This window comes from Juglans microcarpa x Juglans regia, chromosome 2D (assembly GCF_004785595.1).
Source record: "Juglans microcarpa x Juglans regia isolate MS1-56 chromosome 2D, Jm3101_v1.0, whole genome shotgun sequence".
Classification (NCBI taxonomy): domain Eukaryota; kingdom Viridiplantae; phylum Streptophyta; class Magnoliopsida; order Fagales; family Juglandaceae; genus Juglans; species Juglans microcarpa x Juglans regia.
Genome location: NC_054596.1, coordinates 34,220,182 through 34,292,270, shown reverse-complemented (window position 1 = coordinate 34,292,270; position 72,089 = coordinate 34,220,182). Strand labels below are relative to the sequence as shown.

Genomic DNA, 72,089 nt, shown 5'->3' with positions numbered 1-72,089 from the left:
ATTGATGATAAAATTTTTTATAAAATAGTACAACGGTAACATTTTGAATTCCTGCCTTCAACGGTATCATACTTTGTCATTTCTCTAACGGTAACTTTTTTTGTCTTTTCTCCAACGATAACTTTTGTTGTCTTTTCTCCAACAGTAACATTTTATGTCTTATATGTAACAATAACTTTTTTTTCTATAAATGCGCCTTCTGTTTGCATTCACATTCTCAAATACCTAAGTCTCATCTCCAACTCACTTCATCAAATGGCTCGATCTTTCTTTAATAAATTACTCACATATTTGTCATCTCATGATGAGTTTGATGTTGTTCTTAATGCTAAGGCTGATGGAAAATCATCCAGACATCGTGACAATCGCCAACGTCGTAAGTTTATGCAGCGTGATCATATTCAAGGGCATAAGCACATTTTTTGCTACTATTTCGCATAAAATCCAATATATCCCTCCAATCTATTTCGATTTCGGATGAGTCGTCTTCTATTTCTACGTATTCTAAATAAGGTAGAGGTTTACGAGTCCTATTTCGTCCAGAGAAGAGATAATGCTGGAAGATTTGGTTTATCTTCTATGCAAAAGATAACTGCAGCACTTAAAATGCTGGCGTATGGTATTACTGGAGATTTTATGAATGAATACATAGGTATTGAAGAAAGCACTGAAATGGAGAACCTCAAAAAATTACGTAAGACAATCGTAACTGTTTTTTCAGATAAATATTTGCGATCTCTAAATGAGAATGATATTGCTCGATTGATTGCGGTTAGTAAACAACATAGATTCCCAGGAATGCTGGGAAGTATTGATTACATGCATTGGAAGTAGAAAAATTATCCCGCTACCTGGAAATGTATGTACTCCTGCCACATCTGTGAACCAACTATTATTTTAGAAACAGTTACTTTATATGATCTTTGTATATGTCATGCATTTTTTGTTATGTCCAGTTCACATAACGATAGCTCATGAACATAAACTACATTGCTAGATGCAACAACTAATTCTAATTGTAATCGATAAGCAAAACAATGAATATAGTATGCATATGGGTAATCTTTAAAAAACAATGCTTGCAATTCTTTCCATTCACCACACATATTACTAACACCATCATATCCTTGTTCACGAGTATTTTAAATATCAAGACAATGATGAGAAAAAAATTATAGATATTTTATTCTTTAGAGTCAATGCCGATGTATCTTTAACATATACAAGATCAAAAAAACATTCTTGTATAAAACTATAATTATCAACAAATCTTAAGATTATAGTCATTCGCTCACTCTTAGACTTATCTCGTGCCTCATCAACAATAATAAAAAATTTAGAATTCCTAACATCTTCACGAATTTTATTTCACACTTTCATTGCAACAACTTTCAAAATCTCTTTTTGAATTTTGAGTGAAGTATACTTTGAAGATTTATGAGCATTTTATCATTATATGAAATCAAGAGTCTAAGTATCTCAAGAAAATTACTCGAGTTTTTTACTCAAGAGTCTCATCATGACTTCAAAAAGCACATCCTTAAAATGCAAGCCATCGAACAACATCAATAGGTATTTTCAGCCGGAATCGATTGATGAGAACTTGTTTGGGACTTTGTGCAATCATTACTTTATCAATATGCTATGATTATTTTAATAAATCTTCACAAAATTTCACAGTATTATTATGATAAAAGCAAAAATCCTCTCTAATATGATTCAAAAAAGCATAATGGTTTACAGCATTAAACTTCTTCCAACTTCTAAATTCTATGATAGTATATACATCCCATCCAGGATGTCTAGATGCTTTCATTGTAAAAAGATAACATAGTAAACAATATGCAACATCCTTTGATGGAAAATACTTTAGTCAAGATGTAAATTGTGTAAACCAATAAGCTTGAAAGCGATGATGATGCTTTTTAGAACTGAAAAATGAATATTTTGAGAGACATTTGATATGGACCAATTTTTAAGTAAGCTCTTCTTATTTCATAACGCTAATTGACTGGATAGTCTCACATAAGAGGATGTATCAACCTTCATTGTAGAGAAGATATATCAATCTCTTTAGAATCAAAGTTGAAGATGTAAAATGAATTTCTTTAAGCTCCATAATTGGAGAGTTAAGAGAATTTTCATTAGATTCAACCCTTGAAATTTTAGAGGAATGCTCTAGAACTTCAACTTCTTTTCTTTTGAAAAATGAGTCGATATTTTTTAATTTGGACATAATTCATTAACCTAAATTCAAATTCAAATTAATATAAAATAAAGTTTAAGACATATATATATATATATATATATATATATGTATATGAAATCAATTACTCATGAGACTCGAATTTAAAGTCAACATGTAAGCAAAAAATAAATAATAATTCAATAAAGATAATCATATATAGTCAAACTAAGTAATAATCAATCTATTTCAAAAATAAAAAGAAATATTCTAATTAGCAGCTAAAATTAGGGGTGGCAAGAAAAGATGTATTAGTATTTTAATAAATAAATTTGTGAAATTACTGTCACGAGACTATTCCAAAAAAATATAAGAGATGAATATTTTCTTTATGAATCAAATAATGTATACTTTCTTATTAAAAATAAATAGCCTAAGAAAATGTTAAAAAAAATTAAACAAGCATGAAATACCACTGCATCAATGCATGAAAGGGGGGCGGGGGAAGAAATCAAGCCAAACCGTAGGCTGTGGGCCTTGGAAGTTTTCTCCAAAAAGTTAAAAGTTAATAAACAATTGGGCTGTAAATAGACGTTAAAGGCTCCAAAAAGTTTTAATACTCATATGAACATTAGGACTGCCTATCACCTTTAGACTGATGGGCAAATAGAGGCAATTAGCAAGATTATAGAAAATATATAAGGGGTTCACTAGTGATTGGCCTAGGGATTGGTTTGTCTAGGTTTCTCTAGTTGAGTGGTGGCATAATTCTACTCTACATCATTCAACAAAGCTTACCCCATTTCAAGCCCTCTACAGGTAAGAGTATCAAATTGGGGATTGGGTGTACCTTCATCTACAACTATACTGCTAGATCTCAGTGTCCTACTGGCGAGATCTCAAGCTAGCTCCTAGGTATTTTGGTCTCTTTAAGGTTGTACAAAGAGTTTTTCATGTGGCCTATCAACTTGACCTCCCAGTCACGGCTAGAATCCACCCCACATTCCACATTTTTCAACTCAAGAAGAAACTGAGAAATTTGGTTACTACGGTATAGATGCTCCCTCCAGTGAACTCTCAGGACATTTTAAAGCCTGAACTTAAAGAGATATTAAGCCCTCGTCTCACAAAAAAAAAAAAATCGACCCAGGGTGGAAATATTAGTTCGTTGGCAAGGACAGGGAACATAGGAAGCAACATGGGAACCTTATGACCATATCTAAGAAGCTTACCTGCACCTTGTGGGCAAGGTGCCTGATGGGGAAGGAATTGTCACAGTTTAGCATATGAAGGAGCAAAGGGGACAAATGAAGGAAGGGTTGGGAGCTAAAGGTGAAGGTACAAGGAAGCTGAAGGTTGTCTAATCTTAAAGAGCCTCATTATGTTTTTTCCTATGTCAATTCTTTAGGAAAAAGTTACTTTGCCACACAAAGTTCATCACTTTATTTGACTGCTTTATTAAAAATAATAATAATAATAATTTTTTTTACTTAATGATTAAAGAAATAATTTTTAATATATTAATATATTTTGTATATTTTTTGAAAATATCTAAAAATGATAAAAAAAAAATATTAATAAAAAAATTGGATAAAAAAGAAACACTAGCTTTGCACTAGTAACCGTTGTTCCCTACCAACCACATGTACTGAGCAGTAGTGCTCTAAAAATTTGTATCCAAAAGGCCAAAGAACATTTTCATTTCCTATCCTTGTCTTTTTTCGGAGGTCCCTCGCCCTCGAAGTGAGCCTTTACATTAAAAAGATATTTACAATTTCCAAAGGTTTGTTACATATGAAGAGTGTTAGTTACTCTCTAAAGTATAGGGGAAAATTACCCTCAAACTTAGTCAATTTACTCAACCTTTTTGTCCATTTTCCATATTTTTATTTATAATCTAGGAAACCAATTAATACTCATTTTATGGGTGTATTACATAATCATTATCACCATCAATATAAAACCTAACATCCTCGTGACACAAGTATGTATTCGAGGCTTTGATTTTATTTTCAAATTTAAATTTCTTAGAACTTATGCATGAATGTCATGTTAGCTATGAGTGTTACATTAATAGTGTTACAAATAGCATAACTCTTATGGTAAACAGTAACGAAAATGTAAATGTGGACAGAAATTAAAGAGTTAGATTGTGTGAAACTCAGAGTTGGAATCTAAAGCTTTCTTTCAAAGCGCAATACCCATTACCCATTATCTTCTTTCAATACACACAAACATATATGTGCGTGTGTATATATATATATATATATATATATATTAATAAAAAAATTTGTACTGGTGTTGAGATATATAGGTTCACGAATGAATCACGGTGTAACATATTTTTATTCTTTTGATAAATTTTACTTTTCTTGATTTTTCCTGTCTAGTTGATTTGGACAACCTGGTGAAGGAGTTTTTGAGTGCTAGAAGTGAAGAGAAAAAGTTTGGGGTATGTTTGATATATTTGCGTAAATCGCTTATTTATGAAAATATCATGACTTTGCGATATGCTCTCCGTATACTTTACGATATGGATGCTTTTAGTACCCTTGGCTTTCTAGTGATTTCGACCTTCACACCGCTTCGTCTTCTCCTTCGATAGTCATTCCTTTCAATTTCTTGATGTAAACTTGTTGTTTATCTTCGATCTTGAAAACTTTATGGGATATATTTTTGTATTTGATTGTGGCCATTTTCACTCCTATTTTGTTTCAGTGATCGGAAGCCCCACTACAATTTGACTTAATTGCTAAATTTTCAAGAGGCCACCCCTCGATGGAATCAGTTCGCCAGCACATTTTATCAAAGTGGAACCTTGCACAAGCTGCAATCGTTGCTCCTATTGGTGGTCAACATGTCCCTATCAAAATGCATGTCATTGAGGAACTTGCTAGAGCATGGACTAGGGATCCTTATATCATGGAAGGAGCAATGTTCTGTTTGTTCAAATGGTCTAGAGATTTTTCCCTAAAATTGAATCTCCAATTGCACTAGTTTGGGTGAGCTGTGGGTCTTGTATAGAGATTGATTTAATGGTTTTGAGGGGATAGGTAAGATTGTTCACCCGACCCGACCGACCGACCTAAAAAAGCATTTCCGATCCAATTCGAAAACTGCAAACTTCCAAACAGAGAGTCAAGAGTCCTGATCTGAACATATTATCCGATTCCAACCCGATTCTGATTTTCGATATTTGCTTTGCACGTAAAAATCCCCCCTTATTTCTCTCTCTTCTATTTCAAGTTTCATGTTTTCCGATGCTTGCTTGCATGCCTCTCGGGCTAGTCCCATCTGTCGTCGCAAATTTTGAGAAGTAGTAACTAAATAAGTTACTGCCATTTATATGTCCAGTCAAATCTCCATACTCAAGGACTAACCTCTCTATCTTTCTCTCTCTCTCTATATATTCACTAATCACTGCAGGAATCACTCCATAAAAGAAAATGTAAGTAACTAAAATGGGCAATACATTACTGAGTAACTAATTAAGCCACTGCCATTAATTTGAGTTTTTCTTTCTTTTCAGTTTTTTTTTCATCTCCCATGAATAACAGTATGTAATCTGGCTCTACAATCGCATCAAACTGCTGCCGATGAAACACTGGAGAAGTACAGAAACTTTGCTTTCTTTTGGTTCCCCAGCGGATCTTTTACATGGAGATCATAATATTGTATTGATTTTGAAGACCCATAAAAAAATTAAAAGATATGCATGTATGCCCGCCTTGCTATTCCCATAAGTACTTCTCTGCATGTCTAATCCCATGGTTTTGTATTGTATGACAACCCATTAAAAGACATACATATATGACAACCCATTATCATAATGTATGCCAACCCATAAGTACTTCTCTGCATGTCAACCCATTAAAAAATATGCCTGTATTCTTTTCCCTTTTGTGAAACGATACGATTTTGTGTATACTCGGCGAGTGTGATAGAACGAACAAAATCAAAATCCATGGCAAACTCTAACAGTCAAATCATCCTTACATGCGAGAATGAGGTCCGAGAGAGATGCAAAGATTTGAGACAGACAAAGAAAGCCTTGAGAGATCAAGGGGAGCTGTGAGAGGGAGAGAGCGAGGAAGCTGGCAAGTTGCGAGTGCGAGACTGAAAGAGGAAGGGAGCTACGTACTCCTAAGAGAGAGCAGAGGGAAGAGTCGAACTGTCGAAGACCTGATTCTGGTCCCTGGAAGGCTAAAATCAACTAAATAGGAAAATGACAAGGTTTGACAGTCAATATGGTTGTTAACTTTGGGTATCGAGTAATAACCCGACTCGAATCAATTCTAATCGGAATCAATTCGAAAATCCCCGTTTTCGGCTCACTTATATCGGGTCAGAAGTGTTGGATGAATTGGGTCGGACTAGGTGCTCAGTTTAAATTTTCAGCCGAATGTGTTCTTTGGATTGGGGTTGGAGATGACGGATTTTTGCAAAGAATGGGGCTATTATGCCGCCCCATCTTGGGGCTATTGTGCCGCCCCACCTTTACCGTTGGGCGGTACTTTTTTTTTTTCACATTTTTTTAATACATTTAAATATTTTTAAAAAATAAAAAATACACCAATATACTTAAAATCAATTCCTTAATCACTAAGTAAAAAAAAAATTTATTTGACCAATGGTCAACTTGAGCGGTCAAATGAGGGAGGCAAAGTAGCTTTTCTCTATTGCAAAAGGTTTTTTTATGAACGTTTCCCAAGCTTTTGTCCAAGTTACAGGTTGAAAGGACATGACATTCAATCTTGTAAAAAGAAATTGAGCGAGTAAAAATAATCGCTCCTACGATTATTCTAAAGCATTCTCATTCTAATATACTGTTGAGCTCTAAAGACGTGGATAGGAAAACGGTCATTACATCTGACCCTGTTGTAATTTCAATTGATCATAATAAACCTTTATGTTCTAAGGAAGTTAATGGTGTGCTTCTTTAACCAAATGCAAAATCTCAATCCCTTGATAAATTAGGGTGAAAAAGATGTGGCTAGAGTTGGAAAATTTAAGCTTTTGTGTTCAAATGGTGTGAAAAAATGGTTTGAGATTTCAACTTATGGTGATTGTTGAAAAAGTTGCAAATGACTTAGCCAAACTAGAGAGCATCCAGATGCTTTGGCAGAAGAACTTTCGAGTGAAGTTCCTACCTCTAACTCTTTTGCTATTCTAGCTAATGATTTAAACTAGGATTCTAAATACCAAATCACAAGTTTTTGTTTAACTGTGCGTAAGAAAGGCGGGCACTTAGCCCACCCCATGCAATAGACATCATGGGTGAGTCATGGAGCATGCCCAGTGCAAATATCATGGCTCATTGGCGAGTAACAATGCTTACCTCGCTAAACACACCTAGCAAGCACTTTGTGCCCCCCTCCCCCCTCCTCTAAAGTAACTAAGATGGGTTGTTGGCAAGCAGCCTACAGGCACCTTCATTAGGCAAGTAGTGTAGCTCACCCTGAGACGCAAGCTTAGCCCCCAATGCTCAGATCACCATGACGAGTGATGGGACTTGCTACCAAACATAAAGAATGCGAGCAATAAAGCTTGCCCAACAAACATTGCAATCTCTCAGCATGCCTGCATCATGGTGAGCGACAAACTTTTTCTTGAGTGCCATATGTGGCGGGCAATTAGCTCGCCCACACCTAGAACATCAAGTGGTGAGCAATTCAGCCCGACCCTAAGAAATGAGAAAGTGGTTTCCCTCAAACTTGCCATTTAAATTTTACTTATGTTAACAAGTATGGATTTGAATGTTCCCCCATAAATATCTTCAAAATTCTACAAGGCTCCAAAAGAGAATGAATAAACATGAACACGACGATAGAAAAGTTGATAATGACACACTTTGCTAGCCAATCTTAATCAACAACGCTTAGGCATCCTGGGCCTAATCATGAGTCCCGATAGATGCAAGCAAAACAAAGACGATATGTAGGCATGACAAATCACCAAAAAATACTCAAGGACAGACAACTTCCATCAGACAAAACCACTCAAAGACAGACAATCTTCATCAAGCAAAAATCACTCAAAGACGAGCCATCTCCATCAAGCAAAAATCACTTAGTGGAGAACAATATCTATCAAGCAAAATTGAACGCAACAACTAAAGGGCCCGAGTTTGCCTCCCTCAAACTCACTATTTGAATTTTATTTTTACTAACAAATTTAAATTTTGAAGATATACCCCCATAAAACTCCTTGAATCTCTATGAGATTCTTAATGAATGAATAAGAAGGAATGCAAAGAAAGGAACACACTTTGCTTAGTTTTATCCAAAAACAATTTTGAGAAATCCATATCCAAAACAAGAGCTCCAAGGCGAATAAACAGAACAAAAAGGACACAATAGTGATCAACTCTAGCTAGATAAAAAGCTTGGAAACCTGGCCACCTAACTTGGAACACCAGTTGTAGGGTTGCCCTCGAGCGTTACTTGGGCACCTCAGCTTCATATCTTCACTAGAACGGATTGCCCTAGATCACTCACTCGGGGCATGCCTGATCTTCATTATCATTAAGGCAGGGCCTCCTTCAAGCCTCACCTAGGCGCCTCGAGCCCTCGCCGTATTCCAAAAAAGAAAGGTTGAAAAAATCCCAACAGCAGGGTCGAGCCATACTCCAGAAATTTAGTTCTTACCAAATGTTAGGTCGCTTGGCTAAGGTTTGCAAGTCTCAAACTCTTAGTTTGGGTTATTTACACTAACCAGTTTGGATTTTGTGAAAACTTCTTAGAAAAGCCAAGCCTATTGCATCTTTCTTTTGGGGCGAATGTCAACGTCATTAAGGAAAAAGGGTTTCCTGGGCAAAGATAAGCCAACCTGTTGAAGAGAGTGGCATGGGCATAAAGAATTTATCTGATGCTCTAAAAGCTTTGCAATGCACACTTGCTTGAAATTTGGTCACTCCAACCACTCTTTGGGTTGTTTATATGAGGTAGAAGTATCCCTCAAATGTTGTGTCTCTAGATTTAATCTCATCTAGACCATGACACACTCAAATTTGAAGGTCTATATGTGTTCGTTTATCCTTTATACAATCCGAAAGTTAGTGGAAGACAGGAAGTGATTCATTAAATTTCTGGCATGATAACTAGTTGGGTGATGCATCCCTTGCATCTTTCAATTTTTTCATCTCTATGCCAGAGCTTTAAATAAAATATCTATGTACTGCTTATGTTAATGTATCGAGTTCTAAGACTCAATATCAAACTAAGAAGTGGTGATGATGTTCAATTTTGAAAAAATGATGGAAAATTTACTATGAAATTAGCTTGAAACATTTATAGAGTTCGCGGTCATTGGTTTTCTATATCAAAATCTATTTGAAGCAAAATTCTTTCACTAAAGATATACATCTTGTCTGGAAGTTGTGGAATACTGGGGTAGTTTAGACTTTAATACCAAAAAATATGGCATAAGCTTGGCTTCAAAATATAATTGTGGTCGTGGGAGTATTGAGTCTGATTTATATTTTTTTTAATGATTGTTCCCCTGTTGCATCTATAGTCTCCTTTCTCAAAGATTTTTGGCATCTTAGCATTTTCAGCTTTGGGATGCAGAGAAAAGTTGCTCACTTGGTGGTCAGTTTTTCATGGTTCAAATAAGTTTCATTTATTAGCTCAATTAAATTCCTATTTGATTCTCTGGAAATTGTGGTTAGCTCGAAATTCAGCCAAGATGAAGGTGTGATAAAATCTGGCTCATGCATTATTTGGAAAGTTTTGAAATGGTTGTAAGAGTTTTATTTAAACTCAATGTCCCACACACCCATCCTGATAGAGTTTGGAATAATTCAAAACTTATAAGTTAATAGATGAATTATAATGGGATAAGAAAACTCCTAAGAGATAAGATTAACTCTATATCTCTAATTACAGTCAAACGCAAAGTCTTAAATTTTTTTATGGTCAAAAGTCTATAAATAGCACTGAGGGGTTAAAGGGTTTTCACCCACAACATTAGAGTGTCTCTAGACATCGGGAGACACTTAGGAGGCTAAGTTGTTAGGGTGATCCTTCTCTCATAGTCAGATTAGTTTCTTCATCAAACAGATGGAGAAATGTACGTATTTAATTATCATTGTTTTATTATTGTGGATTATAGAAAATCAAATATTCAATTATTAATGTTCATGTTAAAATATTTAACATGTGGTATCAGAGCTTCAGGTTGTAGATATTTTATGATCTTAATAAAGTATACAGTGAATAAATATTTGATTTTATATATACTTTCGTATCTATGATTTTATCATGCTGCAAAAGACTAAAAAGACTGTCTTTTGATCTGGAAGAGAAATTACGTGATATTCTCCTTTACATCTATTCTATGAAAGACCCACACAATAACATTACGCACATATATTTCGGTGTTCTTATTTCTTTTTTTTTTTTTGCCATATTGTGTTAATACTGGAGAAAGATAAAAAAAAAAAAATCTCATAATTGTTCACGATTCCAACTCCTTGCTTGGGTTTTATTTTACTTTGCTGTGTATTGTTTACATTATTGTGTGTTGAGAAATCATGAGTTGCCGAGTGCTGTGTTATATGGAAATTTAGAGATTTTGTGTTGGAGAAAAGAGCCTTGTAACAGTGAGCCATAGGGTAGCTGCTGGGTGTGGGGTAGAGCACCGCGTATGGTGGCCAGTAGCTCAACACGCGGCCCTGTAAAGGAGGTGGCCGGCGGCATAATGGGGCTGTGAAATCCCAAATGGGTACCGCCCCTGCCTATTCATGGCTCTCGTCGGCTACGTATGGTGAGGTCGATGCTGGGAGGAGGAGTGAATTTGTTCACTGGCGCCTTTGTAACGGCAGCAGAGGGCTCTCAAGCCCACTGGCCGCGACAGTTTGTGGCAATAACAGTAAACAAAAAAAAAAAAAAAAAAAAAAGAAAGAGAAAACCGTGAGTGGGGTTGGACCTCGATGGCGAGAGGAGGCTGGGGAAGTTATGCCGTCTCTTCCTAGCCGAAGATGTCCACCGTTGCGTCAAGACCAAAGGAAGTGATCGGCGCTATGTGCGGCGTTGTGTGTAATGTGCGTTGAGGGAAGATGAAAAGAAATCAGTAGGGTTTCTTTTAAAGACTAAGGGTCTGGGCCTGGGCCTTGGCCTTAGCCCAGCCTGAGAGAAAGTTAATGGGCCACTGTTGTGGCCTAGCCCGGAAAAGAATTAAAAAAAAAATTTGATATTTTATTTGATATGCATGTTATTATTGTTTAATACATTTTATTAAATTCTTTATACATGTTATTATTAGTATATACATGTATTAAATTAAATTTTATGCATGTTATTATTGTTAAAGACATGTATTAAATTTTATTAAATTTTTCTATACATGTTATTATTGGTATATACATGTATTAAATTAAATTTTATGCATGTTATTATTGTTAAATACATGTATTAATTTTTTGTCATATTCATGTTATTATTGTTAAATACATGTATTAAATCTTATGTACATGTTATTATTAAATACATGTGTGAATTGTTTATTTTGGCTCTCGTTATCATGTCATGTATATTTGTTTATATAATATGAGGCAAATGAATTACATTAAAATTAAAAAAAAGATTGGTTATCCAAAGGTACAAGATTTTCTTAATTTTGGTGAAAAATCATTAAACTCTATAGTAAGGTGGATAAAGTTAGAGTGAACAATTTGTGTGTCAAGATCTACTCACAAATGAGGGTCTTGATGACACTACTAGTTCATCCATTAAAGTAAAAATTAGGGTGAACAATTTGTATGCCAGAGTTTACTCCCAAAGAAGAATTCTAGTGATACAGCTAGTTCATCCACATAACTTAATGTTGGAGTGAACACTTTGTATGCCAAATTTTACTCCTAGAGGATAATTCTAGTGATATAGCTAGTTCATTCATATAATTTAAAGTTAGAGGGAACACTTTGTATGTCAAAGTTTACTCTCAAAAGATAATTCTGATGATACAACTAGTTCATCCACTGAATTTAATACTGGTGAGAACACTTGCGTATCAAGATCTACTCCCAAAAGAGGATCTTGATGACACTACTAGTTCATCCATAATTGATTAAATTCTGATTATTATTTCTAAGTGTTGAACTCAAAGCATTAATGTAATTAAAATATTTTTCTTGCAGTAAGTATACGAATATCTTTACAAGATTTTCTATACGAAATTGATTCTAGTATAGAGAAACATGAGCATGCCATATTTGCACTAAGAGTTGTAGGCTCTTGTTTATCCATTTTAAGTCTTTACATCAATTATTATTGAGAATAGTAATAAGAGTCAGAAAAGTACAACATTTTAAGAATATTGGATTAATTACTAGATATTAAATTATAGGAATTTCTTAGTTTTGTACATAATGGTTTACTTTAGATGCATTAATATTTCATTAAAGTTGGTAGCATGATTGTTAGCTAGATACAAATTTATTTTACTAATTTGTATGAAAAGTCATTTGTATCTTTTGGGAAATAATGGTAATGAAAATATAAGAATTGTGTCAATTGAAGTTTGAAAGAAACAATGACACATGAAGGTTTATGTGCCATAAGCATGAGACATGATTCGAAGGGAAATGTAAGCATTTTTTCTGTATAAGTTTCGAATCAGATCTTATACATGTTTAAACATTCTTTTAGATTGAACTTGAGTGCAAATGTTCATATGTATTTTGTCTGTATAATTTTCAAATCAAACTCTATAAATGTTGATATTTATTTTGGTGGTTGAACTCGAGTATAAATGTTCAAAATTTTAAATTATTTCAAAATGCCATTTATGTTTGTTCTAATTTTTCTTCCAATAAAATTTGTATTTATCATGCCTTCGTATTAGTATTTTTTGTTTTAAAAGTTTTTCATTTTCACTCGTGAAGCATGTATTGAAATCAAATGAAAAATGATTTATGAAATTTTTTTTTTACAATTTATGGCATAGAATTTGAAACATAATTCGTGCCATAAAAGTTTGGAGAATATCTTCAAAAAAGTTGTAGAGATTAGTAAATAAAATATTTTTCGCATTTAGATTTTCTAATCTTAGGGTGCGTATTGATTTGTATAGAAAGAAAACAAATCAAGCATATCAAGAAAAGATGGTACAAGGAATAGAGAGTTTCTTAAGATAATGCATACAGACGCATGTAAATCTTTTCTCTATAATGTTTGATAGATATAAGTATTTCATTACTTTCATAGATAATTTTCATGGTATGAATATATCTATCTGTTACATGAGAAGTCTCAAGCTATTAGTAATTCTTGAAGCACTTCTCATGGGGAGGAAATGCAGCTAGATAGAAAAGTGAAAATCATCGAATTTGATTGAAGTAGTAAGTGGTAGAAAAAATATTATGAGCTAGGTTATAACCTTGACCTATTTTTTATAATTTCTTGAAAAGATGTGTAGTAAAATTATTAAAGACAATGATATATCTTAAATTGTGTTCCCAATAAGTAGTCTCAAAAATTTTTGAGTTGTGGAATTTGATTTAAGGCTTATATATGTATGAATAGTCAATTTAAAGTAGGCTTTATAATCCAAATGAAATAAAGTTGGATCGTATAATAATTAATGGGTACATTATTAATTATTCATAGAGATCCAAATGATTTAGGTTGTATTGTCTATATTCATAGTTTAGATTTTGAGGAAATTGAAAGGCCAGATTCCTTATGGTTGGCAAAATCAGTGGAAGTATAGAAACTAGAGATGTAATTGTTGTAAAGTGCATTTTTGTACTTCGAAAATGCTTATAGTTCATTTTATAATTATTTTAATGATAACATGGAACAACAAGTAGATCATTTACCTCATCAAATAAACACCACTGAAGAATTGGCAATGGAAACATCAGAATAGGTAACCTTATATTATCTTCTTGATTTGATTTTTGGTTAGGTTGCATGGTGTATTTTCAAAAATTAAATTTGACATATAAATAAATGAATGTTTGTATATGTTTTCACAAGTTATAGAAATAAGAGATTTTATAAAAGACTGATGCATAAAAGAGTGATTGAAATCCATGAATCAATATAAAGTCTGTAATTTCATCTAAATTGTCTGAAATGTATAAAAGTTGAATGTAAATTGGTGTTGGAGACAAAATCCTGACTTTAAAAGACAATGTTGACTGATATAAAGTCCGACTTGTAATCAAAGATTTCACTCAGAAATGAGCATTAATTAGAAAGAGATTTCTAATAAACTTGAAATAACTCATTAAAAATCACTATGGCATGAGTAGCTCATTATGGTCTAGAGTTACATCAAAGAGATGTGAAAACAATTGTAAAATGAAAGTGTGAAGTTTACGAGAAATGAATAAAATGATTAATTAAAAGAGGTAACAGATTTTTTGAAAAATTAGTGTCTGAAATTTGATAATACAAATATTGTTTTAGAATTAAGAAAAATATTGTTAATCTATGTACTCGTAAGTCAATAAGAGTATATTTGTATTTATGGTCATGCATGTATTTGACTTTTAGCAACTATGAATTATGATTTGTAGTATGGTATTAAAGTTATGTCTCTAAAGAATTTTAAAAATGAAATTATGAACGAGACATCTTTTGTAATTGAGATTGAATCTTAATACCAAGACGATGACTGTTAGAATTGTCTTAGTATAGTTCTATAGAGTTTTGGAAGATTTTACATGAAGAATTGTTATTTAATAGATGCTTTAAAAATAAAATGTGACATGCTTAGTATTTTATAGTGTCCTCGAAATGATTAGGTTGTTAAGGAAATTTCGTATATGATTATAATAATAAATCTGATGATTGCACAAACCTGTATAAGGTTGAATGTCAGTTTTCAGTTGACATTCTTGGTTATTGTCAAAGTAGACCAATGATGTTTGACCCAAAAGCTATGAAAATAGTCCAAGGTTATTTGCAAGAAATTAAAGAACTATATTGTTGCTTTAAGAAGAACTGATACTCTTAAAGTAACTCTATATTCAGATCCTATTTTGTGAAATTACGCTAATGATAAAAAATGCAGTTATGGTTATGTATTTTGCTATCTAATAGAGTTATTTTATGGAAAAGTATGAAGCAAATCTCTTACTGCTTCATGTGCAATAGGGACTGAGTTGTGGTATGTTTTGAGGCCACAATGTATAGTATCTGACTGAGGAAATTTATCTTAAGACTTGGAATTGTCGACTTATAGCCAAGCCGCTAAGAAAGTATTGTAAGAATTCCTCAGAATATTTTTTTCTAAATGATAAGTATTTAATGAAAATTTAAATACATAAGTGTTAAGGAGAAAGTACAAAAACAAATATGTCCATAACAATAGTGTGTTAATGATTATACTTTAAGGGACATGTTGAAAAGATGAGTCATATGCTTATACCCATGATGTGAACATGTTAAAGAGATCATTGATATGCTGAGTATTTTGTTATTGGAAATTGAAATATATCTATTATGATTGTTTCTGTTTTCTTGTCTTTCCACTTTATATGTACATAGAACGGCGTGGATGAATGATGACAAGATAATGTCTACGATAGACATGAATTGGAACTCAAGGTATTACAATATTAGCTTTAATTATCCCAATTAAAGATCGTGTTAAATTAAGTTACTGGTGTTGTGATACATGGAAGGGAATTTGTTGATCATATAACAGAGAACCGACATGATTCACATTGATAGCTGGTTTGACATTGATATTACGGAACTCATTAAATGTATTTTGAGCTATGAAAGTTTCAGGAAATGAATTTGTACAGTATGGTTAATTTCTTATAATAAATCCATGAATGAAAAAATATTATTTTATGGGCGTATAGGCCAAATGGGAGAATGTAAGAATTTTATTTAATGTCCCACACACCCCATCTTGATAGAGTTTAAAATAATTCAAAACTTATCAGTTAATATATGAGTTATAATGCGATAAGAAAACTTCTAAGATATAAGACTAACTCTATATCTCTAATCACAATCAAACACAAAATTTTAGATTTCTTGATGGTCATAAGTCTATAAATAGTACTAAGGGATTAAATAGTTCTCACCTATAACATCAGAGTGCCTCTAGCCATCGAGAGACACTTAGGAGGCTAAGTTGTTAGAGTGATCATTCTCTCATAGTCATATTAATTTCTTCATCAAACAGATGGAGAAATGTACGTATTTAATTATCATTGTTTTATTATTGTAGATCATAGAAAATCAAAGATCTAATTATTAATGTTCATGTTAAAATATTTAACAATGGTTGCAATAACTTAATTTGATGATTTAACCATCAAATGACATATCCAGACATTGAGCTATCTCTACATTAGATCTTTTGAGAATCCATTTATTGCAGATAAAACAAAAAAGCTTAGATTGGTTCATTGGTTAATTAGATCCTCCTACTTGTAGAATAAAAACTCAATATTGATAAAGCCTCTAAGGATAACTCTAAATTTGCTGATTATGGTGGGATCCTTTGCAGTCGCCACGATCATTTCAAACATGAATTTTCCATTTACTTGGGAATTGGTGCAAATGTTTTTGCAGAATTTTTTGTAGTTAAAGTTGGCCTCTCTTTATGCTTCCAACTGGGTTTTTATGATCTCATTGTTGAACTAGATGCTTGCTTTGTAGTTGGCTTGTATAAAATAAAAAAGCCCTTCTTGCAAGTATGTGTATATGGGAAATATACTTGATTTTAGCAAATTTATAAGTTTTGGTTTTCAATATATATATATATAGAGAGAGAGAGAGAACACAGATGCTAAACTTGGAGCAACACGTAATACTTTGTCTTTTTCTTCGACTTTGCAACTGCCTCGACAACTTTATAGAATCTTTGTAATTGATAAATCTGGTTTATCAAACTTTAGATGGAAATAAAAGTTTTAATCTTGGTATTATATAGTGTTTATTTTTGTAAATAGTTACAATTTTTATTGCTCATATATTGTAAAGGTTAGTGTAGGAATTTCGTAAATCTTGGTTAGGGACTATTGTAAACCCCAAGTTTGTTTGCAATATGGTATTATTCTATCATTAATAAGAGTTATTAATAAAATTACCGCCTTTCTTTTAAAAAACAAAGTTAAGCTGTTATAAGATTTCCAAATAATGAAAAACCATACAAATGAGAATGTGATAGTGCCTAATCAAAAGATTCGATATGCACAAAATATTTTGCTTGTACAATACCATAATTTGTGCACTATTCCAATCTCTGGAATGGGAGCGAACAATTTGTTCAGACGAGTCTGGTGAAATAATTTATTTCAAAATGCCACCATAACTAACGTTGAAAGAATCAGTTTCAACAGTTTTAAAAGCATTAACAATAGGAATACCAAGACAAGATGGAGTCTTGATATGAATCTTAATCTGTTTAACAAGAGAAGTATAAATGTCAGACCAAGGTGGTGGATTAGTCTATAGCCACTCAAATAGTGATTTACAGTGTTTTCTTAAATCTTTGTAAAACTCAACAACATAATTCAAAGAACCAAGAAATCTTTGTACCTATGTATTATTAGTGAAGACATCAGATAATTTTATCAGAAAATTGAATAGCTTTATTGATAGGACGAATTTGTCCTTAAGAAATATCATAACCAAGAAAATGAATCATGGTTTGGAATAACTTGATCTTTTTTCAGAGACAACAAGACCATTTTGTTTATTTTTTTCAAGAAACGAATATAAATATTTCAAGAAACGAATATAAATATTTCTAGTATTTATCAACAGATTTTTAGTAGATAAGAATATCATCAATGTAAACAATGGTAAAGTTATTGAATGAATTAAAAATATATTTCATAATATTTTGGGATTCACTAGGCATTCTTAAGACCAAATGACATAACATTCCACTCATAATGTCCAAATGGAGTTGTGAAAGCAGTCATGTATCTATTAGTTTCACTAATTTAGACTTGCCAAAAACCAAAATTCATATCAAACTTAAAGAAAACTATAGTATCACTTAACCTATAGATTAAATAATTCTTATTGGGGATATGATACATAATCCATTCTAACGCTTTGTTCAAAAGTTTGTAGTTGATAACTAAGCGAGACATTTCTCTCTCAATTATAGCATTTTTCTGAACATAGAAAGCAATACATGATCAATGTGAGTTATTATTCTTAATAATATTTTTAGTAAGCAAATCATGTATCTCATTTTTGTAAAATTCTAAAGTTTCACTATTCATCTGAATATATCTAGCTTTAGTAGAAATATTTTTTCCAAAAAATATTTAATATATGACAAATTAACAACGTGTTTCTTTTTATGCCAAAAAACATTTGGAAGATTAAAACAAATATCATCAACAAGTTTTTTGTTGAAATTTTCAATTATTTTATATAATATTTTATCAGATAATTGTTCAACAATCTTTTTATATTTGATTTTCTATTGTAGGAAACCCATATGTTTAGTCTTAGCACAGATCAAATTATTCAAGAAATCATCAGTATCAATATCAAATTTGGAGGCAAATTTAAACTTTACTTTTAGGCCAAAATGGTCAGTAGTAATATTGTCATGTTCAGTGAGAAATAAATATAAAGTAAAAATAAAAGGGTATCAAGAATCACTTTATGAGTCATATTTTTTCACAATAACTGAGGGAATCTTAACGCAAATACTGTTTTGGCAAATATGAGTATTATTCAATTCATTTCTATTTTTCATTTGAGATTCATTAGCAGAAAATATTTTTCAGCAAACTTTTTATAGTATTACTAGGAATGATACCTACCCGAATACAATTCATATCAGATCATGAATTAATCATAGAAGCGACCTTGAATTTAAACTCATGGCAAACAACAATTTTAACTTTGGAGAACCATTTTGGTGGAATGAGACGATCAATCAAACAAACTTTATCAGTATAAAAGAGAGCTACTTGTTGACTAAAGCTAGCACCATCATCTTGCTCATCATTATCAGAGCCATTGTGTCGATCAAACTGTTTATCAATTTTCAAAAGTAATAACTTTTGTGTTAGAGAGCTCTTATCCGTTTTGATATTGTTCAACTCATTCTTAATTTCAAAAATTTCCTTTATTATGCAAACAATTTCATGTTGAAGATCATTAATAGATCTCTTTGGATTATCTCTTATTGAATCTTTTTCAAAGTTTCATCAATGCTAATTTTAAGCTTAACAGTTTTATCATGTTCTTCTCTAACCAATGTTTTCTTGAACTTTTTAAGGTATTTTTCTTTAAGTTCAGGGTTAGTGATTTTACTTATTAGGGTAATTGAAAGGTATTCTTGTTCTTCATCTTTAGTTAAAACATTAATAATTTTACAACAAGAATACTTACAACCAATCTTAATGTTAGGAGAATCAGAAAGTTCAGTTGCAGAGTGATAATTAGAATCATTTGAATTGAAACTATTGATATAAGAGGATTCAGAAGATTTTGATTAAAAAATACGAATAAATTCTTCTTTATCATCGTTATCAATTTTTAACTGATTACTTCTATCATTTAGTTTACTAGGTTTTTTTAGTACAATCTTTACTAAAATGACAAGACTTACAACAATTAAAACATTTTCCTTTAATAGAGTTTTGAGTAACATGTATTTTTGTAAGCATGTTTCTTTTTGTAAAAGTTATTAGATTTAATATGTTTTCTTTTCGTATATTTTTATTTATTTATAATACTTATCAAGGTTTATTCATTTTTGCCTCGAATGAATAGTAGGAAGTAAGCCAAATTACTCATAAAAATTTCTCATTTCACATTTGGATTTTTTATTATTTTTAACTATTAGCGTAACATTTTTTTTTTTTATCATTACACATATTGATACCAAATTTTTTAGGCTATGTTTGGATACATAAATGGTTTCATCTCATCTCATTATTACAATTTTTACAAATTCTCACACAAAATATAATAAACAATTTAACTTTTTCAAGTTTCAAAACAATAATAATATTCTAACAATATTTTATTCAACTTTCAACTTTCATCTAAAACTATCTCATCTCATCTTACTATCCAAACGAGACTTAATAGTACTAATAATATCAACATAAGTGAAATTATCGTAATTAATCATACTAGTAGCATCAATAAATTAGTTTTTTATCTTATGAGCAAAAAGATGAGGTAATCCATCAATAAAATTATCTTTTTAATAAGGTTTCAAACTATCTTCTCGGAAAATAACTCTAGAAATAAAAATATTTTGATATTATCTATAATTAGACATAATAAAGTATCGTAAATTATTTAGATAATTATTAATACTGGTAGTAATATTAGAAGGAGTACCAATAGTATAAATTAAAATATTAACATCATCAGAGAGGATACCCTAACCTATTGTAGTATAAAAAAAATTAGGCATACCATAACAATCATATTTAACAGCATTTTGAACGGTTTCTCTACATATTCTCTCTCTTCTCTTTTGCTGTCCTTATATTCCCATGATGCACTAAAGTTCTAAATTACCATCTAATTTGTAGTTATTCTGAAATTATAATTTCCACAACCATCCATTTAAACTACCAAAACATTTTAATTTATCCTCTCCATAAAAAGTTGATATAAATACCCGTGATGAAAAAAATATAAAATATCTGAAAACAAAAGTTTGAAGGAATTTTAAAAAACTAAAAACATGAAAAATAAACAAATAATTATTTAAGAAATATTAAAAAACTAAAGAAATATTTGTAAAAGTTATTTTTTTTAATTTTTGAAAGAACTAAATTTTGAATTCAATAGGTTATTTTATCTTCCGAGACATTAAATTGAGAATAGAATAATTATTTAATATTATTATAATTGGCTTGAATATTAAAAATAATTTCAATTTATAAATAATTATAAAAAGTTTTATAAATAATAATAAATAATTAAATAATAATGAAATAATTTGAAAATATTTGATAACATTTGTCGCAGGCCCTAAGCCTACTACATTAGAGCTTACGTCGATTATCCTTCCTTAAACCCACTGACTTCTCACGTCGACTTCAGCCGAATTTAGCTTTCGGGGTGGTGAACGTTGCTTCGGAAGACTTTCAGAGCTAGCCCCGCCCAGCCTAGGGTTTCTTCTTGAAGAATATTGAATTCGATTTCTTCTTTTTCGGTAACAATGGAGCAAGCAGAAATCGAAGCCCCCAAACCCTCAGAAACGCCTCTTTTCTCTTTCACTCGCTGTCGGTCACACCTCAAGAGTGATACTTACACTACTCTTGTTCGAATCCTATCTCATTGTTATGAAAATTCTCAGCTTCCTTCGGCTACTCAAGTTCTACATCCGGAGCTAAATTCAGGTAGTAATTCAAGCATATCGCAGTTTCATTACTGTAATTTGCTCAATTTGTGGGGGTTTCTTGCTCCAGATTCTCACAAGTCTTTGATTCGAGTGCTGTTTTTGCCTTCTGAGAAATTAAGTTGTTCGGAATTTCTTAGTTGGAAGATTGAAAGTAAGTGTATTGCTTTAGAAAATGTACATATCCTTTGCTTTTCGGTCATGAAAGCAAGTAAAGCTCTTTCCATGTGCCAATCCACACGGTACCTACCTAAGGAGTATTTTTTATCAGTTTTAACCTAGAAAACTACTTCGAATTTAGCAAACACTGCTTAATCACTTCTGCGTGAGGTCGAGTGATTCCCAATTTTACTTTTTCTAGAAATCGAAGCACCAGGAATCATAATCTTTATTCCTGGCGCGGGAATTTGATTTAGAAAAACAATAAGATCATGTGGAGTGGAACTATGACCTTTACCTGTTAACAAATTCTATATCTTTTATAATGTCAGTCTCAATCGTGCCATTCTTATTGTTATTGACATTGTTTATTAAAAGATTATGGCAGTGATGAATTGGAGCAAGCGACTGGGAAAGAAGTCTGTGAGAGTTCTGAATTGGTCGGTCCTAGTAGAATGGAGCCCCCAAAGTTGGCAACTCAGAAAGAGACAGAATCTGATGAGAGTTCTGAAGTTATTGGCGTCCAAGACCGAGGGTTCAGTGATGCACAACATGTGGGGATAGATGAGAAAGAGAGAATAATGGCTATAGAAGAAAATGAGGATTTGTCAAAATGTATGGACATGACCTTTGATGAGAGCGCTGATGGGATTGGCCTCCAAGATAGAAGATTTTGTCCAGAAAAATTTCTAAAGGGTGAATTAGTGCATATCCTGACAGCCAATACAGAGCCTGTAAATGGAAATAATATTAAACCCCCAACCGCATCATCGGAAAAAAACCAGGGCAGCAGTGATAATGCTATAGTGATGAATACCAAAGCAGAACATATTGCATGTCAGGACATTCTTATGGAGAGAGATGAGAATGAACAAAAGAATACCGATGCCTATGATTTGTTATTAGATAAGAACGTGATTGGTGAAGTTCTAGAATCTATAGAGAGTGGTAAAGACAAGGGCTTATCCTTGAAAACTAATTCATTTGATATAAAGTACGAAATGCAGCAGATGGACATTGAAATGGAGAAATCAGTTTCTTCCAGCCATGCAATGAATTTCCATACTCCTATTACCAAGAATACAGAAATTGAGAAGGGAATATACTCTAGTCAAAATATTTCTGAAGCCTTTGACTTGTCTTTAGATAAAGATATGATCGGCGAACCTCCAAAACGAAGTGAGAATATGGATGAGGAAAGTTCCTTTCTGAAGACTGATGTGGTACAGTCAGAGAATGAAACCCCTCGGGCTCAGACACAATTGGAGAAATCAGTTCATAGTAGCAACTCCTTAAATTCTCCCAATCATATGGCTGAAGATGTAGACGTTGAAGAGGGAGAAATTTCTGGTGACTATGGAACAGATGACAAGTCATTGGATATGTTCTCGGAAGATGCTATAGTGTCAGGGGAGAATAGTGTAGATGGCGTGCAAGTATCTCTAGATGTATCTGATAAGAAAGAGTTCCACCACAATGAACTGAATGGTGCAAAAGGAAAAGCTATTGAGTTCACTTCCTTTAATGTGGACACCGTTGACAATGCTAACAATAGTAGAGAAGTTGAACCAGAGGAATGCAATGGAAACAAGATGACACTTAGACCTGAAATGAGTTTGCACCAAAAACCCATGAAAGCTAAAATGGCAGATATGCATGACATTCTGCTGGAGGATGGAAAAAATAGAAAGAAAGGTGGAGCCGAGGAGGGTGGTTGTCCTCCACCAACTTGTCCTAGTAATCTAGAATTGCATGCACAGATTTCACCAAAAAATACAACTGATTCCCACAGAATCACATCTACAGAGGAGGTATGATTTTGATTTTGATATTTTTTTTTTTTATTTGACTTGCAGGTTTATATTTTGCACTTCCTCATGGGAATCTTTGATATTTTTTGTAATGGCGTCTATTGGCATGGTCTGTTTGCTTTTGGTTATCGGAGCTGTCCCTGTGATAAAATATGTGTCCTCCATTTTTTAGAGTGCTGTTCAATTCATAATGGTCTATTAATTTTGCTAAATAGTTTAGATTTTAAAGCACTAGGTGCACTTAAGCGTAAATGCTATTTAGAGCCTAGGTGCAAAGTGCAAAGCACAGGTGTGCGGCTGATTGAAGTAAAGTGCATATTTTTAATACTAGTGTATAATAACAAAGAATCCACAAAATGCAATAACAAAAGTTTTAAAAACCAAGATGATAATATATATTTAGCCTATTAGCTCAATTTATTAGAGTATTATGCAATATGAAAATCAAGTAATCAACTAATTAAATAACTGATAAAAAAGTAATCAACTAATTAAATACAGTTTAGGAAGTTTTAATCAAACACCCTTGTACTATAGGGTATTTAGGTTTAAGATAGTGCAGCTTTTTTTTTTTGAGAAATAAGCCCATGTAGTATGAGTTAATTAGAAAGAAGACCCTCTGTTAATTTTTTGTCTATCAATGTCGACTGAAAACATGTGGCAACCTCACAGATTTCCTAGTATCAAAATAATTCTTTCTTAAATAATTATATTATTTTTTTAGAAAAAATTTTATATAAATAAAATTTCTATTATAAAAAAATTCATTTTAAAATATCTAACTTAAACAAAAAAAATGGAATGGCCATTTTGGCCATCCACGTGGTGGCCAAGCTTTACTTAAACGTAGTATTGTGTATAATTCTGTTGTGCTTTACCTAATATACATATATGATTCTTTATAGCCACTCTTCAAAAACATATACTTGATAGCCATGATAAAATTAAAGTACATGGTTAAATTAAATCAAAATATACCAAAAAGGCCATGACCAAAAAGCTCAAGAATTGTAGGTATTGACTTTTTTGCCAACACAAGCAGTCAAATACCAATCCATCTAGAAAGCCAACTTAGACTATTATATAAGTCAAAGCCTTTCACATATGACAACATGTGGCGCCATGGTACATACATGATCTTCAATATCAACTAAATACTTAATAATAATTGTACGTCATTTTCTGGGTCTTGAATTGATATTTTATAATTTTTTATTATAAAATGACAAAAGCACACTTTTCTGCACTTTAAGCTCGCACGAAAAGCCCCAAAAGTGCTCTTAAAGCTTGCTTTTGTAAATGTGCTTCGCTTTTCGTAAGCGAAGTGCTTTGGCCTTGGGGATTTGTGCTTAAGCACACTTTTAACAACACTGTTTTAAACAACAGCTCATTTTCTGGAATTGAGGATGTTAAATGCAGTGGAAGAGGAAATTTTGCATTATAACTTACAGAATTAAATAGACATGGTCTTGATTTCCAATAAGGAAGCATTTTCTTTCATTGTTATGCTAATCTGAGTTAATTGTGGTTAATATTTAGAACTCTGCAACTTATTTCATTGTGGGCAAAGGGATGTGTTCTTGCTTTCACTTTGAGTAGAAATGATCAGTTTTAGCCCTATTGATTTCAATACCAGACAAGTGACCATGAGTTTGCATTTTTCCATAACCCCTTTTTTTTAAACTAATTCTTTTAAATATAACTAAGCAATATGACAAGTTGATTCCGAAATTTCTCTTTCTCAAACACATAAACCCTGCACATCAGACCAAGTTTGTGATGCACACACTTTCTCCACACAGAAATGTTTGTGGTCCTAAAATTGGGAAGTCACTAAAATTATGGTGTTTGTCCACATGTAACCCTTCTGATTTGATGTTTGTCATCTGCACTGCAGCAACATGCTAATTCCTGCAAAAAGAAAAAGCGGGGCCCTCTTTCTAAAGAAAAGAAAGAAAAGAAAAAGGTAATTAAAAATATCTCTTTGGTCTCCTCTATTGCGTGGATGCTCTTCATATATTTATGTATATTTTAATGAAGCTAAACTCCTAGGAGTTGGGGCTCAAGTGGTAAAGGCCTTGGGCTTAGGGGTATGCTCCCCCTAGGTCTAAGGTTCAAATCCCCTTGGGTGCAAACAATCTCTAGGGGCCATTGGACTGGGGGATTTTCCCTTTGAATTAACCGAGGTGCACTTGCGGGAAACTCCTTGCCGAGGGCCTGTGCACCCTTGGGATTGGTCGGGACACTATTCCGGACACCCGGTGCCACCAATAAAAAAAAAGAAATATTTTGATGAAGCTTATTGTATGTCCATTCTTTTTAAGGAATTTTATCAGGTGTTGGCTTGGTACTCCTCAGAATCTCCTGAAGGATTAATTCACTCCGTTTTTAATAGCAAGTTTTCAAGTGGGGAATATAATTCTATCTGCTTTTAAAGTATTTAATCAGTTCATTAATGACTATTGTATTCTGTAGCTAAAAGAACGAAAGAGACGAGCAGAAAAGAACAGAGAGCTCGGTGTTAAAAGGTTGAAACTATATCCAGTGTCAAAACCAAAAACTGTGACATATTGCCGCCATTATCTCAAGGGAAGGTGCCACCAGGTTGTACAATCCTCCGTGTCATATTATTCTCGTTTGATCTTAATGCTGATTACTAATTCTATCAAGTTTCACAATGCCCTTGCCATGCAGCAAAGGTGCATTTGGATGTTTATACCATAATCACTTAAAAATTTATTTTCATCAGTTTCTTGGCTCTGCAGCTATGGCAATAATCTGTAATGTGTTCCAACAAGCAGCAAATTTCATTTTTTGACACACTAGTTTTCTTGTAGAGGTTTAGTTCCTGATTGTCTTGTTTGGGTTACATTCTTGTCATGTCTCTTGGAAACAACACATATTTTTCCAGAAAAGAAAATCAATCTATTGTTCATTCTTACTTATCAAAAAAAGAAAAAAATAGAAAAGAAAATTAATGTCCATTTCATTTGGCTCTGGACCAAATTTAAATTCTGGCTGGGGAGATATTGTTTCTGCTTGTTTCCCATGCTTTAAATTCTGGGCTTTCTCTTGTTTCTGCCTCATAAATACTGCTTTGTTTCCATGCATGAAAGTGGCTATTAATCTATTAAGATCATAGGAAAGTACAATTACCTGGTTATCGAACTTCTGTCTTCACAGTGATTGTTTCTCTCTTGGGTACCCCTTATATGCATTCATTTCTTTTATGGAACCGTCTGCTTTAGTAACATGCATCTCTTTTTCTGCCGTTTGTGTTCTTGTGCATGTTAACTTATTGCGGAGCAATCAGGTCATACACCCAATGTTTTGAATTCCATTCTGGGGATCATTTTGGTTTAAGTACTGGAACAGAATATTCGGTACTGGTGCGTTCCGGTGTACCATTTCGGGATTAGCTATATATATATATGTTTATATATATATATATATGGAAGAATTGAAAATTTCTAAAGTGAATATACGCTGACAACATTAAAAAAAGGTAGAGATATTGGTGTCAAAAGATAATATTAAAAAAATCACAAACTTGAGTTGAGACTAAAAAAAATCAAAGAAAAAAATAAAGAGCTGAGAAATTATTAAAAATAATGAGATTTAAAAAAAGAAAAAGAAAAAAGAGAATGGGGTTACATATTTAAAGTTACAAAAAAATTTAAATCTTATAAATCCCTTTTAGATTTTAAAATTACATGAATGCCATCTAAATTTGAAATTTACAAAAATGCCATTCAAACACGAGAAAATTATAAATTTGTTATTAAGACAGTCCTTAATGGAATGTAGTCCAAAATTGGCTGGAATGAGCCGAAATTTGGAGTGAAACAGAATGAGAATGTATAATGTTTTTTTTTTTTTTTTTTTGACAAGTAAGAAAGACAATTTTATTCATCGAATCAAATAGGCGAAGCTCATGTACATAGGACGTATATAAAAGAAAACACCTAAATACAGTCTATAAAGTAGAAAGCGAAAACAAAAAATCATGAGTTGAAGCTTCATTAATCACTATAGCAGAAACCATTGTAATAAAGAGTACACAAAGAAATTCCAAATTTCCTCCAAGGTGCGCTCCTAATTATTAAAACACTGCTCGTTCCTTTCCCACCAAATGCACCACATAAGACACAAAGGAACCATCTTCAACGCAGCAGCCACTTGAGGACAACTATGTAGCCCGTTCCAACATGCAAGCAGATCTACTACTCTCATAGGCATCACCCAAGCCAACCCAACTCTACTAAAAACTCCATCCCATAAAGCCTTTGCCACCTCGCAGTGCAGAAGTAGATGATCCGCAGTTTGTCCATGTTTCTTACACATGAAACACCACTCTATAACAATAAAGCCACGCTTTCTCAAGTTATCGATTGTCAAAATGTTCCCAAGCTGGGTGCTACATCAAAACCGAAAATTCCTGCCATTCCGACCATAATGGAATTCAAAACTATGCATACACCACGAAAAAAATAAAACACTACATAAGAACGGTACTCATTTTGTCCAAATATTTATTAAAAGGAGTGTCGATTTGTAGATGTAGGGCATATGCGTATCCCCTCAACTGTTTCTCTGATGTAGGGCATACAACTGTGCCCTTTAAGACAATGAACTGAAAACTAATTTGTGACAAGAGTTCAACACAGTTCCTCTACCCCTTCTAAATTTCCAATCATTTTGTGTGACTGACTTATCAAATGATGTTATTATATTGTTTCTTTATCGTATAATCTACATGACTTTGGGTTTCCTTCCTTTACCCATCTACTAATACAATAACTTATCCTTGTTTCACAGGGTGACAAGTGCCAGTTTTCACATGATACAGTACCATTGACAAAATCTACGGTATTTTCTTTAACCTAAGCTTTTTTAAGATGCTAGCTGCTGCATCATAAAACACTTGTTATTTACAACTGGCCAATTAGCAGTAGTTAGCTGGAGTCTGTTATGTTTAATGGATTTAGTTGCTGGATTGCTTTGTTATCATTTGATGGGCATCTGCTGTTTGATTGTACTTCGAGGATATATGTAATAACACAATTTTGTGCTCCCTCAGTCACATCTTCACATCTCTTGAAGGCCTAACAGACTCTCTCTCTCTCTCTCTCTCTCTCTCTCCTCCATTCTTGTTGCAGCCCTGCAGTTATTTTGCGCGCCACTCATGCATGAAAGGAGATGACTGTCCATTTGATCATCAGCTCTCGAAGTATCCCTGTGACAATTATGTGAAAGGTTTCTGCAGCAGAGGTGATGCTTGTATGTTTTCCCACAAGGTACTACGCTTTTGGGTTTATTTAATGTTTAGGAAAATTACACTTTACCCTCTCAAGCTACCACTCCTTTTGTTAGTTGATCACCAATAGACACAGCCACCACCCAATTAGAGTGCAACATACGTTGTCTTTAAGTTCTAACCATTCAAATGGACGAAAAGTGGATGACATGGTACAATCTTAACAGATAGATGACGTAGTACAATACTAGTTGTTGAACCTTAAAAGAAGGGGTAATTTACAACTTATGTTTCTAATTGGGGGGCCAAGTGACAACTTCGGTTGCTTGGTGGTCAAATTACAAAAGGAATGAGAGCTTGAGGGAATGAAGGCAATTCTTCCTTAATGTTTTGATATACTGTAGCCTGATTGTTTGAGACTACATTGCAGTGTAACATGTGCGTAACTACTATTTTCTCTACCAAACAAACAAAATAAATAACAAATGAATAATTGAATATTTACATCCAGTAATTGAGATTAATGCTCAAGAAGTTAAGTTGCTTTTTCATTGGCTACTCTCATTTCAGATACCAACCAAGGAAGATTCCACAGCTCCTTCGAATTATTGCAAGCCTGAGTTGAAGGCTTCATCCTCACTGGCTAAGAAAAATATTAAGAAGCAACTGAACATTACGGGTAGCTCCGTGCAGAATGATGCCTTCTCCAACTCCACAGGGGCACATCCTCCCACAAATGTGAAGACTCTTGTGAAACCATCTGCAGTTGCACCCAAACGAATCAGCCGCCTCCTCACTGCTGAGAAATCTCCAGTGGTCAATTTTAGTATGCTTACACAAGGAAGCTTCTCTCCAAGTAGCAATGGGAGAGCCAAAGTTGGGAATCTGGCAATCTCGAGTGCATCAGACACATTTCAAAAAATGGCTGAGATTCCAAATAGAACTTCACTGAGTGGGGTACCAAAGGGAATAAACTTTCTCTCATTTGGAAAAGCTCCATTGGATGATTCTGTTGGTAAAAACATGGCTAGCATGCATTCAAATGGGGACAGTGCTTCCAAACTAACGTTGTTGGACAGTTTGAATTTACCGAAACAAGATTCTACTGGTCAGAGAAAGGCCATCAGTCCTTCTGGTTGCGATACTGTTATTGATAGAGCTGTTATAGAGGGACAAGCTGCATGTAGCAAATATCAAAACTCAAATTCAATCTCATCAAGGCTGTTAGCTTCTGTAATTGCTTCAAGTCAATCTTCAGACACCTTAGCTTCTGTGAATTATAAAGATGCACCAAACTCAGCCTGGAAGGCACTCTCATTGACACAATTTGCAGCAAAGTATGGATCAAAAATGAAAATGAACCAGTCTGCTAGTTCTCTCAGTCTCAGTACCGAGGTTGGTAAGGACACTAATAGTATTACGATTAGGAGTTCCCAAAATGATTTGGCAAAAGCTTCAAAAATTCTTGACTTCTTGTCTTGCGAGGGTAGTAAGACTAAGCTGTAAAGAGTAAAATCCAGGTTGGTTGGGACTGTGGCTCCAATGTCTGATTGGCTTAAGTAAAGCGCAGATTTATTACCAATAAAAAAAAAAAGTAAAGCAGTCCTGTCCTTCAGTGGCACAATGTTGTATTCATGCAGCTTGTTTTCAGAATCAGGTGCAGTTCGCATTTTCATTGATGTTTTTATGCTTTCAATTGCTTTTGTTATTAACAGGGAAAAACTAACTATGGGTTCTTTTTTGAAATTTCAAATGTAGATTGATTATGATGGCTGCATTGTGAATGTGAGGTCCATGATTATGATCACTTGAGATATTTGCTTTGAAGGGACTCCAGATGGGTTTTCTACATTGAGATTTTATATACTGATTTATTGAGAAGCCAGTTACATGTGACTGTGGTCTTAAAACTGAGCTCCTGGTAATTGCCTTGGTTAGCTTCTTTTCAGTAGTTACATTGCATCCCTTTAATTCTAAGTTTATTATTGCCATTTACGCGAAAGAAGATTATTGCAGCAATGGTTTTATAGAAATATCCAGCTTCTTCATCCGTGCAATCTATTCTCTTGAATTTGCTACCTGCCAACTTGTGAGGGGATCTTGATAATGAAGCAAACTTTTTGTTGCCTAGTCATTGCAGTGTTTTTCTTCTTTTTATGGTTCAGCAATTTGCGACTACCTGTTCGGGTTACTTTTTCTAATGAAATTTGCTGCTCATCTGAATATTAAGGGTGCATGTCAGATTAATATGAAGAGTAATGCTAGGGAGAAGCTCCGAATGCACAAGCACGAGGCTTGTATATTTGGGGCTTGTATATATCATTATTTTAATATAAAATCTTACTCAATTTGTTACTTTGCTTAACATTCTTTAATAAACAAAAGCAACCCCGAGGGGTTGGCCCAAGTGATGAAGGCCTTGGTCTAGGGGTATCACTCCCTTCTAAGTCCAAGGTTCAACACCTCATGGGTGCAAACAATCATTTGGAGCTACACCTTCTGGTGAAAAGCTAGCGATTTAACTAGTTCCGTGTAGGGAAACTTTCGAGGGTGCGGTGCACGGGACCGGGGTTTACTCTGCAAGAGTGGGTCCGAAGGGCCTTGCCTTGTAGAGGTTCCCCGACATAAAAAAACAAAAAAACAAAAGCTTCTTACATAGGTTCGATTTTTGGCAAGTTCATGAGGTTTTTGGATTGAAGATTCTAACAATATTTTATTTAGCTTTCATCTTATCTCATCTCATCTGATTTGTGTAACCAAATGAGTTTTAAGTCTCTCAAAGCAGTATTAATATTCCTGATTCGTTTCTGTGAACATGATTTTCAGTTGGCTGTTGCTTGCAAATGATCCAAGTGCTTTTGGATCTGACGAAGACCAGGAAAGCACCCATGTTGATTTTGTCTCCATCCCGGGTAACTTAAATTGAGTATTATTTGCGGCATATGGTTGTAGGTACTGAGTTGAATTATTTATGTGTCAGCCTTTTGAATGCTTGCAATTCATGTGAAGGAATTATGTATGATATCTTTTATACGTAATATAACATGTAGGAAGAGCTCTTGCCACTTGGTTTAGGTTTTGGAAAAGGCATTGGATTGGGTTAGAAGTTTGCCCTCTGTGGGACTCTCTGTGGTGTATGTGGGGCCGACCTTATTGAGCATTTGCCTACACTGCTATAGTGCTATTATCACGGAGAAGACTGATTGTTGCCCTAAACATTATAAAGCTAAAAGAAAAAGTAGAAAAACGATATCATTGATTCACATGGTCTTTGACAAATTTTTCAGCTACATTCAAACTTTGTTTGAAATTTGAACTTCACCTTTTGATCTCTTTGAATTTTATTCAAAATTATTCCTCCCAGTCAAACTTAATGATGTTAACACAGCCATGCTTATACTCACTTTTCATCTTTATATCTTACTTAACGTGTCCCCACACATCTAAACTTACTTAGGCTCGTCCCTTTCTATAAGATAAAAACTAATAAAATTTTTTATTTACAAGGCTATTTATCAACACAATAAAAATAACATCGATATAGAAGCTTGTGCATTAGATTGCATAAGAAAATGTTTGTATTTTATGATTTTTATTAGGAAAATACTTTAGCGACAAAGTGATTACACAAAAATAAACTCACAAAGTGATGTGGCTTGATGTGGTACGTCAGATTATAAAGTTACTTTTATTATAAAGTAGATCTAACGGATTCTATAAAGTTACATTAGTTTGCGGGTTTATTTTGTATAATCTTTTTATGTTTTTAGCAGTTCTCTTTTTATAATTTTATAATTGTAATAGACGATATAGTAAGTGATGTGTTTAAACACTGACTTGTAACTAGTCGAACTCAAAAACTAATTAGCTTCACTTAGGGTTACCAAGATTAGTTTTATCCTCAAAATAAGTTGTAGCCTCTGAGAAAATTTCATTAAAAAATTTATCTCATAATGGTTAATATATTTTTCCATTCAAAATAGGGTCACAATTTCGCTGCCGAAAACAGAAATAAAAAACACAAAATTTCACGGGCACATATGTAAGAGGTCATGTGACAGCGAAATAGATGGGAATCCCCCCCGCCTGCGCTCTTACGAAATTAAGTTTAATAATATTATCAAGCAACTGAGTCAAGTCTTATTAAAATAAACATCATTCAGTAGAATTTGAAACTTCAAATGCATAATAATTTCCTTTAACTTTATATTTATTTTGTTTTAAATGAAAGACATTTATATAAATTTTAAAATCTAAATAAGAGAAATTCTAACTTAAAAAACTGTCAGGTGTTTCTTCATTAAAAAAATATATGCTTCTTTTCTTTTAAGGGCAATGCTAGGGATCCCCTGTTCAAGCATCCCGTTTCTCTCTCTCTCTCTCTCTCTCTCTCTCTCTCTCTCTCTCTTTTAATGTAGTGATTAAGAAAATGTTGTTTGATAATATTGTGAATTTTCTTCTTTTTCTTAAAATATTTAAAAGTATAAAAAAAATGATGTGAAAAAAAAACCTAAGAAATAAAAAAAATTGGAATGGGATAAATGAACAGGAACCTAGCGGGATTCCTATCATTTTCCTCCTTTTAATGAAAGATATTTATTTAAAATCTTACTTGTTACATAGGAAAATCGTGGTTATAATTTTCAACTACTACACCTTTGAGCCAAGCTTTATTACGAAACTGAATATGGACTCATTTACAAGTAAATAAGAGGTACCGATTTTGTCTATTGTTAAACCACTCGTCATTATTCGTGGTAACTCAAGTCCCTTGAAATATAAGAGTAGACCAATACATGAATGGCAAAGTTTTTCAATTTAGAGGAAGCCACTTTCTAGATAAATGTTGATCGACAGGCACACATTTTTCTAAAAGTCTAACTTAAAAAATTGACATGTATTAAGAAAGAAAAATATTTTAGACATGAAATTGTTATGTAAAAATATATTCATAAATTAACGTGATTTGATATGATAAGTCAGATTATAAAGTTAATTTTATTATAAAATAAATCTAATATATCTTATGAAATCATATTAATTTATAAATTTTTTTGTATTTGTATCAGTTCTCTTAAAAAATTATATATTTATCAGGAGACGTGTGTCAATTTTTTTGAATGAGTTTGAAAAAAAAAATACTAATTCATTTTTTTTTGAATAAAGAAAAAAAAATTACATTCAACTAGGAGGAAAACCGTGGTTATTAATAATATTTTAATGTTTAATTTCTCATAAAGAAATTATTTAGGAATTAAAATTACACTCGTTGCCGTTGGGGTATTTTTATCAAGAACACTCGAGCAATGCTCTAAAAGCATCTCTGTCTGTCTCAAATGGCGACCTCTGTGAAGAACAACTTCATGCCTCCGTCTCTGATCTCTAATCTTCAGCAAGTTCTCATCACCAGGAAAAACAACTCCGTTGAGGGCCACTCTAACAAAATCCACGAACCAACTGAAGCTCCTTCTGCTTCTTCTTTTTCGGCTACTTCACCGTGTTCAGGTGCTGAAGTGTCGAAAACGGAGAACGATTGCTTGAAGCCGGTGGTGTTGGTGACCAATGAGGAAGGCATACAATCTCTGGGTCTCACATTCCTCGTTGAAGCTCTGGTTTGCGACGGTCGTTTCGATGTTCACGTCTGCGCTCCTCAATCGTCTGTTCCTTAAAAGCCATTTTCTCTCTGTTATGCGTTATGATCCCTCCGTTTGTTTTCTGAGAAAGTGTGGGAAAGTAGAAGCTTCCGATTTGATTTTTTACCTTTCTTTTTATTTTCTACTGCAAAACTTGTTACTGTTATTTGTTCTTGGGTTGAATTCAATCCATTTCCTCGCTTCTTCAGCATTTGGTCAGATAAACTTCCTGTTCTGTTTAATATAAAATGGAATGAAATGTACTTCCCACGACGGTTTGAGTAATTTGAATTTGGCTCGTTGCAGGAATGGGTCGATGTCCGGTCATTCGGTGACGATTCGGGAGACGCTGACTGCGTGTTCCGTTGAAATTAGCGGCGCCACTGCTTATGAAGTTTCCGGTAGCTCGGCGTTCAGATTTTATACTTTTTCTTTTATTCATTTTACAATGCCGCTTGTCTTTGAGTGCATTTTATGTTTATGATCAGGCACTCCTGCGGATTGTGTGTCTCTAGCTTTATCCGGGGCCTTGTTTTCTTGGTCAAAGCCTGTTTTGGTATGCAGTTAAGAATCTGTCACTTTTTGAGATTCTCTTTAATTTTTTAGCACCAATATTCCCTTAAATATTTTTTTAATGTATACATACAGGTCGTTAGTGGAGTAAACAGGGGATCAAGTTGTGGTAACAACATGTGAGTAATTTGTTCTTATTTTCTTTGAAGGTCAGATTTATTGCTGAAAAGTTATTCAGCTAACAATGTTGGTCGTATGGGTTTACTGTCGAATTATATCTCTTTTTGCGCTGATGTTGGTTGGGTTCCCATGAGTTTAGGTTTTACTCTGGGGCTGTTGCTGGAGCTAGGGAGGCACTGATTTGTGGTGTACCATCCCTTTGTATATCATTGAACTGGTAATTGCAACTTCGGTGCCTTGTTTCTTATTGGTTCCGCTTATTTTTTGGTATTTGTTTACCCTCTACTTAAATGGGCACCCATCGAGTATATTATATGTCAAAGTTCCATTCAGGAAGAAAGACATGAGCCGTGAAAGTGATTTGAAGGATGTGGCCATCGTTTGTTTGCCATTAATACATGCAGCTGTAAGAGATATTGAGAGAGGAACTTTCCCCAAAAGTTTCTTGCTGAATATTCAGATTCCCAGTTGTCCTTTAATGAACAAGGTTTGCTTCTCCAACTGCTGTGTTTTTGGGTTGTGTGGGAGCATTGTAAATTTGTAATATAGGGCGTTCTTGTTACTGAGAATTAGATATCTAAACGAGTCTAATGATCCTCTTTATATAAAAAATGACTTATTTGCATCGATCTGTCCACAGTATAACAAGAACATTAGAATATTTATATGAAGGATCTTCCGGATGTTTATATCTTTTAGTCATCAAGAGTCCAAGAGGAAAATTATAATTTTATATTACTTATAAAAAAAAAAAGAGTCCAAAAGGAAAATTCTAAGAAAATGAAATGCTATACCATGGCATATTTCACTTTTTTTTTTCGATTCCTGAGATTGTATGGGTAGCAATTCTCCCTCTTTGAAAGAAAATCAAAGTCATATTTCTTGCCAGATCAATGAGTTGGGCAGCCAAAAAAGGCATGTTCCTGCAATTGAGATTGATCCCCTTGAAGGATAATAAACTTTCATGATCTTAAGTGTGATGGGAGATGATGAGTATTGTTTTTGTTTTATTTCGCAATCATATAAATGAGGAATGTGGATTTAAAACATTGTGGTGGTAACTGCTAGGCACCAGATGAAATTGATGAAGTATGCTTGGTTTAAAAATATGTGGATGTCTTTTTGCATTATCGTGGATGTTTAAGTACACTTTATTAGGCATAGATTGTCCTGTCAAAGGCCCTTTCTTTATGTGATGGGTCACATTTTTGTGAAATTTTAGCCAGAACGTCCAGTGGACTGGAGTCCTTCCATTTTGTATCATAAGAACTTCCATTAGTCATCACAGTTTGCTTGAGTCATACTCAAGTGTTTTTTAGTTGCAGTTGTGTTTCATGTATTTAGGCTATACTTTTTGTTTGACAGGGCTTCAAGTTGACAAAGCAGAGTCTGTGGAGGTCCTCTCTAAGCTGGCACGCTGTATCAGCAAACAGGCATCCCTCTGCTGGCCATTTCATGTCCAATCAGCAAAGCCTTGGCATTAAGTTGGCACAGCTCAGCCGAGATGCCTCTGCTGCTGTGAGTTCTGTGTTTGATACCATAATGCCACCATGTTAGTCTCATGGTTGAGTAGATATTGCTATTTCTCAGTTGCCATTCTTAAAATGTATGTACTCTATGATATTATTAGGGTGCAGCACGTCGCCTGAACATTCATCGGAAAAATGTGGAGATTGAATCAGTTGGAGTTGCAGGAAAATTTAGTTCCCAAGAAACTGTGAAGAAATACTTCCGTTTAGAGGTTCAAACTAAATCCCATCTTTGAACTAATGGGCAAAACCCTCTGTTAATGACCCTTCCTCATTTTCATTTTTATTTATTTATTTATTTATGTTTTTGGAGGGGGGGTCGAGCTGTCCTTATAATTTGTTGTTGAATCGATAGCCGTACATTGCTACTTTATTCTATTTTTCTCCCTGCAACTTTGGATTATATCAAGAAACATCTTTGATGAGCACTTGTTATTTCCACATTCGCAGCTAGGAGACAAGGATCAGGAAAATGCAGATGAAGATCTGGATTACAAAGCACTTGAAGATGGCTTTGTGAGTTAAATTCTCCTTGTCTGTCATCTGTCATCTCTCTGTCCATCTCTTGTCCTTGATTGCTGATTCTGAGGTTGCCTTTTTGGCACGACAGGTTGCAATTACTCCTTTATCTTCAAATCCAGCAAACTGCATAGAGAGTCAATCATCGGTTTCAAACTGGCTTGCTGTTGCACTTGCAAATGAGCAATGATGCCCCTTGTTTTCATCTTTCTTACAATGTTCCTATACCATAAAATACTTGGCAAGTCTTCTCTTCCGATAGTTTTTTTTTTTTATTGCCACCGGGTTCCCGGGAAAAGCGCTGTAGTTTTTGAAATTGTGGTTCGCCTTGGAATGAATTAGATTGGTTTCTAAACTCAATTACACCTATAGTAGGTAGGTCTTAAAAATGTCTGATCCGTGCTTTGGTTGGAAAGGCTGGTTTGAGGTCTTGTGTGCGATCTGGGTTTTATATCAGGAATGCAAAATACTCATGATTATAGTCAGTTTTTTTTTTTTAAGTTTCTTATTTGGTGTCCATCCTGATGTACATGTTTCGTTCCTTACTTTGGCAGCCAATGAAATGCCCTTGAAAGTAGCTCTATCAACCTACCCGTAGATTGGTAATAAATATTCAAACTAATATTCCTAAAGCTCAACTTTTAATTTTTAATTTTGAAGTTTTGCATATGCGTTACAATCACTACGTTTCCATTACTATAGCTAAATGGTAAAAACTTTCTTTGGTATAATGGCAAACAGTTACAGGAGGTGGCCTAGTCAGAACTTTGTTGGTAAATATTTTAAAAATAAAAGTATTTCTTGGATTCTCAGTTGCTTGTAAAATTTTCCTGGATCTGATCCAATGAATTATTTTCGTACAACTACGGTTAGCTTTGTTATTGGCATGGTTGTCATGTAACAAATGCCACGTGTCAATCAATTAATCTAGAAGAATGAGATTTGAGCCGAATGGTTGAGATTTATTGAGGTATATTGTAATATCACATATTGAATATTGATATACAATGTTTGTTGATGGGTTGGATCTTTAAATTGGTATACTTCTATTCAATGAACTGTTTTACCCCCACAATCTTAATTTCTACTTTAGTTCCAAAACAAAGTAACTAGAAATTCTCAAACCAGAAAGGATTTCTTGTGTTCGACGAATAGCATAATTAAAGACCATGGGGCAAAGCATGATTAATCTAAGTATATTAAAAAGAAACAGGTTTATCTTTAATTTGTTTGTTTAAGATAGGATGAAAATGCTTTTGATCTTTTCGATGAGTCAAATTTCACAGAATGCTTTTAGGTGACATGCAGGCATCCGGGTATAGGGGCAAGGGTTGTGATCCTTAGGATCCGTTTGATACCGAAACAGTTTTATTTTATCTTATTTTATGATTATAATTTTTTTAAATTTTTATACAAAATATAATAAATAATTTAACTTTTTAAATTTTATAATAATAATAATATTAAAAAATAATATTTTATTTAACTTTCATCTAAAATCATCTTATTTCATCTCATTTTACTATTCAAGTAGCATGTTGTTGTCCAATATTTGATTGGAAGTAGGCCACATACTTGCCCTAAATAGGCAGCTGATCCACAACAAAAATCAACAAAAACCAATCGACTAAATTACAGTAAAAAGTCAACCAAATCCTCTTTGGTGACTAGAGATAAGGAAGGAGATGTATATATATATATATATATATATATATATATATATATATATATATATATACATATATATATATTTTTTTTCTCATCGGAAGGAGATGTATATTTGTAGCTATTGATAGTGGCTCGTTTATGTCGTTGACGAATGGTGGCAATGACCGATGATGTGACAAGGATATGTAGAGCAAAATCTCGTCGTAAGAGTGTCGATTGACTATTCATCCGGATTCTGACCCGAGAACTTAGGTATATTTGGATCGGGTTAGTCCAGGTCAAACCTGGATCGAAACTCAGATTTATAAACCGGTACTCAGATTTTTTTTTTCTTCAGATTGAATGTTTTGATGTTTATTTTTTTATTAATATTATAATTATGAGCTTTGGCAGAATATTTAATTCTGTATAACATAAGGCCAAACAGTGTCACCATGTCCTTCTTTTTGCACTCTAAGGGTTTTACTAGGTTTCAGTTACCATTCTCCTTTTTGTGATTATTTGATGATGGTTTTCAAAATTCCAAAAAACTGATTCAACTTTCATGGGGAGGCCATGCATCATTCCGAATACTGATTCAAATTCATTATGAATACTACGTTGCTATATTTAGTTGAGATTGATTTTTATTTGATTTCCATCTTGTTTATTCTCCAAAAACTGATTGTTGGAGTTTTACCAAGAATGTTGCCTATGCCATGCGTCAATCTGAGCTATCTTTCCTTGCACATTCAAACTGGGAAAAAAAATCCAACCGGACTAGGTGTACCGAGGTTCCGACTGGGCAAAAAATGGGGTCTGGATGAACAATTCTAGTGTTGAAGGTACGCCCTTTGATCGCACAATATGACGTAGACATGGAAAAAACAAATGAATGAAAGGAAGAAAGAAGAACAAGAGAAGATAACTTTAGAAAGAGAATAAAGAAGAAAAGATGAAAGTTGAAAGGGGCTACAGGTTGAAGAAAAAATTAGGGTTACAAAAAATTGAGTTGCTACATATATGAAAGTGATGAGCAAGATAATATATTACACTCAGATTATTACTCAATCCACTCTGGTCCTGGCCTATTTATATTAAGTTCTTAAATTGCCAAGACTCTTTAAGACCAAATGACATATGGTCTTGTATCTAAATAGGAGAATCAGGTTCGAACCCTTACTCCTATATGTTTGCCCACACCCTAAATAAGGCAGATTTTGGCTAGTGTGGCCGCTCAAGGTTTTTGTTTTAAAATTTTTAATTATCTTTTAGAAATAATTTATTTTTAAATAATTCTTTAATAAAAAAATCATTTTTTTAAAAAAAAAATGATATTTGTAATCATTGAAGGTACAAATATCGTACACTTCTCTTAAAAAAAATAAATAAATATAAAATTTATATAAAAAAATTAATTTTTTAATAATAAAATCTACTCTATTTTAAAATAAATGTGTGACATTTGCTCATCACGTAACAATATGTATCATTACTCTTTTAAAAAAATACAAAGTCCGCGTGTGACAGCCAGTGATTTGACCGAGTATTTTTTTTATCTATTAATGTTGATAGAAATTGATGGGAGTCCTATTTTCCAATAACTCATACTACTGGGGTTATTTCGTAAAAAGACTGAACAATGAAACTTAAGAATCAAAGAAGACATCTTACTCATAAATATCTAAGGTTTTTTGTTTAAAAAATAAATCAATAAATATCTAAGGGTTTTTTTAATAAATAAATAAATAAATATCTAAGGGTTTTTATTTCATCGTCGTGTCAACCATAAAAACAAGTTTTCGTCCGTTTACTTGAAAATGCATAGATGGATGGAGATTAATAATAATATTTGAAAAAGAGTCTTGCTAGGGTACAGCTCAACTTTGACGGTTGGACGTGTTTGCTAGCAATTTTTTTATTTTTATGATTTTTTATTTTTTACATTTTTAATATATTTAAATGTTTTTAAAAAATAAAAAATATATCAATATACTAAAAATTACTTTCTTAATCATTAACTAAAAAAAAAAATTAAAAAGAAATTTAAATACATGAGTGGTCAAAATGAGGAGGCAAACTCAGGCAACATACTAACATTTTCCTTTGAAAAATTCTAATCATCGTTCTCACACCACACGATACTCATAATTTTTTAATTTTTTTCTCTTATCAAATATGTGGTGTATGAATAATGAGTAAAAAAACTCAATTAGTTTATGAAGAATAAAACAAAAATGAAATTCAAAAAATTTAAAGAAATAAAAATAAGTGTGATGTGTAGTGATAATGAGTAACAAAACTATTTCTTAAATTTTATATTATTATCCTTAATTTAAACTAAAGTTGTATTTGTATAGTTTATGATTGGGGATTCATATAATTATTTTATAATAGAAAATACTAAAGACATGAAGGAATCCCACAAATTAACGTGACGCATTACTAGTGTACCACGCCAGTTAAGATTTTACTTTCCCTTCTACTTCCCCCACACCTGTTCCCCACCCTTTTAGTCTAGAGAGAGAGAGAGAGAGAGAGATCACATACTTGCCGGTGAGGGATGATGATGACGATGTTTCGACATCGATGACGAGATAAGGAAGATGATTGAGCTGTAATGAGGGGTGAGGAAGGTGTGGCATCAACGTTAGTGAGGGGCTACGGCAGCGCTGGGCTCGAGGGTTTGGGAAAGGATGTGTGGGAAGGGGGAGGAGGGGAGGGGCACAGGAGAGAAGGACGAGAGAAAATGAAGGAAAAAAATATTGAAATGGCACATTGGCACCATGTCAAGTCAGTTTGTATGATTCTTTAATATCTCTAGCAGTCTCTTTTACATTATATTTTACAAAAATTAATATGATGGTGTCTATTTTAAATTACTACTTTACGTTTAAAATAAAAGAAATGATAGTTGTAGTTTTAAGGTGTGTAAGCCTGACAAATTATTTTTGAAAAAAATGGATAAATATGACAACTATATTAAAAAAAATAATTTTTTAATAATAAATTCATTCTTTTTCAAAAGTAATGTGTGAGTTTTGCATACTCTAATATTACATCTAGCATTACTCTTAAAATAAAGTTAGTAACAAAAATATATATATAAAAAATTTGTAAAGAAAAGATTGTAGCAGTGTCATTCACGAGTTTTAAGAAAATTGAGGGAGTAAAAAGAAAGAAAAAGAAAATGAAGGAGTTGGATTAGGTGGGGAGAAGACGTACAGCCCAGATAGTAGCTACAAATGGCAACAATTATAAAAGCAGTGAAACGTGGCGATTCACCTATGTTCCCCAAAAACAGCACTCTCCCACTCTCCCATGCAAACACATACCCAGTCGGCAGTACCGTCTTTCTTTTTGGCATATTCCTCTCCTCTCCTCTGCTCACCTCACCTCTGTGCGCAAGAAACTAAAGAGAACTCTCTCTTTCCCTCTCAGCTAAGCGCCATTTTTTGGCAGTCTTCACTGCTCTTAAAAATCGTCTGATATTTCCCAGATTGAAGAATAACAATATGGTCACTGAAACTAAAGGTTGTCATACTTTCTCATATTTGCCAATGAAACAACTAGTCCATGTCAAACAAGAAGAAGAAGAAGAAACAAGAACGACGCCTTCTGATGACATTCCTCCTAATTCCGGCGGTGCACCTGACGATGGGTCGTCTTATTCGTCTTCCGCCACTGCAAAAAGGACACCGGTCCATGCAATAAACGACGCCGCACCACCGACAACAACAATGACCTCGGAAGTGGACGACATCGAGGCGGTCTATATAAAAGAAGAAGAAGAAGAGGAAGACGAGAAGTGGGACGTAGCTAGTTTTGACGGTGACGGTGGTGGTAATGGGCCTTCGTCGTCGTCTTCGTCGGCGGCGGTGCCAAAGCCGATGGAGGGGCTGCACGAGCCGGGTCCACCGCCGTTTCTGAAGAAGATATTCGAGATGGTGGAAGACCCGGATACCGATAGGGTGGTGTCGTGGAGCGAGACCCGGGACAGCTTCACCGTGTGGGACGAGCATGTCTTCGCACAAGACCTGCTCCCAAGGTATTTCAAGCACAGAAACTTCTCCAGCTTCATTCGCCAGCTCAACACTTACGTGAGTACACTAACAATTCCCAAGTTCTTTGTTCATCCAAGTTCTCAGTCGGATTGGTTGAGATGTATTTCCTTGGAAATCAGATTTTGCCACATGGCAACCAGACCAAATTGCAAATATAATTATTATTTTTTTCAGAAGTTGCTAAAAGTTGCATGCCTCATATGTGGGTTTTATCTTATATACATAGACTTGCATGATTCTTCGGACGTTTCAGGCCTAATACAAATTTCTATATATTGAATTAATATGGTTTGAACACTTTACTATTGGCTGTTTCGTTGATGGGGTTTTGTGGTGTAAAATGCGTGAAGGGTTTCAAGAAGATTGATGCAGATAACTGGAAGTTTGCAAACGAAGGATTTCAAAGAGGGAAGAAGCATTTGCTCAAGAGCATCAAAAGAAGAAGTCGGTTAAACAAGCAGCAACAACAAGAAGGGGCGGTAGGTGTCAATCCGATGAAACCCAGGTTGGAGGATGAACTCGAGAGTCTTAAGGAGGATCAAAACGTATTGAAAGTGGAAATCCTGAACCTGAGACAGAAACAGGAGAACTCTCAGAATCAGTTGGGTGCTGCTGAATATCGTATTCGAGGTGCAGAGTGTAGGATACAACAGATGCTCTTTTTCCTCACCAAAGTAACCAAAGGCCCAAGCTTTGTTCAGCAATCGATCCAGAAGACAAAGCAGCAAAAGAGAGAGCTGGATGGAGGAGAGTTTGTTAAGAGACGCAGATTGCTAGCATCCCACGTGCGTGAAAAGGCCATTGACAAAATTCAAAGAATTAATTCCAGAAACCAAGTTCCGGGGGGCTTGGTGACAACTCTATCTGGACTCTCTGAAATCCTGGAAGAGGAGGCTGTGGATATGGATATCCCAGCTTCCATAGATCATGCATTATGCAGTCTTGAGGACCAGAATATCAATGTGATGTCTAGAAGAAGTAGCAGCCCAAATATCTCCTCTGTTTATGATGTCATGTCAGAGAAACTACTGGAGGACAATTTGATTGTAGATGAAGAGTTAGCTGTAAATGACTCTAAATTCTATTCTGAATTGGAGGATTTGATTGTCAAGCCAGATGATTGGGGTGGAATTGCAGGTGGACTGGTGGAGCAAGCTGGTTGTGTTGGGGCGCTTCCTTGAATCAAATGTACTGTCTTGGTGTGTCTTTATCTGCTCTAATTCTCCTCATTGTAAAGAAAGGCTGAAGCTAAAAGAGGGTCTTTGGTTTGGTTCTGTCTCACAAGAAGTTGAAGTTGCAGTGGAAAGAATTTCCCACTCACTCATACTGAAGATATCGTCGTCAGTGTTCATAGTTTCAATTCACTTTGTTTAAGGTGGTGTGCTCGTTTGTGATGTAAAAAGTTTTACAGCCATACTAGAATTGAACAGCTTGGTCCTCTCATAACATAAATACCTTAGGTTGAGTTCATGCTGCTGCAGCTTGCCTATCAGTTTGTTGTATTTTTTGATCGGACAGTTTGTTTTATATGGTAGTAATTTTGAAGGAGTGACTTTTTGTTGTGTAAAAACTAGAAAAACTCGGAACCACTATTTTCACCCAAGGGGATCTCTTAATTTTGATAAGTACGGGCAATGTCACCGTTTTGGCTATTCACTAAAGAAAAATGATATTTACAATCGTGAATTGTGCAATTGTTACGTAATCGTTTTAAAAAAAGTGAATAAAATATGTGACTCACATGAAAAAAATTAATTTTTTAATAGTGAATCTCATTCTTTTTCAAAGTGATTACGCGACGTTTACGCACTTTGTAGAATTGTATAATTCCTTTATTTTCAATATTTCATATGGCTTGTATAGTGTCCTATATATAGGAGAGGAATGCCAGGATAATTTAGACATTTTAGCAAACAGGCAGTGCACTGGTGCATAGGCACAACTACACGAGTTGATTACAGCCGAATGAGTGTCCTTGAATACAAACAAAATATAAAAAGAATAATGTCAGAAGATTCGGATGACTTGCTAACAAACTTTATGAGAAATATTTCCAGAAGAATCAATTGAGGCTTTTGGTTGTGATGGCACTGAAAAGGTCTGAGGTGGATGTGCATCCTTGTGTAAGGTAGAGCTGGATGTTTGCATGGCTTGAAGTTTGTTACCCTCCCGCGAGTACAACAGGGGTACCATGGTGAGACTAAACCGAAGTGTGATGAACCGTGCAAAGAGCAGAGGCTTTGTAAACAAATCTGCCAGTTGATCCCGAGATGAAATGAAGGCAACTTTCAAGGTTTTGGAAGCAACTGGGTCACGCACAAAATGGAAGTCAAATTCCATTTGCTTTGTGCGGGAGTGTAGAACAGGATTGGCAGATAGGTATGTTGCTCCCAGGTTGTCGCACCATAGGGTTGGAGGCTGTGTAAGAAAGACACCAAGCTCTCTTAGGAGTGACTGAAGCCACAGAAGTTCAACAGTGGTGTTGGCTAAGGACTTGTATTCAGCTTCTGTGCTCGATCGGGCAATAGTATATTGTTTCTTCGAGCTCCAAGAAATTATATTATTATCGAGAAACACACAGAATCCACCAGTGGAGCGCTGATCATCTGGGTAGCCAGCCCAGTCGGCATTTGAAAAGGCATGCAAGGAATAGCTTGGTGAGGGTCGAATATGGAGATCAAAGTGAGCAATATACATGAGGTATCTCAAAATCCTTTTTACAGCTTGCCAGTGAGGAAGCTTTGGGGCATGCATGAATTGAGAGACATTGTTTATTGCAAAGGCAACGTCTGGTCGTGTAAGTGAAAGATATTGGAGGTTGCCAACGATGTTGCGATAAAGGGTAGGTTCTGAAAAGGTAGGGCCATCAAAATTTGAGAGATGAGTGGAGGTTGCCATGGGCGATGTCACGGGTTTAGCTAGGTCCATATTTGTGTAAGTCGCAAACATACTTGGTCTAAGATAAGTGGAGACCAATGGAAAGGGGGGTGATCTCGAGACCAAGAAAGAATCTAAGAGAATTGAGATCCTTAACAGGGAAGGATTGATTGAGAGATGCTAAAACAGTGTTGATGGCATCTGAATTGGAACCCGTTAAGATTATATCATCCACATATAAAAGGAAAAATAAAGTGATAGAGGAATGATTGTAAATAAACAAGGATGGATCAGAAGTAGAGGGTGTAAAACCAAGTTCAAGAAACCGAGTACTTAACTTATGGAACTAGGCTCGTGCTGCTTGTTTGAGGTCATAGATGACCTTGTTCAATCGACACACATGGGTAGGGTAATCTGGGTTCACGAAGCCAATGGGTTGGGTCATATAAACTTGCTCTTGAAGGTCCCCATGAAGGAAGGCATTATTGATGTCTAACTGCCGAATTCCCCAACCTTCTGTGACAGCAATTGCAAGAATAGTTCTGATGGTAGTTGGCTTGACAATCGGGCTGAAAGTTTATGAGTAATCCACCCCTTCCTACTGGTGAAAGCCCTTGGCCACCAAATGGGCCTTACGACGCTCAATAGAGCCATCAGAGTGACGCTTGGTTCGAAATACCCACTTGCATCCAGCCAAATTGTTAATTCCAGTAGAAGGAACAAGAGTCCAAGTTTGGGTTTGTAAGAAGGCTTGAAATTCGTTGGACATGGCAGTTCGCCATTCCTGGTGCTTTGAAGCTTCTGTATACGAACTGGGTTCATATGGAAAAGTGGAGTTTGAAGATGAAGTAGTGAGGTAGCTGCGAGGTGGAGGCCAAAGTATTGTGCCATCATGAAATTTTTGAGGTTGAAGAGAGTTGGTTTTGGATCTGGTGATTATGGGTCTCGAAGTTGAAGGAGGATTTGGGAGAGCATTGGAGAGTGACGATGAGGAAGAAGACGTAGTGTTTTGGTTGGGGGAATGTTCAAATGGGCCAAGAGTTATGTTGGGCCTAGAGATGAAGGGAAAGGTTGAGTTGGGACTTGTAGGACCATTGTTGAGAGTGGGTGGGCTGGTTTAGGAATTGGGCCGAGATTGAGTGAAGGGTGTAGAACTGGGTGAGTGTTGAGATGAAGAAGGAGTTGACACTGAGGTAGTGCGTATGTGAGGAATGGGTCCGAGAATCGACGGAAGACAGGCAAAGCTAGATGTTGAAGAAGCTGGAGGTGGGTTCAAATGATTTGCATAGGGAAATAAGTTTTCATAAAAAATGACATCCCTAGAGTAATATATGCGCCCAATAGGAACATGCAGGCAGCGGTAACCCTTGTGAGATTCACTATAGCCAAGAAATAAACATTGGGTGGAACGAAGATCAATTTTGTGGTGGTTATAAGGTCTGAGGTGAGGCCAACAAGCAGTACCAAATACTTTAAGGAAAGTTTAGTTCGGTGGCTTGGAAACTACTTTTTCATATAGAGAGGAATTGTTGAGAACAGGAGTGGGTAAACGATTTATTAGGTAAACAGCAGTGTGAAACACATCGACCCAAAAAATCTGAGGTAAAGAGGCATGAGCCATAAGTGCCAAACCGATTTCAACGATGTGCCGGTGTTTCCTTTCCACAACACCATTTTGTTGATGGGTGTGTGGACAGTAGATACAATATGAAATGCCTTGGTTTTGTAAGAGGGAAATTCCCCACCCCAATCGCTTTGGAATGAAACAATTTTTGTATTGAACAGTAACTCAACATTTTTTCTGAAATTGTATAAAAATTGAGTAAACATAAGATTTTTTGTTTAAGAAAATCACCATGTATATCTAGACAAGTCATCTAAAAAAGAGACATAGTATCTAAATCCATCTCGTGAAGTGAAAGGGGCAAGACCCCATACATTAGAATAAACAAGCTATAAAGGTTTGGTGGAATGAAGATGAGTTGCACGAAAAAGGAAGCTGTGAGCTCTTGGCTTGACAACAAGCAAAATAGACGAAGTGGACATCACAAGTGGAGACTGGAAGAGAGTTTTTGGAGATGAAATGTTGCACTAGCTGAAGGGAAGGATGCCCAAGACGTGAGTGCCACTGTAAGGAGGTGGTGCGCTCACTGACAAGAGCTTGAGGTGAGGATGGAGTTGGAAAGGAGTAGAGGCTATCATGGACAGGACCACGGAGTATAAGTGTCTTCATTTTTTAGTCCTTCACAAGAAAACAAGAGCTATGAAATTAAAAAAATGCCGAGTTATCATGACAAAATTGTTTAACTGAAACCAAGTTTTTTGTAATTTGTGGGACATGCAAGAGATTTTTACGAATAAAACAATGTGAGGAACTAGAGAAAATAGAGTCACCAGTGTTGGATATTGAGAGAGATGAGCCATCACCAACTTTGATATGATCAGGGCCACTGTAAGGAGATGAGTGTATATTTAGGTGAGTGAAATCGGAGGTAAGATGATTGGTGGCAGCAGTGTTGGGATACCAGGATGAGTCAGGGATGGAGCCGGAAGTGGTGTAGTTGGCGGAGAGGGATTTGGGTGGGTCACTCTGGTAAGCTTGATCAAAGTGGTGGTAGCAACGTAAGACAATATGCCCTAATTTACCATAGACTTGACATGTGGGCTTGGAATGGGGAAGAGAAGATAAGGGTGAAGTGGAGGAGGAGAAATTGTTACGACCCCTACCACGGCCACGATAGCTACCACAATGGTTAGCGTGGGAGAAACCACGACCACGGAAGGTGGTGGTAAAATTTGCTAAAAAATTTGTAGAGGAGGGAAGATGAAAGGCGTGAGAAAGACGGTTTTCGTGTGTGAGAAGAAGGTTGTATAATTCTTCAGAGGATAGTGCTTCAACACGGGACGTGACTGAGGTAACAAAAGCATCATAGTCAGTGTTTAAACCAGCAAGTAAGTAAGAAATGAATTCAACAGAGGAAAGAGGTGTGCCAACGGCACCCATTGTATTTGAGAGGTGTTTGACTTTGCGGAAATAATTAGAAATGATATTGGCACCCTTAGAAATAGTAGCAAATCGATATCTTAGCTAGATGGCTCTAGCATGAGACTAAGAGGTAAAGAGAGTGTGTATTGCAGGCCATACTTCACGAGCAGTGGTTTTTCCAACCACCTAAGTAATGAGATTATCATATAAAAAGTTTATTAGGACGCTCAGAATGAGTTGGTCAATTTGAATCCAAGTGAGAAAATTAGGTTGGTTGTAGAGGAGTTTGGGCAAAAGCGAGGAGGAAGAATTTCAGAGCCATCGACAAAGTGAAACAACTATTGGCCCTTGAGATAGGTAACCGGTTGAGCTCGCCAAATGAGAGAGTTTTCATTAGTGAGCTTGACTGTAACTGGATGAGGAAGAAGAGTGGGGAAGATTTTTGATTAGTCGAAATTTGCAGTGAGGCGTCTTCCGCCATTTAGAAAGACGTTGGTCTTAGAATGGCTCTATGTCATGTGGAATTGTATAATTCCTCTATTTTCAATATTTTGTATGACTTGTACAGTGTCCTATATATAGGAGAGGAATGCCAGGATAGTTTGGACATTTTAGCAAACAGGTAGTGCACTAGTGCATAGGCACAGCTACAAGAGTTGGTTACAGCCGAATGAGTGTCCTTGAATACAAACAAAATATACAAAGAATAATTTCAGAAGATTTGGATGATTTGCTAACAAACTTTATGAGAAATATTTCCAGAAAAATCGAGGCGGCTGGTTGTGATGGCACTGAAAAGGTCTGAGGTGGATGTGCATCCTCGTGTAAGGTAGTGCTGGATGTTTGCGTGGCTTGAAGTCTATTACACTTCACGATTGTATGTAGAATTACTCCTAACTAAATGGTACAAAGAAAATAAAAAAATTGACATTAAAACCAAATAACTATATGGTACGACAACAAAATGAAGTAGTTTTGGATCTATTTATATTGGATAACACGATCGGTTTACAACTGTTTTACAATTATTCATTTCCTGATGGTATAAGCTTACCATTATTAGGCCTTGCCAACCCCCGAGGATATAGATGCTGAAGACGACATAGCAGACCTATCAAACTCCTCCTTATCTTGATCGAACGCCTTCTTCATAACTTCTTGGAGTTCTATATACCTTTGTTTCTTCAATAATTGATCCTCTGGATTGTCGTTCTTCAAGCATGCCAGTTCTGATATATCATCAGCATCCATTATCTTATAAAGAATTTCAGAGCAACGCGGGAAGAAGCGTTTTTCAAGTTCCACTGCAGGCTCATGATTAAGCAAGAGAGAGAAAATCAGGCATATACTAAAAAAAAAGTGTCAAATCTGATTTAAGTGAAGCAATTTTTTTAATATTCTAAACACAAAAAATGGTTAGCTTGCATATACTTTAGAGATTCAAAGATATAACTTCGTAATGAAATTCACCTTAAAAAAGAAGAAAACAAAAATCCAAAGATGATGTGCTCTGACATTGTGCAGAAGTGGCATGTATCTGCCTTGCGAAAAAAAAAAAAAGTGTAAATATAGGGTGCAATTCTTTTAAGTTGGTTGGTGGGGGAGAGGTGATTAGAAAACCACAGCATTGAAGGAAGAAACTGATTCCTAATGAGAAAGTTTTCATCAAGCGAAAGTTTATAAGAAACACAAGATTATTGACATGATACTCTCTCTTCCTATTTCAGACATCACTTTCAAATCAAACATCTGGAAAATATATTTCTTATGTACAAATCCGGTAAAGTTCCAATATGAAAGGAGACATCAGTGTATTAAACTTGTCGATAAAGGTGAGTTTTTGCAAGGGCCTAAGTGCTTGGTGTTAGAAGCGGAACAAAAAATATGATCATACAGGTGCATATAGATGGGAGGCATCATTACCACTTCTAGAGAGTGCTTTAATCCTAGCTAGATACTCCTCTTGGATCTTGAAAGGTGACTGAGTTAAGTCTACAGTTGTTCTCTGGGCATCCCCCAAATTCATAGATTTGATGTCTAAAGGAAGCTCAGAAGTGCCATCAACGAGAGCAATATCCATTGCAACTTTTGCTTCCATGGGGAGTAGAAGTCTCGCCAGTCCAACTGTTAAGAATTAAACAATCAATAGATAACCACCACAAACTGTTTCAAACCATAGATATAAAATTTGACCAAGAACCTCACTGTGTGATAACCCAAATAGAGTTATGCCCTACAGGATGATTAACTATAACAGGTAACTTCAAAAAAAAAAGGAAAGAAAAAATCTCATTCGCTGATATCATGATAGTAAATATAACACCAATAAAAAAATCAAGAAAACTTATTCTTATTTGCACTAGTCTGGTCAAACAATCCTCCAGATTTTCTATTCAGATTCTAATTTACCTAGACTGGTGTGGAAGACAACAAAACCAGTACAGGAATCATGGCAATATTTTGCGTTACTTCAACTGGCATGATTGATCACCGAGGAATACGGAGGTGATAAATGGAACAGATGCCACAAATAATACTAGGCAAGCAAGGGAAATTTAAAAGAAGAATGAAGCAAAGAATTTGGAACGAAGACAAGAATCCCTAAACAGCAGCTACAAGTTCTTTAATAGAAACACATCCTTGAATAAGCAATTGGGCATTAGTTATTGCATCCCAAAAGCATTTAATTCTTTGTCATGCATATGACAGGTTGAATATAATCAATTGCTTTGCCTCCCTCCATTCATAACAATGAATAGTCATCACTCTCTCCATATGATAGAAAGATAACGCCAACTTAAACCTGCCATCTTGCAATGCAGTCAAGTGTACAAACTGTTAAGCACATTGACAGCCAAGCCCAATCAACTGAAGATTGTCTAGATCATTCAAATGAAGACAACTCACCACGTCATCTAAGTCCTACAAATTAGCTACTCTGCTACAATCACTGATCTTACCTTTATACAGTCAATGACCGATCATGATCTTTGTCACCATATTAGCTTAGATTGCCGAGTTGCACAGAACCATTCACTGCTGTAATAGCTCATGTACTTCTTGTATATAAGTGTAAACAGAATTGTTAATAAATCATTGAAGCTTTTAGCTGTAATCTATCTTCTTTTTTCGTTATTCTTACAGACTAAGCATTCCTTCCACACAAAGGCTTGTTTTCTTCATAGAATTTTAAGAAAGTCTACTTTTATAAGTAAAAAAAGAAAAAAAAAAAAACTTTCTTAAAACTCTATGAAAAAGCTTTTTAAGAGTTTTAAGGGAAATCCTCTACCCACAAAGGATTATACAAAAGTAATCTCACAAACTCATGTAGTCTGACCTTAGTTCAACAATTTGTAAAGTAGATTTAGCGGACTAATAAAACCACGTTAGTAGGTAGGATTACTCTGTGTAATCTCATTGAGGTTTTAGCAGTACTCCACCAAGAATACTCGTATGGCGTTCCCCTATAACGCTTAAAAAGGGAAGGAAGAGAAAACTAATATTATCTACGCCTATGGTTATAATCTAATGGGAACTACAAAAAGAGGTCATGCAAACTCGGGATAGATCAGCAAGAAGTCCAAATCAGTAAGAAGAAATGGAAGTATAAAGGAAATTGAGTTGAATCGTATAAAATCCAACCTAGATAGGCTTCGAGAAAAGGACTAGGAATAGCTAAGGAAAACAAATGAATAATAAATTAAGAAAATAAATTTGACCCAATGGAAATCGAACCTCTACTTTCAAGGTACAACGATATCATACGGAGATCATCGTCTGCCATAGCAAGAGAAAGAGAAGCTCTCCAAGCAATGGATCTCTTCGTTCTGCTTGGGAGAATCTTTTATTTCCTTATAATAATCCATAGCGTTACGGCTTTGGAGCTAGGAATATTGCAATGCAATATAATAAAATATAATATAATATAATATTATGGAAACGAGAGAAACTTTTTTTATTTTTTATTGTCATCTAAGAAGCAAGTTCTGTAGCTATGAGGTCGGGGACCCCTGAGTGGTTGCATCTGAGATGGGGGAAGTTCTGCTTCTTCCTTGGAATCCTGCATTAACCTGTTGCTCATTGATTCAGGTACACAAGCTTCTATAAAGAGTGGCAGAGCTAAAATTTCCAAAGTCTAATGTAATTATAATATATTTTCTCAAGTAATATGTAAACATAATATGTAAAGCAAGTAAACAATATTCATATTTTGAAATATTAATTTTATTGAAAATAATAAGATTACTTTTCTTGAATATGTGACTTGTCTAAAGTGGTTTAGATTCAGATATGAATTGAAATGGGTTAAGATAGTTTGTGAATAATATAATAAAAGTTAAATTATTTATTATATTTTGTATGAAAATTTGAAAAAGTTATAATGATGAGATGAGATAAGTTGAGGTGAGTTTTAAATGCAAACAAGGTAATTTGTATTCAAACGGGATACATGAGAAAATAAGGTAAGAGTCTCTCTCTGATTCTCTCTCTTTACAATTCATCTTGGTTACTTATATTTTTTTACTTCGTTTTCTGATTCTTCTTATTATAGGGTTGGAAATGCTCTGAAGATTCCTCCAGCTATGATTTTTTCTTTTCCTTTTGTTGAATTATTTTCTTTTTGACTTGGCAGAGATTAGATTCCTCCAGCTGTGGTTTAACTTTTTTACTATCGAATTATTTTTCCTTTTGATTTGATAATACCGAAAGTTTCTTGTCTTGTAGCAATTATCTTTGGTAATAAAATTTCTGTAGACTTGAGGCAAATTTGATCACGAGACGATGCACTGTTCATTTGTCAGATTTTACTATTCCTTGAATAATATCAATGGGCTTGATTCTTTTTTTTTTTTTTTTTTTTTTTTTGGCTACATTTTTACTTGTTACATTCTTTTCTTTTGGGATTAAAATCCTTTACTGAGGTAAGAATAGGGATCTTGTGCTTATTGGAAAACTTCACTGAGTCGTAAATAAGGCTCGGGCTTAGGAGTGTGAATCTGGTTAAGCTTTATTGAGGATTCACTTTCTTTTTGTTAATTGGCTGAAGATGACGCCAAGGAGACTAGAGATGTCTTCTTTTGCGTTCTTTCAATTTGCAATAGTGCTTCTTTTAGAAGGACTGAAGGTCTTCCTTGATCTTGACTCGGGTCATGGTTGAAGTCATGACTGTTTAGAGTCATGCTTTCTCTACAATTAACTTGGTTCGGTCTTTGGGTGATAGAAATTCTTTCTTAACTTGTAGAATTATTCTATGAAACTTGAATTGATCACACTATTTCACGTAACACTTCCGAATACAAGTATACTGTTCTTAGGCAAATATTTCAGAATCCATGGGACTTTATATTTACTTGTGAAAATGAGGGGGCTAAGAAATTGGGAATCATGTTTATCAACTTGGAAGTCTGATGACTTCAAGTACTTCTTCAGAGTAAATTTCCATGATAGGGCGATAAATGGTCTATCATCTTAAGAACCAACTTGAAATTTTGCTCTTGAAAGAGTTGTTAAAATTTATAAACCAAGAATGTGAGTAAGTCTCAGTTTGGCAGAGACGAACTTTGAACCATGCTTCCGTGTAGTCATAATAACTAAATGGTTATTGATGATCTTGTAATTTCTTGAATACGGATGGATGAGTTCCTCCCTTTTTTTTTTTTTTTTTTTTTGAAAATTATATTTAGAATGTATAATTTATGGAATGCAATTTTTTGACCATTGGGATCAAATTTATCCATGATTGGGTTGAAAACAGCTGACTTATGCCTAGTTTAGATGGCAAAATGCTTTCAACTCATTTTCTCTCATCTCAGTATCAAAACATCATAAATACAAATATTTTTCAATTTCAAGTTTTCAACTTTTTTACCTAATCATTATTTAATCATTACAACTTTACTAAACTTCTAAACAAAATATAAAAAATAATTCAATATTTTAAAATCCTAAAATAAAAATAATATTAAAAAATATATTCTAATAATATTTTAACTTTATAATATTTTAATTCAACTTTTTCTCGTTTATTTTCTAAAATCTCATAAAATATATTAACTCAAATTATTTTACTATTATTCATAAATCATTTTACTATTATTAACAAATTATTTTATCTTATCTCACTGTTCAAATGAGACGAATATGTTCAAGAATTGACTCGTAATACTTGATAGAGTTAGCTGGGTGAAATGGGGTAACATACCATTTCGAGAGATAGAAGTATTTGGCTTGGATCTTTTATGTGACTTTGGTCAGGTTCTATTCTAAATAGGTTACTTGTCTACTACTTAAGACTATATACTGACTGGTTCTTTGGAACATAAGGCATTCTCTGAATAATTGGTTGCCTTTCGAAATCTACAACCTGGTATGGGTTTCTCTGGGTGGATGGTCTTGGGCTTATGTTTCCTGAAGAAACCAAGGCAGACTCATGTGGGTCTAACAATTGGTGACTTGGGGAGACATGACTGGTATTTTATATCATGTCCAAGAATTACTTCTAGTTTCTCAAACTCTTTTTTCATTGGTATTTTGGTTCTACACTTTGGATGTAAGATGGGTTTTTGGCAATCATTTTTTCCAGTAAAAACTCATGAATTAGACAGTCAGGAATTGAGTCTTGATCTCCCTTTATATATTCTATATCAAAATAAGAATTGCTTAGATTTGACTACCATATTGCAAAAACTTATTTTGACACTATATTTTTTTTTTATATCTATTTCCAAAACAAATCTTGCACTTTTATAAAATACAATCTACTCTTATTAAAAACTTTTGATTTAAAAGATCTTGTTGAAACTTTGACACGCATATACCACATATAAAATCTCATTTTAAATAGTACTATAATTACTTTGAGCATAACTCCATACGCCATATTGGAATCGAATAATTTATTCTGGAGGTTCAGGTTTGAGCTTCTATTTGAGGATGCTGCCATAACTTATGATAGAGGAATATATTTCTATAATTTTGAAAGAATCTGGAGAAGGAATACCAAGACCGAGCAATGTCTTGACGTACTTTTTAATTTCTTGGACTAGGGAAGTATGTTCTTGTGTACATGGTGAGGGATTAATTTTGAGCCTGTCAAATAAAGGTTTGCAATTTTTATTGAGACCAAATAGAATTTTGGGATGTAATTTAGGGAGCTTAAAAGCCTTTAGAGTTGAGTTTTTCCTAGGATTTGGTTTGGAAACATCTTGACAAATTGGATAGCTCTATCTATGAGGTTGATCCCCCTCATAAATATTACATCCTAATAATCTTATCTTGGTCTGGAATAACTTAATTTTGGTTCCTGAAACAACTAGTCTGTTTATCTTAATTACTTCTAAGAAAACATGTTTTCAATGTTCTTCTATTTTGACTTTGAATAGATGAGGAAATCATCTATATATACTATTGAGAATTGGGAGAATGGGTTTAAAATTTCATTCGTTATATTCTGAAATTCACCTGGTGTATTTTTAGATCCAAATGCCATTCCATTCTTAATGATCAAACATATTGTAAATGTAGCCTTATATTTATCTTTCTCATGAATTTGTATTCGTCGGAATCTACTCTTCATGTCAAACTTGGAAAATATAATTACTTGGCCTATCTTATTGATTAAATCTTTTTTATTGGAATCGAATGTCTAATCCACTCTAATATTTTGTTTAGTGGCTTGAAATTTATTACTAATCTTGGTACACATCTTTCGAGTTCAACATTTTTTTGTACATAAAAGGCTGAGCATGACCAAGGTGAATTACTCTTTCTTATGATTCCATTTTTTAAGAGTTCTTGAATTTTTGTTTTGCAGAACTTCATTAGCTTTTCATTCATCTGAATTGGGCGGGCTTTAGTAGGAATATCTTTCTCATTATATATATATATATATATATATATATATAGTAATATTAATACATGTATATTTCCATGCCAAAAGGCATTAGGAATGTTGAACAGACTTTCTCCTTGATTTCTATTGAAATCTTTCAATTCTTTGGTGAATGATTTTGTCAGTTAGTTGTTTTTCAATTATTTTATATTGAATTTATTCTTTTAAATAATTTTAAGTGTTATTATTGTTTTGTTAAAATTAATCTTTCTTGAAATGGATACTTCCTTTAATGTATGTATTTATCTAAGTTCGGACTTCTTGAAAATAATTTTTTATTTTCATTTTTTAATTTCGTTATTTCTTTCTTAGTTTGACTTATTTCTTGTTGTAAACCATAAAGGGTTAGCGCCAGCGGGTTTTTGTAATTTTTTTAATTTATCTAATATTTAATTCAAATTTACTCATGATTTAGTGATAGTCTTTTTTAGTGTTTTTTTTTCCTTGCTAAGCAGATTTTTAATTTTTTTAAGGTATTGAGCTTTTAATTCGTTATCATCGAATTTTTCTATTAAATCTATTAGTAGTTCTTCTTTTTTGTTTAATACTAGTATTATTTTGTTCTTGCAACACGTATCTAAACATCCTAATTCAATGCTGGATTGCTAAATTCTTCTACCAATGTTGACAGATCCATAGAACTACTGCCTTCTTCTTCTTCTTCTTCTGAGATTTCACTATCAGTAGTTTCTCTTAACTTCAGGATTTTATAGAGTTTTTCTTTTTCTTCAAGATGCATGTGTAATTAGTCTATTTCATCTTTAACTTAGCATTCTGTTTTGTAGTGACATTTCTTTCCACATTTATATCATTTTATGTTGCCTTTATCTTTCTTATTATTTTTGTACTATTTTTTCTTTTGTTATAAAATTTTGTTGGTTCATAATTTTTCTCTTTTTGTAATGAAAATTTTATTCATCATCCTCACATACCACACACTATACTTTTTTTCTCTCTTACCAAACGTATAATATATTGATGATAAGAAGAAAATTTCAATAAGTTTAATAAAAATAAAACCAAAAAAAAAATTAAAAAAATAAAATAAAATAAAATAAAAGTGTGGTGTGTGGTGTGTGGTGTGTGAGGATAATGAATAGTAAAGCTATTTTGTAATTAGTCTTATAATATATTTTTTATTTTCTGAAATATTTATCTTTGTTTTTTCTACTTGAGGGGCCTATAGAAGATAATCCATAAATTGGAGAGACCATTTATGAATTTTTCTTTCCATAAAGAATTTTTACGGTCTTCTCCTACTATGACTCTTGACATAAAAACGTCTTTATATCATCTAAACTTGCTCAATGATAGACATCTAAGGTTACTTAAATGGTCGTGTATTCTTGAGGGCTTTATTACTTGGTGTTCCTAAAAAATGTTTCTTGATGGTGTAGATGAGTACATTTATTCCATCTTGGATTCCCATTTTTATGTTGCCAAAAATTGGGTTTCTTCTTCATCTTCTTTTACAACATACTTTATACTTTGTGTGTATTTTCTTCGAAGAGATATTTTCCCCACCATTGCCTCAAGGTTCCTATGAACTCTGAAGTGAGTAGATCTACTATTTTTGGTTGTCTTATTTCTTGGTTGACTAAATAGTTGTTAAATACCATTGTCATGTGTTAAAGTTTCTTTAGGATTTATTGTTCAAAAAAAACCATCGATGTTTCATTCATATAATTTATTCATAGATACTGAAAATTGACTTTAAAAACTATTTCTTAAAATTGGATATCCGGAGGTGTTGGTCTATGATACCAATTCCTTGTTAGGTTTGTTGGGTTGAATCTTATACTTTTTATTCTGTTTAGTTCAAGATCTTGGAATTGTTTTTCTATCATATTTCTTCATAAAACCCTTCTATTTTTGAACTATCATCCGTGTCTTTCTTTATTATAACTTGTCCTACGGTTAATAATAGTACCTTTTAGAAATTCTCGGGGAAGTTTGAGTGCTACTATGATTCTCGGGGCACCTAACTTAAAAATATCTTCTTCTTTTTCCTTTTTTTTTCTTTAAAGGAAACTCCAAATATAAGGATTCCTTATAATAAATAGAGTCATTTTGTATTAAAATATTGAAATCATAAATGAGAGTGCGCAGAAGTATTTATTAAAAAATTTCAAAATATGTGATATAAAAATCATAACTTAAAATCTCTGTACATGATCTAGGCCACTGTCATGCCTTCCTAGACTAAGTCTTGTCCTACAACTCTGCCTTCATAAATATTATGATTTGGGATAGTTAAAAAAAAAAAAAAAAAACAAAAACAAAACTAAAATGAGCCAATGACTCAATAAGAAACCTATCATAACGTGAACATACTTAACATAAGGTTTTCATAAAATATTTCATGCTAAGAATTAAAATCATAATCATTCATACGTATGCTTATACCATGCATGACTTATCTTGGCTTATCTAACTTATGTTGCTTATCATACTGGTCCACACACTTAACTTTGTGTACAAAATTGTGCACCGGCCCCACATCTCATGGCCGCAACAGGAGTCACTAATAATATTCTAGCATACTATGGTGGACTACGCTTAGCTCCGTGGTTTGCACATCAACTCATAAATCTCATTGGTATCATGCATCTAATAATCATCTTATTAACTACTCTAAGCTTATCTTACACTTGATCTTATAAAAATTTAGGTGTTGCATGCTTGCAAATATTATGACATGCATGGTACATAAACATTGGGCTTCCAAAGAACTTGCTTTAATAATAATATTTTAGCTAACATGTATTAATTATAATTTATGATCAAACTAATTACCTAGTACTGTTACTTCTTAAAACTTTCGATACAAAATCAATCATGGTGCGATACAGGGAAGATGGTGGTTATGATTAGGAGTGAGGAAGAAACGATGGTAGCCTTGCCGTGTTTCATGGTGGGGGAGATGAGGTTAGGACATGATGAAGGTAAAAAGAGAGCTAAGAACAAAAAGTCTAGGCGTGAAGACGTAGATGCAGGTACAATGCATGAGACTCTATTTATAGAATAGTATGGGTTGAGTTTAGGAATTATAAGGTGAAAATGATTCTAGAATTGTAATCCTAGTATGTTTGAAATTAAAGACATACTCAAATAGTTCATTTAACGTAGGATTGAGAGTGACTGAGACTATGTAGGGAACTTCAATCAGTGATATTTTAAATTGAAATAAATTCTAAATGGAGTCAATAAATGAGATTGAATCTAGTTGTTGAGCCTAATTAAAACTCCTAATCAACATCAATAATTTATTTCTCTTGGCCTTATCAAATATGGCCCATTAAATACTATTTAGGCCAATAAAGTTTATCAATATTCTAACCTTAGAATTATTAGACCAGATCGTTACATAACCTTTATAGTCTTTGAGGCATATGCATTCTCTTCTTTTATTTTTGTTAATTCTTTCAGCATTTGGTTTTCTTTAGCAATTGTTTTTGTTTCTTTTTGTCTTATTCCTATTGCCTTTTTAATTGGATTAAGGGTTGTTCATATTTTTGGATTAAGTCTATTTTCTATCCTACCTAGCTTATTTCCAATGGTTTTTGAGCATTAATTTGTATAGTTATGTTGATCAACTACTTTCTTGATTTCATTTCAGTGGAGATCTTGAAGGGTGAGGCTATTACTTTTATTCATGTGTTACGGGATTATAGTTTCTAATGGATAATGACTGGATTATGTGGTAGTTTTATCTCTTTTTATCCTTTTTTTTTTTTTTTTTGTTATGACATTTATTGTTTTGGAATGATATCTTTTTACATATAAGAATAAATAAATTTCCACCTGAACTGTCATAATAAATTCTTTCCAGCTACTAAGAATTTGTTTCTTCTGTTTCAAAGTATGTGTTTTTCTGTATTGTTTTTTCTTTTTCTTTTTTTCTATATATTCTCTTTAGACATGAAGCTATTATTAAGTTTCTTCATGTTTATCTTAAATTCCTTTTTATAGTTAACATGTTGGGAATTTACAGGTTCTTCTAGATTTGTTTGTGTTGGAGATTTTCCTTCTTCCATGTTCTCAGATCTGGCTATATAGCATGGAGTACTTATGTGAAACTCAGTTTTTATTCCTTTTATTGTAAGGTTCTTAGCTTTTCTTGGAGGTTCTGACTTTAAATGTTTTGTTACTACATCACTTGATCAACTTGATTCTACTTCTTTCATCTTTAAAAGTGATCTATATCTTGATTGATCAAAACTAATCCTTACATACTCATCAAGGTATTGTTGAATAAAATCTAAATTATAAACTTCATTTTGGATTTTTTGCGAGTGGTTTTCATTTTCTAAAAAGCATTTCTTAGGCAAATAAATGTCTTTCCAAATTATTGATCTTGGTACTTTGATATTTGCATCATTTATATTTGTTTGGATTAAAATAATTTTGTTTTTTGGGCTTTTTACTAATGCATGAACATTTAGATTTGTTTTTTTATGGACTTGTAATAAATTCTATATATTAATGCTAAAGGCAGACTTCATTCTAACATTTCATATCTTGATATTTTGGTATTTGATTAGTATTAGGGCTTTCACAATATAGGGATCTTGTAAACTTAAAAGTGAAATCTGGGAAACAATCAAAGTGAACTTCCAATGCGGAGTTAGCATGGATGACTGGATTTTTGGCTTTAGATAGTCCATATCTATGATTAAAGAAAGAAAATAAAAGTTAGCATCTGATTTATTTTATACAAAATGTGAGGAAATATATTGAAAACTAAGCTATGATCCTAGGAATGGATGCAGCTAATAGTGTTCTTGTAATTATTTTACGATTTATTTTCCAATTACCAAATATGAGAGTTCAACTTTATAAAAATATCGTTAGAGAGCCAGACTGTGTACATTTGTTAAAAATCGATCGAAGTCTCCTCTCGTTTTCTCTCATCCTCTCTCGTTTCTAAGTGGAAGAGGTTGGAAGAGGTGGAGTGATTGAAGTCACAGCTTACGGTTTCCAGTTGTTAAGGGTGGTGCTTCCTAATCCAATGAAATGGATTTAGGGTGTTTTTGTCATGGATAGTTTGGAAGAAAAGTAGAGGAATAAGATAAGCAAATTGAAGTAGATGTTGCTAATTTGTCGAATACCATTAGGAAAGGTGAAAGAAGTAATAGTGGGCAAGGTCTGCACAAATCGTCTGATAGGCAAGGAAGTGATACAATCAACTATGGCAAAAATTTGGAGGGTGAGCAAGCCTTTCTAGTTTCAAGATATTAGTCCTAACCTCTTTGTGATTACGTATGAAACTGAAGCTGACAAGAAAGAGTATTGGAAGGGAGACCGTGTATAGCTTTTTGATAACAATCTTTTCGTTCCCAAGCTGTTTGATGGGTTGACTCCTCCTCAACAACTAAATTTTGATACTGAAGTGTTTTAGATTCAACTTCACAACCTCCCTCTCGCATTATGAATCTGGAAACTGGAACATAAATAGGAGCAACAATTGAGATGATTAAGGAGGTTGATGTCAGTGAAGATGGAACAGGGTGGGAAGGTTTCTAAGAATGAAGATGGGAATTGATTTGACCAAAATGATTACGAGGGGAAGAATGATTAATATCAAAGGCAATAGAGCTTGGGTTCCTTTAAAATATGAAAAATTTTTCAAGTTATTTTTTAAGTGTGGAAAAATTGTTCATGGAAGTCAGGGCTGCATCACCATTGTTAAACAGGGAATTCTCAATCAAGAAGATAATAAGCAGTTTGGTGCATGGTTAGGTGATGACATAAGTACTAGAAGAAGATGGGCAGATCAACCTAGACTGTTTGGTCAGAAAATGGAAGGCAGTTCTAAGCAGAAAGGGACGAGGACAATGGCAGTGAGGGTAGAATCTAACGTGAGGAATATTCCAAAGGAGATAACTGACACACAACCAGTTTCAGAACATGATGAGATGGGTGGAGAAATTTTCGGGAAGTCAGATATGGTGGAAAACATGAGTGGTTTTAGAGAGGAGAATCTGAATTTGATTGAAGATAATTTTGTTGAACCACAAGTGCTTTTTAAAGAGAAATTAGTTGACAAGTATAAAGAAATAGATAAGAAAAAATTTGAACTCGAGGACTGTGGAAGTGGCACTCGTTCATGTTTGATAAAGCTTTTGGATCAGGCTGATGAGCCTCTATTTATTCAGCCCAAGATGGTCAGTGCTGACAAGCAGGTCGAAAGGCCCATGGCTATGCACATATCAGAATGTTGCAGAGAGGCGCATATTGAAAATGATGCTCAGATTGAGAGTGGCAGCAAGAGGAAGAACCAGAGATGCTGGAAAAGGCGAGCAAGAACACAAGGTATTCAATCTGTTAGTTTGAATGTTGGGAAAAAAACGTTATATGATTTATGATAATGATGCTAATGACAACCAATGGCCTTTGAAAAAAGACAAAAAATATGAAGAAGTTAAAAGTTGTAAGGTGGAAAAGATTGTGCGGTGGCTGCTAATCAGCCCCACCAATCGCCATGAAACACTTAAGTTGGAACTATCGAGAGCTTGGGAACCCCCAGAAAGTTCATGATCTATGTCTTTTAGTCAAATAAAAGAGACCTAAATTAATTTTTCTCATGGGGACAAAACTAAGGAGTACAAGTTTTGAGCCCATAAAAAGAAGACTGGAGTTCGACTGTTGTTTTGTAGTTGAATCTATAGGGAGAAAATGGGGTCTTGCTATGTTATGGAATAATGACTATGCTGTGAAAGTTTTAAATTACTCCCAATACCATATTCATGCCCAAGTTGTTGAGGAGGATGATAGAGTCCAATGGTTTCTCACAAGATTTTATGGGCATCCTGAAACAAGTAGAAGAAGTGAAACATGGGCATTGTTATCTCTACTCAAACTAAGTTTTGATAGGCTTGGTGTGTCATTGGAGACTTTAATGAGATTTTAACTACTATAGAAAAGCATGGAGGAAGACTAAGGCTAGAAAAATAAATGGAGGAGTTCAGATAAGTTATGGAGTGTAATAACTTGCATGACTTTGGATGGAAGGGTGATATTTTCACTTTGAGCAATACGCATGAAGATTCTAGTTTTACCAAAGAAAGGTTAGACCAAGCAGTGGCCAATTCTCAATGAACAAACTTGTTCAATGTGTATCACGTGGAAACATTGATAGTAAGAAGATCAGACCACATACCTATTCTACAAACAATGAACAAGGAAAAGCCTCCACAAAATAAAACAAGAAGGATCTTTAGGTTTGAGGCTAAGTGGGTAAAGGATACAAAGGGAGAACAAATTATTAAAGAAGTGTGGTTAGAAAACACTCAGGTGCTAGATCCCTAGAAAAGAGTAAATGGTAAGCTTAAAAACTGTGGTAGAAATTTGACTAAATGGAGTTTGGGAAAGCAAACTGATAGTGAAAATGAAATTAAGCTAAAAATAGAAATGTTAAAGAATATACAAGAATATGTAGGAACAATAGGGTCTCCATAATGATGCAGCAATTAAAAACTTTCAGAAAGAATTAGGGTTATTGTTGGATCGAGAGGATCTTAAATGAAAACAAAGAGCGAAGATTAATTAGTATCAGGCAGGTGACAAAAACACAAAGAAAGAAGAAGAATGGGATTAGAAAAATTAAAGATGTGCGTGGAAGACTATGGGAGAATTAGGGGGAGATAGAGGATGCTTTCAAATAGTATTTTCAAGATCGGTTTAGTTCCTCAAATCCTACTACTGAAGCTATTGAGGTCTGTTTGAGATTCATAGAGCCTCAAGTGACTGCTGAGATGAATGAAGGCTTGCAGAAACTTTTCGCAAGAGATGAAGTAGAAGCAGCTTTAAAGCAAATACCGCCATTTAAGTCTCCTGGTCCAGATGGGTATAATGCATATTTTTTCTAATCTTATTAGAATATTGTGGGAGATGAGGTATGTAATGCTATTTTGAAATTTCTGAATGGGGGTGAAATGGATCATTGTGTCAACTCTACTTATATTGCATTAATTCCAAAAGTAAAAGATCATTTTCTTGTAAATCAATTTAGACCAATTAGTTTATGTAATGTATTATATCAGTTGGCATCAAAAGCAAAATTTTGAATACTGTTTAGGTGGCCGTTTCGGTAAAGGCACTGGAAGGGAATATTTCAGCCCTGGTACCGTTTTGTGTATCGTTTTGGATAAATATTTCAGTACCAGTTCCATTTCGATACCTATACCGTTTCGTGTTTCGGAATAGTCTATGCATGGATAAATTATATATATATATATATACACACACAAACTATATTCCAAAATAACAACAAAATAAGTCATAATCTCAATAATACTTCTCAATACAAGTCTTAAATTTTAACAACACACATACTTGTAAAGCTAAATAAGTTCTCAATCCAACGATTAAAATCACTCATATTCATCAATAAGACAATGAGGATCAACATTCGAAATGTTAATCAAAATATTTTCATCAACTTCACCATCATCATCACCATCTTCCAAATTTAGTAAGTTTAATGGCTCCTCAATACTTGCCTAATCCAAGTCTTCTCCATCAATAAGTTTAGAGTCTTCACCCACCCATTCTGCCATCAAGTCAATGTTTTCAAGGTTGTTTGGATCCAAAGCATCTCTTCATTTTTTTTATGTTCCTGTCAAAATAAAAGTGAAACATAAGTGAAAATGTTACATATTTTTCAACAGTGAAAAACATTAGTATTGAAAAAATTTATCTCTTTAGCAGTTTCAAGTTATAACAAACAAATATTAAATCATTCAAATGTTTATGCTCTAATCTATTTCTCTTCTTCGAATGAATAAACTCAAATGTGCTCCAATTTCTTTCACATTCGGTTGTACTACAACAATGACTTAGTACTCGAACTGCAAACTTTTGAAGCGTTGGAACCTTGTGACCAAAATTAACCTACCATGCAACTATAGCAATAGTGCAATTATAAAGTATTAATTAAATGCAAATTAAAAATAAAGCAAAAAATAAAGTACAAATTCACACAATTTAACAAATGATATTGATAAATGATAATAACTAGATTAATTTTTTCATGCTGGTGGATTGCTAAAGAGTGTCCAAAATCACTTTCTGCATTCTTATACAATTAAAGTTCTTCAATGATATTGTCTTGATTTTCGAGATCAAGTTCCATCCTCATAACACAAGTCATATACCCTCTTGAAACATCATTTTTATTTTTAAAGCAAAGGTTATAGTAAATTGCAGGATTAAAAAAACAACCCGCCGCATGTAATGGATTGTGAAGCTACTTATCCCACTTAGCATTAATGATCCTAATGAATGAAGTAGAATTCGAACCAAAGGCTCACTAACTTTCACAATAAATTGACATTGAGCCCAAAACTCTCCATCTTCTAGAACAATCTCGGATATCTCCTTCCTTACGTTGCTTTTAGAACAATTTGATGCAATCTATTTATCACAAGTAAATATTTTTCTAAGCTCTTTCTGAAACAAAAGTAAGTATTGGATACTTAAAAAATTTGTCACAAACTTTGTGACTGCAGGACGACATAAATCACGACCTTTGGTGAAATCTTTTCTCATCAAAGCCAAAACCCAAGCATGGTTATAGATGAACTTCGTTATCTTTCTTGCTTTTTTTTTTTTTTATAGTTTCATCAATAATAGGAAAATGCCTAGGATCAAAAAAATTCTTCAACATCAAATTTATAAAATGAGCTGCACAAGGGGACCAGTAGAAAGAGTCAAACTTCTGCTGTAACTTTTTTTCCTGCAGCTTTATAACTTGCATCATTGTTTGTTATGAACTGCACAAGATTCTCAACTCCACTTCTTGAACAACTTTATCGAAGATGTTAAATAATGTTTCAGGATCTTTCCTAAAGCCTGATGTATCAATAGACTTTAAGAACATTGTACCTTTTGGGCAATAAACTAGAAATTTGATTATTGGTTGTTGCCTCTGGTTTGTCCAACCATGTGCCTTTAGTGAACAACTAGTCTCATTCCAAATCTTTTTAATTTTTTACAAATAATTCTAAACCTCATTCACAAAATTTTTTAATAAATTTCCTCTAAACTCATATAAAGAAATACCCTTAAATCCTGGCCTGATGGAAGCAATAGCATCTATAGCTAGTTGGTTGATAAAACGTAGATTGAACTGCATTGAAAGGTATATTAGCATCCTACCACCAGTGTGTTATAGCCATTTTTGCTTTGTCAATCATCTCCTTCAAACACAGCACTCTTAATGGAAGGTTGAGACACAGGAGTTGTTCTAGGGGCAACAAATCTACTCAATGCCCCCACTGACTTTCTAGATCCACATTCTTTTTCCTTCCCATTGCCTTTTGAATTCTGATAGTGTCCCTCAATATTATTATCAATATTATTATCATCAAATGTTAAATCTACATGGCCTCCAATCTCTGAACTTATTTTTCTTTTCTTCTCTTTACTTTTTTTCATTTCATTAAGCAGCTCCTTCATTTGTCATTTTACATCATCAAAGACTTTTTTACATGCTTCTACATTATCTGGAGTCCCAGTTAGATGATACTTCAACCAAGTGATTCCGCCACCTCTAATTAGTTTATTACAGTAGACACATTCAATATTATTTCTTGCCCTTGGCACTACACATGCATGGGTTCATGCTGGATCTTCTAATCTCGCATGAGTAAGTGTTGTAGATGTAGCACCGGTTGATTGACAACTAGATATTTTTATACTCCTATATAATAATTCATAATTCAACATTTATTTAAGTTCAAGTGTTCAACACTTAATAGATGCATGTAAAATTTCATATGGTAGGACATTAATCTAGAATGCACACAAAATCATGTCCATACAACTAGCTAGGCCTCAAAATAAAGTTAACATAATTTTGTTTAGATTCTGGCACGAAATCATACAGGATTTTGATCCTGTGAATTAATAAAATCTTGAAATTAAGGGGCTCATTTTCATCTCTATAGGCCACCGTATGTGATGATCATACAATATGCAACACATATAGATATAACTGAGACCAAAAACACTAAAAGAATTTGTGAACCGAAAGGAGACTCATTGATATTCATATAGGAAAAAAAAAAACTCAACTTACAGGATCAGTTTTTTGTGCCTTTTCCAAGTGTTATTTATTTATTTATTTATTTTGTAGAACTATCAACCATTTAATTTATCAAATGGATTTAAAAATCAAAACACTGTGCGATTTCTCCAAGTGGCTTTTTGGAAACTAGAGTCTAGACATAGGAAATAATCAACAGAAGAGAGGAACAAAAATTATAGGAAAATGCATACCTTCAGGAGTCTATGTCTTTGGTAGAGGGAGACGTCTTGAGCTTGGAGCCTTAGAAGTTGGAAGCATGGATCCCTTAAGTTGCTGCTGTGTAGGCCAAATAAAAATGGAAGATGAAAAGAACACGCACAACCAGAGTCTAGAAGGAAGAAGAAAAGAAAAAATCCTAAAAGCTAAATGCCATAATACCCTTGCACTTTTACTTAAATTACAAAAATGCCATAAATCCATTCAGATTTCAGATGTTACAATTGTATCGGGCGAAATGGCCATCTCGGCCGAAATCCAAAATACCGGCCGAAACACCTTGGTACGATCGGTATTTTAGCCGGTAAAAATAGTAAGCTTCCCTATACCAGCTATGCCATAGAAACGATATATTTCGGCCGTACCGGCTGGTACGATACGAAATTCAAAATTTTGATCAAAAGTGTTAGCAAACAGGCTAAAGCATGTGCTGCATCTCATCATTTCGAGCAGTCAAAGTGCATTCATACCTGAGAGGCTAATTACAGACAATGTAATTGTAGCCTATGAAGTTATACACTCAATGAAGACCAAACAGAAGGGCAAATAGGAAGTATGGCTTTGAAACTAGATATGTCCAAGACCTATGACCGAATTGAATGAAATTTTTTGGAAGCAATAATGAAGAAGTTGGGTTTTAGAGGAAGATGGATATCATTGATTATGTGTTGTGTTACAATTGTAACCTACTCTGTCATAGTTAATGGACAGCCTGGAGGTATGTTTAAGCCAGAAAGAGGAATAAGGCAAGGAGATCCAATATCTCCTTACCTTTTTATACTGTATGCATAAGGATTTAGTTTACTACTGAATCATGTAGAGAAAGTTGGTGAGTTGAAAGGGGTTGCTATTTCAAGAGGTGGTTTAAAAATAAATCACCTTCTTTTTGCTGACGATAGTGTCTTATTCTGCAGAGTGAAAATTGAAGAGTGGAAAAGGTAAGAGAGCTACTTGAAAAGTATAAGAAGGCATCAGATCAAAGTCTAAAGAGAGATAAAAACAATTGTCTTTTTTAGTTCTAATACTAGAGAAGTGGTTAAACAAGAGCTTGTGAGAGCTATTAGGGTATCTATAAGTAATAACTATGAAAGATACTTGGGTCACCTTCAATGGTGGGCAGATCAAAGTATTACTCTTTTAGATCCATAAAGGAGAGAATTTGGACTAAGATATCTAGCTGGAAAAACACATTTCTCTCTCAAGCAGGGAAAGAAGTCATGATTAAGACAACAATCTAAGTAATTTCAACATACACAATGAGTGTCTTCATGCTGCCTAAGAAACTGCTCAAGGAAATTAATACTATGATAGGCAAATTTTGGTAGAGTCACAAGCAGAATCACAATAGAACTCAGTGGAGAGGCTGGACAAAAAATGGGAGAATCAAAGAAAAAGGGTGGATTGGGTTTTAGAGATCTTGAATCTTCCAATAAAGTTATACTTGCAAAACAGATATGGAGAATGCAGAATAATCCTGATTCTTTAGTGGCAAAAATTATGAGGGAGAAATATTTAAAAAATGGTAATCTATTATAGGCAAAACTGGGATATAATCCATCTTTGATATGGAAGAGTATCTGGTCATCACTGGACTTGGTCAAAGCAAGAATTATGTGGTTAGTTGGAAATGGTAGGTTTATCAAAATCTGGCATGACAAATGGATCTCTAGACCTACATCTTTTAAAGTACAGTCTTCTATACATCTTTTGCATGGTGATGCATTAGTATCAGAACTGTTAGCAGATAGTGCAAGCAGCTGGAACAAAGAATTGATCTCCCAGCTTTTTCAGCCAAAAGAAGGGGAATTGATATGTAGAATACCAGTAAGTAGAAGGGGTGCTCAAGATAAAATGATATGGGGATAAACTACTAATGGGAAGTTTACTATTAGAAGTGCATACCATTTGCATTACACAACCAAACGACAAGAGTGTGGAGAATCTTCTGGATTATCAGCAAGTAGATTTGATTGGCAACAGATATGGAGCGTTCAAGTTCCAGGGAAGATTAAACACTTCTTATGGAAAGCAACACACGAGTTGTTACCAACTATGTAGAATCTGTTTAAGAAGAATGTGGTTGAAAATGACCTATGCCCAATTTGTCAAAGGGAAGTTGAATCAGTTCTTCATGCTATTTGGAGTTGTCCTACAGCTAGTGATGTGTGGCCTGAGTCTCTAAGTCCAGTTATCAAATCGTCAAATTCAATATTAGATTTTAAAGATTTATGGTTGGATTTAATTTCAAGGTTGTCTGTTGAATCTATACAGTTTTCTAATTTCATTATGAGAAGAATATGGATCAGAAAGAATTATGTAGTATTTGGAAAAAAATTTGAGACTCCACAACAGGTGATAAAAGCTGCTAGTGCAAATAAGGACATTTTCCTTCAATCCTAGATTCAAGAGTGTGACCAACAAGTAGGAGGAGCCACAGCTAGAAGTGCAGTAAAATGGCAAAAACCAGCTAATAGGTATGTGAAGGCTAACTGGGATGTATCTGTGGATGATCAGAAAAAAAGACAGGGTTGGGCATCATTATCAGGTATGAGTTAGGTGACATTATGGCCTGTGTTTGCACAAACTATAGCTATAACATGAAACCTATTATAGTTGAAGGTACTTTAAGGAAGGCAATGGAGATATGTGCTGATTTAGGCTTTGCTAGAGTAGAATTTAAAGAAGACTCTCAAGTTATTGTAAAGGCGACTAACCGTAATGAAGATTTCAACACGGAGTATGGATCTTCGGTGTATGATACCCAATTAATGCTGAAGGAATGGCTTGGATCGATGGTGATATTCAACTATAGAGAAGCAAATGAAGTGGCTCATCTACTAGCAAAATTGGCTTTTATGCAAAGAGATGAAAAAATTTGGTTAGAAGAGAGGCCTATGCAGATTATGCATACTGTCACGAATGAACAATCTTGTAATGAAATTGTTGATTTTTTGGCAATAAATATTACTGATGATTTCAAAAAAAACTTTATAAAACTATTGATTTTTTTATTATTTGAATTTCAAGTTCTAAATAATTGTCGTTCATTTAAAACGGGGTGATAAAAAGAGTCGTAAAAAATATTGTATTTATACCACTATTCATATTATTATTTGGTATTAACAGTAAAAGATATTTTTCTATGATGGTTTATGTTTGAGGAAAACGCACCAGACTTTTTAAAATGTTACTTCGTTTATAATGTTGTACCCGTACCTAAACCATCACTTCTAACACATTATACACTCATGAGTTAAAAAGAAGTTATAATACCTATCACGTTTTAAAAGCTTTTTGCTATTAAAGTCTTGTCACGTCTCTTATTTTGCTTCAAGGTGGATAAGAGAAATGTTAGATGTAGTTATAATACGTATGAATTGTGTATTTATTTTTGTAAATAAAAGTAGGTCACATTATTAAAAAGTGATTTTTGTTATATAAGTTACATATTTATCAATTTTTCTTTTAAAAATGTGTAAAATTTACATATTTTAAAATTGTAAAAATTATTTTTTTATTAATAATCAAGAGTTTTATTTAAGAGAAGTATTATAGCTATAAATAGATTTTACAAAAATTAACTTATAAAGTGACATAATTTTATATGATATATTATATCTATTTTATAATAAAAATAATTTTATAATTTAATATATTATATTATGTTAATTTATAAATTTATTTTAATAAAATATTTTTATTATTAAAACCTTTCTTTTTACCTGAAGAAAGTTTGTACAAGAATCTTATATTTTTATCGAATCACGTCAGTTGTACGAAGCTAACCCATGAATGATCGATCCAGCAGCCTCTACAGCTCCACTAAATGGCCACGTGTACGGTGTTAACATCATCCTTTTTAAAAATGGACATCTGTCATGTTGATTTTTATGGCTTTTTTCATGTCTGCCATCGTGTCTGTAAATTATTGCACGAGGAACTTTTTGATTTCATTTTTTTTTCACAACGTCAGAGGTGTGATTAGGTTACAAGATTAGAGAGTGTAATCATGACAAAAGCCACATTTTGCGTCGAATCAAATCCAGAATTGAGATTACATTAGGATTCCAGACATTGATTTGATTTGACATTGGTTTATTATCTCTTAACATAGTGTCTTAGACGTTACATCGTACATAAACACATAAGTCTAGATTAAGTTATTAACACTCAACTCTCAAAATGGTAGTCTCATGTTATTTATAATTCACCCAATCTT

At 33.9% G+C, this 72,089-nt stretch overlaps 4 protein-coding genes across 7 annotated transcripts; 3 read left to right on the top strand and 1 right to left on the bottom strand.

Annotated features, from left to right (window-relative positions):
* Nucleotides 1-21,127: 21,127 nt before the first annotated feature.
* LOC121249195 (zinc finger CCCH domain-containing protein 65) lies at nt 21,128-31,920 on the top strand. 4 transcript variants are annotated; one of them, XM_041147918.1, is made up of 10 exons: nt 21,128-21,497; nt 22,034-23,466; nt 25,364-25,432; nt 25,942-26,070; nt 28,285-28,335; nt 28,626-28,763; nt 29,294-30,380; nt 30,482-30,644; nt 31,550-31,635; nt 31,774-31,920. In XM_041147918.1, the coding sequence occupies exons 1-7, from the start codon at nt 21,317-21,319 to the stop codon at nt 30,227-30,229; spliced, it is 2,937 nt and encodes a 978-aa protein (XP_041003852.1). In that variant the 5' UTR covers nt 21,128-21,316; the 3' UTR covers nt 30,230-30,380; nt 30,482-30,644; nt 31,550-31,635; nt 31,774-31,920. The 4 variants fall into 4 exon arrangements, with proteins under 4 accessions (XP_041003852.1, XP_041003851.1, XP_041003850.1 ...); XM_041147917.1 differs by having other exon boundaries at nt 31,550-31,675; XM_041147916.1 differs by having other exon boundaries at nt 31,550-31,790.
* Nucleotides 31,921-33,992: 2,072 nt separating this feature from the next.
* Nucleotides 33,993-37,582, top strand: LOC121249196 (5'-nucleotidase SurE-like). The gene is made up of 10 exons (XM_041147920.1): nt 33,993-34,379; nt 34,663-34,757; nt 34,845-34,912; nt 35,005-35,048; nt 35,189-35,266; nt 35,383-35,536; nt 36,415-36,567; nt 36,680-36,790; nt 37,029-37,094; nt 37,189-37,582. The coding sequence occupies exons 1-10, from the start codon at nt 34,060-34,062 to the stop codon at nt 37,285-37,287; spliced, it is 1,188 nt and encodes a 395-aa protein (XP_041003854.1). The 5' UTR covers nt 33,993-34,059; the 3' UTR covers nt 37,288-37,582.
* A 4,977-nt stretch (nt 37,583-42,559) lies between these two features.
* Nucleotides 42,560-43,989, top strand: LOC121249457 (heat stress transcription factor A-7a-like). The gene is made up of 2 exons (XM_041148168.1): nt 42,560-42,844; nt 43,159-43,989. The coding sequence occupies exons 1-2, from the start codon at nt 42,635-42,637 to the stop codon at nt 43,987-43,989; spliced, it is 1,041 nt and encodes a 346-aa protein (XP_041004102.1). The 5' UTR covers nt 42,560-42,634.
* A 5,647-nt stretch (nt 43,990-49,636) lies between these two features.
* Nucleotides 49,637-52,746, bottom strand: LOC121251228 (BTB/POZ domain and ankyrin repeat-containing protein NPR1-like). The gene is made up of 3 exons (XM_041150591.1): nt 52,407-52,746; nt 50,595-50,795; nt 49,637-49,975 (listed from the first exon to the last, which is right to left on the bottom strand). Exons 1-3 carry the CDS (start codon nt 52,453-52,455, stop codon nt 49,731-49,733), a joined length of 495 nt encoding a protein of 164 aa, XP_041006525.1. The 5' UTR covers nt 52,456-52,746; the 3' UTR covers nt 49,637-49,730.
* Nucleotides 52,747-72,089: the final 19,343 nt, after the last annotated feature.

Excerpts from the sequence above, each read along its gene's own strand:
- LOC121249195 (XM_041147918.1), top strand. The coding sequence starts at position 21,317 with ATGGAGCAAGCAGAAATCGAAGCCCCCAAACCCTCAGAAACGCCTCTT. Across the intron at positions 25,433-25,941 it reads AAAAGAAAGAAAAGAAAAAG|CTAAAAGAACGAAAGAGACG; the intron begins GTAATTAAAAAT and ends TGTATTCTGTAG. Across the intron at positions 28,336-28,625 it reads TACCATTGACAAAATCTACG|CCCTGCAGTTATTTTGCGCG; the intron begins GTATTTTCTTTA and ends TTCTTGTTGCAG.
- LOC121249196 (XM_041147920.1), top strand. The coding sequence starts at position 34,060 with ATGGCGACCTCTGTGAAGAACAACTTCATGCCTCCGTCTCTGATCTCT. Across the intron at positions 35,267-35,382 it reads CTTTGTATATCATTGAACTG|GAAGAAAGACATGAGCCGTG; the intron begins GTAATTGCAACT and ends AGTTCCATTCAG. Across the intron at positions 37,095-37,188 it reads AAGCACTTGAAGATGGCTTT|GTTGCAATTACTCCTTTATC; the intron begins GTGAGTTAAATT and ends TTGGCACGACAG.
- LOC121249457 (XM_041148168.1), top strand. The coding sequence starts at position 42,635 with ATGGAGGGGCTGCACGAGCCGGGTCCACCGCCGTTTCTGAAGAAGATA. Across the intron at positions 42,845-43,158 it reads TTCGCCAGCTCAACACTTAC|GGTTTCAAGAAGATTGATGC; the intron begins GTGAGTACACTA and ends AAATGCGTGAAG.
- LOC121251228 (XM_041150591.1), bottom strand. The coding sequence starts at position 52,455 with ATGGCAGACGATGATCTCCGTATGATATCGTTGTACCTTGAAAGTAGA. Across the intron at positions 50,796-52,406 it reads GTTGTACCTTGAAAGTAGAG|TTGGACTGGCGAGACTTCTA; the intron begins GTTCGATTTCCA and ends AATTCTTAACAG. Across the intron at positions 49,976-50,594 it reads TAAAGCACTCTCTAGAAGTG|TGGAACTTGAAAAACGCTTC; the intron begins GTAATGATGCCT and ends ATGAGCCTGCAG.